This window comes from Salvelinus fontinalis, chromosome 33 (assembly GCF_029448725.1).
Source record: "Salvelinus fontinalis isolate EN_2023a chromosome 33, ASM2944872v1, whole genome shotgun sequence".
NCBI lineage: Eukaryota > Metazoa > Chordata > Actinopteri > Salmoniformes > Salmonidae > Salvelinus > Salvelinus fontinalis.
Window position 1 is genome coordinate 50795448 of NC_074697.1, and position 52246 is coordinate 50847693.

Below are 52246 nucleotides of genomic sequence, written 5' to 3' on the forward strand. Positions count from 1 at the left end.
GGTATTGTGTGTAGATGGGTAAGAAAAAAAATCGAATCCATTTTGAATTCAGGCTGTAACACAACAAAATGTTTAAAAAGTCAAAGGGTATGAATACTTTGAGGGCAGTCAGTGCACTGTATGTACATCATTGCTGGAGTGTGCATGGTTACTGGCTAATGAATTCGATGAGCTGTGCTAGACTTTAAGTAGCGCATAATAAGAAAATAAATATGATTCCTCCCAAATACAGTTTTCATTGTAGACTAGTTTTTTAGTGGCTTGGGTTTGCTGTTTACATCGGTCCGGGGACATCCAATCTGCTTCCACCTGGTGTCTCGCATCACAAGCGGGTGTAACCAATCAGAGACGACAGCTGGCAGCCGCCGCCAAGCTTGTGTACTGTGAAAAGGGGTCCGACTTGTTCTGTTGCTTCCATTGACAGAAAGTAGAGCGATTTTCGTCCGGCCCTGGTTATCTTTAAAAAAACAAAACTTTTTGTTCTCCGGCAGTACATGTAAAAGGCAAGTACATATTTTGCTTTACACATTTCCCTAACGAAATGAGCTACTATAGATAAGACTTCGTGTACTTTCTATCTAGTTAGCCAGCTAATGTAATGGTAAAGTTAGCCAGTCAGCAGCTAGCTAGTAAGCTAACGTTAGGTAGCCTAGCTATTAGCCTAACGTTACTTTCTAGCCAACACTTGTTTTTTTTAGCCAGTGTTTACGATAATTATACTGCAATTTATGATAAATGTATGAAGATACAACACTACGTAATATCTTAGCTCAGTAGCCATGTACAATTTGCGTTGCGAATAAATAAATTAGACATAATTGCCTTCGAGGCAGAACAACGTTTAGCATTAACTCAATCTGCTATTTTGTATATAAATGATACTTTTGGTCATGTAGTGTATGTAACGTTATGTGGACACCTGATCGTTTGCTGCTATACCGATACCCCCGCTATTGTTAATTTACTCCTGCTCTTTAATTATGTGTTACTTTTATTTCTTATTTTTTACTTATCTTTTTTTAATTTAACACATTTTTCTTAACTGCATTGTTGGTTAAGGGCTTGTGAGTAAGCATTTCACTGTAAGGTCTATTACACCAGTTGTATTCGGTGCATGTGACAAATATAATTTTATTTGATTTTGATAATAGCTGCCACTCATTTGGGAAGGCTTTTCAATAGATGTTGGAACATTGCTGCAGGGACTTACTGAGGTCGGACGATTAGGCATTCCAATTCATCCCAAAGGTGTTTGATGGGGTTGAGGTCAGGGCTCTGTGCAGGCCAGTCAAGTTCTTCCACATCGATCTCGACAAACCATTTCTGTATGGATCTCGCTTTGTCCATGGGGGCATTGTCATGCTCAAAAGTGAAAGGGCCTTCCCCAAACTGTAGCCACAAACTTGGAATCACAGAATCATCTGGAATGTCATTGTATACTCTACCTTTAAGATTTCCCTTCACTGGAACTAAGGGGCCTAGCCTGAACCATGAAAACAGCCCCGGACCATTATTCCTCCTCTACCAAACTTTACAGTTGGCACTATGCATCCGGGCAGGTAGTTTTATCCTGGCATCCGCCAAACCCAGATTCTTCCATCAGACTGCCAGATGGTGAAGCGTGATTCATCACTGCTCCAGAGTCCAATAGCGACGAGCTTTGCAAAGCGCAAATCAGCAATCATTGCTACTATAGTTAACGTTAGCTAACGTTCTGCAAATCATAAAGACTTAACTAGCTAACTGACATGTGTGCGCTCATCAAACTAGCTAGTAATGGATGCAGGGTGCACTGGGCCAAACTAGACTAGCTAGCAGAGTTAGCATACTAGCTGACACTTGGCATTGCGCATGGTGATCTTTGGCATGCGTGCAGCTGCTCGGCCATGGAAATCCATTTCATGAATCTCGAGTCCCATTCTGTGAGTTTGTGTGGCCTACCACTTTGCGGCTGAGCCGTTGTTGCTCCTAGACATTTCCACTTTACAATAACAACACTTGACACGGGCAGCTCTAGCAGGGCAGAAATTTGACGAACTGACTTCATGAAGGGTGGCATCCTATGATGGTGCCACGTTGAAAGTCACTGAGCTCTTCAGTAAGGCCATTCTACTGCCAATGTTTGTCAATGGTCGATTGCATGTCTGTGTGCTCGATTTTATACACCTGTCAGCAACTGATGTGGCTGAAATAGCCGAATCCAGTAATTTGAAGGGGTGTCCACACTAGAGGTTGACCGATACCGATTATTGGAGGACCAAAAAAAGCCGATACCGACTAACCGGCCAATTTTATATAATTTAAAAAAAATCTGTGTGTGTGTAATAATTACAACAATACTGAATTAACTTATTATACATAAAATCTATTTAGTCTCAAATCAATCATTAAACATGTTACATTTCGTTTAAGTAATGCAAAAACAGTGTTGGAGAAAAAAGTAAAAGTGCAATATGTGCCATGTAAAAAAAAAAAAAAAAAAACTAACATTTAAGTTTCTTGCTCAGAACATGAGAACATATGAAATCTGGTGGTTAAAAATTCCCAGTTCTTCAATATTCCCAGTTACGAAGTTTTAGGTTGTAGTTATTATTGGAATCATGACGCGTCGACTATTTCTCTCTCTACCATTTGCATTTCATATATTTTTGACTATTGGATGTTCTTATAGGCACTTTAGTATTGCTAGGCTAATCTCGGGAGTTGATAGGCTTGAAGTCATAAACAGCTCTGTGCTTCAAGCATTGCTAAGAGCTGCTGGCAAAATGCAGTGCTGTTTGAATGCTTACCAGTGCTGTTTGAATGCTTCGGAGCTTGCTGCTGCCGCCTTCCACCACGCAGTCAGACTGCTCTATCAAATATTAAATCATAGAATGAATAATATAATAAACACAGAAATACGAGCCTTTGGTCATTTAATATGGTCAAATCCGGAAACTATAATTTTGAAAACAAAACATTTATTCTTTCAGTGAAATACAGAACCGTTCCATATTTTGTTGAACGGGTGGCAACCCTAAGTCTAAATATTGCTGTTACATTGCACAACCTTAAATATTATGTCATAATTATGTAAAATTCTAGCAAATTACTTACGGTCTTTGTTAGGAAGAAATGGTCTAAACACAGTTCGCAACGAGCCAGGCGGCCCAAACTGCTGCATATACCCTGACTGCTTGCACACAACGCAAGAGAAGTGGCACAATTTCCCTAATTATAAGAAATTCACGTTAGCAGGCAATGTTAACTAAATATGCAGGTTTAAAAAAATATATACTTGTGAATAGATTTTAAAGAAAGGCATTGATTGTGGCTTCTTGCTGCCCTCGCATAACAGGTAGCCAGCCTGCCACGCAGGATCCTCGTGGAGTGCAATGTAAGGCAGGTGGTTTACGCTGTTTATGACTTCAAGCCTGTCAACTCCCGAGATTAGGCTGGTGTAACCGATGTGAAATGGCTAGCTAGTTAGCGGGGTGCGCACTAATAGTGTTTCAAACGTCACTCGCTCTGAGACTTGGAGTAGTTGTTCCCCTTTTTCTGCATGGGTAACGCTGCTTCGAGGGTGGCTGTTGTCGATGTGTCCCTGGTTCGAGCCCAGGTAGGAGCGAGGAGAGGGATGGAAGCTATACTGTTACACTGGCAATACTAAAGTGCCTATAAGAACATCCAATAGTCAAAGGTATATGAAATACAAATGGTATAGAGAGAAATAGTCCTATAATAACTACAACCTAAAACTTCTTACCTGGGAATATTGAAGACTCATGTTAAAAGGAACCACCAGCTTTCATATGTTCTCATGTTCTGAGCAAGTAACTTAAACGTTAGCTTTTTTACATGGCACATATTGCACTTTTACTTTCTTCTCCAACACTTTGTTTTTTAATTATTTAAACCAAATTGAACATGTTTCATTATTTATTTGAGCCTAACTTGATTTTATTGATGTATTATATTAAGTTAAAATAAGTGTTCATTCAGTATTGTTGTAATTGTCATTATTACAAAGAAATAAAAAAAAATGTCCGATTAATCGTTGTCGGTTTTTTTGGTCCTCCAATAATCGGTAATCGGCGTTGAAAAATCATAAATCGGTCGACCTCTAACACAAACCAATCAATCGTGTTCATTTGGTAGCCATGAAGAAGTTGACGTACATTCACGTGAAGTCAAAATAACCCTTCACTAACAACAGTTGTTCAATTACTTCAGAGGGGCTAGTTGGACAGCCAAGTTGTGGTTTTGTTAGCCTGGGCCTACTCTACTGAGATTGAAGTGACAAGCTTTCAGATTTCATTGTGACATCTGTTCCTGCACAAGCAGCCTGGACATTTCATCTTGTAGGGGAGGGGGATGGGCATCTATCACCTGTAAGGTCGTAGCATGTGGGACTGTTATCACCTTTGATATTCAGGTCTTTGGGTAGTGCTGTTTGTCATAGTTTACTACTGTGCTATATGAATTTCTGAGTGTGTTTATGCCTCTTTGTCACCAAACTTGTTTTCACGTTACAGACTGAAGCTTAGTGCTCATTTGACTGTTTAGCTTGCTTTGTTATTAAAATTAATATTAGGCCTTTATTCGCTTATGGTTCCTTCCATGTGACTGGACTTAAAACTGAGGGCACACCCACCCGCAATTGCTAATGGCCCATCTGCAGCCGCTGTGAAAAAGTGAAAATTCTGTGGCCCGCACCTGACCCTAACCCGCAATCAGCCAGAGATGCCGTAAAAAAATTGACAGGGGATGCAGGATTTGTCTGATTGCCTGATTTTGATATGTTTCTGCTTATAATTTGGGACATTTTGTTAAGATATTTGTAAAAAAAAAAAAAACATGCTAATATCACATTTACGTAAGTATTCAGACCCTTTACCTTTGCGATTACATCCTCAGGTCTTTTTGGGTATGACGTTGCAAGCTTGGCACTTGTATTTGGAGAGTTACTCTCTGCAGATCCTCTCAAGCTCTGTCAGGTTGGATAGGGAGCGTCGCTGCACAGCTATTGTCAGGTCTCTCCAGAGATGCTCGATCGGGTTCAAGTCCGGGCTCTGGCAGGGCCACTCAAGGATATCCAGAGACTTGTCCCGAAACCACTCATGCATTGTCTTGGCTGTGTGCTTAGGACCATTGTCCTGTTGGAAGGTGAACCTTCACCCCAGTCTGAGAACCTGCTTCAGGACACTCAGGACTTCATCAATGATCTCTCTGTACTTTGCTCTATTCATCTTTCCCTTGATCCTGACTAATCTCCCAGTTTCTTCCAAATGTGACACTTAACATTCAGGCCAAAGAGTTCAATCTTGGTTTCATCAGACCAGAAAATCTTGTTTCTTATGGTCTGAGAGTCCTGTAGGTGCCTTTTGGCAAACTCCAAACGGGCTGTCGTGCCTTTTTACTGAGGAATGGCTTCCGTCTGGCCACTCTACCATAAAAGCCTGATTGGTGGAGTGCTGCAGAGATGGTTGTACTTCTGGAAAGTTCTCCCATCTCCACAGAGAAGTTCTAGAGCTCGCTTTAGATTGATATGGGAACAAAAATATTTCCTCAATTTTAGACCAAGGCTGTAATGTAACTATGTTGAAAAGGTAAAGGGGCCTGAATACTTTCCTAAGGCACTGTATATATTGCAAGAGTTATCTTCAGTGTGTCATTTTATTTCTGCATTTCAAAAATTACATGTGTTCCATGTATGAAATACAGCCCGCCAGAAGTTTCACACAGTGCTCACTCCATGAAAATATTAACACACAAACAATACTTTTGAGAAAATGGTCGTTCATTCTGATAATGCATTGCATATCATTCAAACGCTAGTTGCAGTATTCAGAACACCAGACTCTAATTGGTGTATATTAGATATATTACAGTTAAGATGGGAAGTTTGCAAACTTTTTTTACACATGCAAATTGGGGCCGATAGGCAGTCAACATTCAAATATATGTTTAATAGAGATCCAGACTCTGAATATAAGTTTTATTTGATGTGAAAAAGAATGTCATTGTATATAAACCAACATAAAATATGTGGTTTGCATCACTTAACACCCAATGTTAAATACTGTATATCTGCCACTTTTTTTCAAGTGGTAGAGAAAAACGGTATAAAAATAACGTTTTTCTATACTGCGGCTTCTCTGGACATCTGAGAATTTTGCATCCATTTAATTTCGGAAATGCACCTTTTTGAAATCGTACGAGACTGTTTCGTAAGAGCAGAACTGCTGTGTTGACAAGCTGCAGAGGCGTGCCACTTACTGATGATTTCCGGTTTGGTATTTACAAAGATGGGCCACCAGATGGTATCAAGTGTTTTTAGTTTTTTTAATGATCTCATCTAGAAGAGTGGTGTTATTTTATGTTTTGATCATGTACAGACGACACATTACCATGTGTTTAAAGACACTGTTACACTTTAGTGCCCGATGTTGCATACACGTAACGTTTCCATCATCTCATCAGAGGGAGAGGTGGGAGAGAGAGATGGAGAGTTGCAGGATACAGAGAACGTGAGAGAGACCTCCAGCCACTTTGGAGCTTCTCTGGTTCCTCTATAGGTTCTGTCCATGTTGGACAAAAGCCCATTATGTGGAGTGCCGTCTGGGGCCCACGGGGGAGCTATTGTTTGGCAGGGATGTGGGCGGCACCTCCTTTCTATCTGCCATTGATCCTTTGAATGGAACCTCCCTCTGCCTCTCCGGCCCTTCTAGGCTCACCAGCTGTTCGCTTCTTTATGAGCCTCCCGGGGTCCTCAACAAGCTTTGAGCACAAAGGCTGAAGCACTCCCGTTCCTGTACCATACTGGGGTATACGGTATTACTGGCATTTCCAAATGTAAAAAAACAAAAGGCTAACAAAGTACTAGGGAATTGCCTTAGTGGATGCTAGCTGAATGCTAAGAAGCACAGGCGAACAAACTAATTGCAAGGACAGACAGCCCAGCTCAAAGTTGTACAACTCTCAATGGTTGCTGCATGCACAAATCAAATTTTAGATAACAGGGATCTTGACACAGGGGGGAATTGATTCTCTGCTGTAACCAAGAAGCTTGATCTTGCAAGCTAGCCACTAGCTAGCAAGTTAGCAAACCAAATGCATAGCTGGAGCCATGTGATGGGAAGAATTTATTTGGCACATCTTACTTTTTTTTTTTTTACTTATAAGATATTTAGCTGGCAAACGGTAGTGAATTTCAAGTCTAAGTTGATCACCTCTTGCACTGCACAACAGCGTATCGTCACGTCATGAAAGCTACGTTTACTCTGTGAGCTCTTTGAAAAAAGACTAGGCCTTATACTGGGGTATTTGGAAATGGCCATGGGATGGTTTTTCAATACCGTCAGTATTGCTGAAACTAGGTTAGATGCAACACATCTGAATCCAACTGACCCAAATCCTCCAACGTTGTCAAACTCCACAGAAGCAAATGTTAATGCGCAGAAGGGTGTGAAACTACTGCTGTGTGTGCGCGTTTAACTATACTTGTGTGGAGCAGAAGTCCACACACTTTTGGGACATTCAGGGGAATGATGGATGAGGTCGACCGATTTATGATTTTTCAACGCCGATACCAATTTATTGGACGACCAAAAAAGGCTGATGCCGATTTTTATATATATATTTGTAATAATGACAATTATCACAATACTGAATGAACACTTTTATTTTAACTTAATACATCAACAAATCTATTTAGTCTCAAATAATGAAATATATCCAATTTGGTTTAAATAATGCAAAAACAAAGTGTTGGAGAAGAAAGTGCAATATTTGCCATGTAAAAAAGCTAACGTTTAAGTTCCTTGCTCAGAACATGAGAACATATGAAAGCTGGTGGTTCCTTTTAACATGAGTCTTCAATATTCCCAGGTAAGAAGTTTTAGGTTGTAGTTACAGGAATTATAGGACTATTTCTCTCTCTACCATTTGTATTTCATATACCTTTGACTATTGGATGTTCTTATAGGCACTATAGTATTGCCAGCCTAGTCTCAGGAGTTGATAGGCTTGAAGTCATAGACAGCGCAATACTTGAAGCACAACTAAGAGCTGCTGGCAAATGCAGGAAAGGGCTGTTTGAATGAATGCTTACGAGCCTGCTGCTGCGTACCACCGCTCAGTCACTGCTCTATCAAATCATAGACTTAATTATAATATATCACACAGAAATACGAGCCTTAGGTCATTAATATGGTCAAATCCGGAAACTATCATTTTGAGAGAGAGAAAAAGTTTATTCTTTCAGTGAAATACGGAACCTTCCCGTATTTTATCTAACATCCCTAAGTCTAAATATTGCTGTTACATTGCACAACCTTCAACGTTATGTCATAATTATGTACAATTCCGGCAAATGAATTACGGTCTTTGTTAGGAAGACATGGTCTTCACACAGTTCGCTACGAGCCAGGCGGCCCAAACTGCTGCATATACCCTGACTCTGCTTGCACAGAATGCAAGAGAAATTTCCCTAGTTAAAAGAAATTCATGTTAGCAGGCAACATTAACTAAATTTGCAGGTAAAAAAATATATAGATGTGTATTGATTTATGAAAGGCATTGATGTTTATGGTTAGGTACACATTGGTGCAACGACAGTGCTTTTTTCGCCAATGCGCTTGTTAAATCATCACCCGTTTGGCGAAGTAGGCTGTGATTCGATGATAAATTAACAGGTACCCCATCGATTATATGCAATGCAGGACAAGCTAGATAAACTAGTAATGTCATCAACCATGTGTAGTTAACTAGTGATTATGTTAAGATTGATAGTTTTCTTTATAAGATAAGTTTAATGCTAGCTAGAAACTTACCTTGGCTCTTGCTGCACTCGCGTAAAAGGTAGTCGGTCTGCCACGCGGTCTCCTCGTGGAGTGCAATGTAATTGGCCATAATCGGTGTCCAAAAATGCAGATTACCGATTGTTATGAAAACTTGAAATCGGCCATGCCGATTTTAATCGGTCGACCTCTATATATATATATATATATATACATATACATATACATATACATATACATATATATTTATTTATTTTTTCAGTAAAAAAAGAAACGTCCCTTTTCAGGACCCTGTCTTTCAAAGATAATTCATAAAAATCCAAATAACTTCACAGATCCTCATTGTAAAGGGTTTAAACACTGTTTCCCATGCTTGTTCAATGAACCATAAACAATTAGTGAGCATGCACCTGTGGAACGGTCATTAAGACACTAACAGCTTACAGACGGTAGGCAATTAAGGTCACAGTTATGAAAACTTAGGACACTAAAGAGGCCTTTCTACTGACTCTGAAAAACACCACAAGAAAGATGCCCAGGGTTCTTGCTCATCTGCGTGAATATGCCTTAGGCATGCTGCAAGGAGGCATGAGGACTGCAGATGTGGCCAAGGCAATAAATTGCAATGTCTGTATTATGAGACAACTAAGACAGCGCTACAGGGAGACAGGGCGGACAGCTGATCGTCCTCGCAGTGGCAGACCACATGTAACAACACCTGCACAGGATCGGTACATCCGAACACACTTGCGGGACAGGTACAGGATGGCAACAACAACTTCCCGAGTTACACCAAGAATGCAAAATCCCTCCATCAGTGCTCAGACTGCCCGCAATAGGCTGAGAGAGGCTGGACTGAGGGTTTGTAGGCCTGTTGTAAGGCAGGCCCTCACCAGACATCACCGGCAACAATGTCACCTATGGGCACAAACCCACCGACATTGTTGTCATTGCAGGCAATCTCAAAGCTGTGCGTTACAGGGAAGACATCCTCCTCCCTCATGTGGTACCCTTCCTGCAGGCTCATCCTGACATGACCCTCCAGCATGACAATGCCACCAGCCATACTGCTCGTTCTGTGCATGATTTCCTGCAAGACAGGAATGTCAGTGTTCTGCCATGGCCAGCGACGACCCCGGAGCTCAATCCCATTGAGCACGTCTGGGACCTGTTGGATCGGAGGGTGAGGGCTAGGGCCATTCCCCCAGAAATGTCTGGGAACTTGCAGGTTCCCTACTCTGATGTTACCCTACTCTGGTGAAAGAGTAGGGTAACATCTCACAACAAATCTGGTGCAGTCCATGAGGAGGAGATGCACTGCAGTACCTAATGCAGCTGGTGTTCACACCAGATACTGATCATTACTTTATTTTGACCCCCCCCCTTTTGTTCAGGGACACATTATTCAATTTCTGTTAGGCACATGTCTGTGGATCTTGCTCTGTTTATGTCTGTTGAATATTAAGTTCATACAAATATTTACACATGTTAAGTTTGCTGAAAATAAACTATGGTCTAAACTGAGTCTCTGTCGGGGTACCACAGGGTTCAATTCTTGGGCCGACTCTCTTCTCTGTATACATCAAGGATGTCGCTCTTGCTGCTGGTGAGTCTCTGATCCACCTCTACGCAGATGACACCATTCTGTGTACTTCTGGCCCTTCTTTGGACACTGTGTTAACAACTCTCCTTCCGTGGCCTCCAACTGCTCTTAAATACAAGTAAAACTAAATCCATGCTCCTCAACCGATCGCTGCCTGCACATGCCCGCCCGTCCAGCATCACTACTCTGGAAGGTTCTGACTTAGAATATGTGGACAACTACAAATACCTAGGTGTCTGGTTAGACTGTAAACTCTCCTTCCAGACTCACATCAAACATCTCCAATCCAAAGTTAAATCTAGAATTGGCTTCCTATTTCGCAACAAAGCATCCTTCACTCATGCTGCCAAACATACCCTCGTAAAACTGACCGTCCTACCGATCCTCGACTTCGGCGACGTCATTTACAAAATAGCCTCCGATACCCTACTCAATAAATTGCATGCAGTCTATCACAGTGCCATCCGTTTTGTAACCAAAGCCCCATATACTACCCATCACTGCGACCTGTACGCTCTCGTTGGCTGGCCCTCGCTTCTTACTCGTCCTCAAACCCACTGGCTCCAGGTCATCTACAAGACCCTGCTAGGTGAAATCCCCCCTTATCTCAGCTCGCTGGTCACCATAGCAGCACCCACCTGTAGCACGCGCTCCAGCAGGTATCTCTCTGGTCACCCCCAAAGCCAATTCCTCCTTTGGCTGCCTCTCCTTCCAGTTCTCTGCTGCCAATGACTGGAACGAACTACAAAAATCTCTGAAACTGGAAACACTTATCTCCTCACTAGCTTTACGCACCAGCTGTCAGAGCAGCTCACAGATTACTGCAACTGTACATAGCCCATCTATAATTTAGCCCAAACAGCTACCCCTTCCCCTACTGTATTTATTAATATATTTATTTTGCTCCTTTGTACCCCATTATTTCTACTTTGCACATTCTTCCAATAGAAATCTACCATTCCAATGTTTTACTTGTTATATTGTATTTACCTCGCCAACATGGCCTTTTTTGCCTTTACCTCCCTTATCTCACCTCATTTGCTCACATTGTATATATACTTATTTTTCTACTGTATTATTGACTGTATGTTTGTTTTACTCCATGTGTAACTCTGTTTCAGTTTATTTTATTTTTACAGGGACAGTGCACATTAATCAACGTTACAGTAAAAGTGCCGGTTTTAGCCAGCCGGCTAATTTTCAACCGCAGTCCCTGGGCAGGTTATTAAAAACAATTACAATATAGACAATCATTGAGCAGTGAGCACACGCAGAGCAACATAGGACAAGCAAGACGTAGTATACAGACAGAGCAACATCGGACAAAAAGCAGCAAGACAAAATTCATAAAAGCAACAAAGTGTTTCCACACCTCACAAGCTACAGACATGTATGTGTCGAACTGCTTTGCTTTATCTTGGCCAGGTCGCAATTGTAAATGAGAACGTGTACTCAACTTGCCTACCTGGTGAAATAAAATAAAATAAAAATATTCATTTATATACCTGGTTCAATAAAGGTGAAATAAAATCAATTTAAACGCAGTAGACAGTGAGAGGATATTTCTTTTTTTGCTTTAGTTAGCATACGGTAACAAGTTTATACAAATGTGTCCTACCCTGTCGGAAAACAGTATAATCCAAAATTCTCCAGAATTTCAAGGGAGGCGTGACAGTGACATGATGTTGGAGGTATGGCAACGCGAGGCTAGGTACATGCAAATGTTAACATCAGCAGTGTTTTCAGTAGTGCAAACTGTAGAAAAACATTTTGGAACAGAACGTTGCAATGGAAACTGCAGTTTCTCATTAGACAAATTCAGGTGGGGCCCTCTCCATTTTGTCCCGTTTGGTTCCTAGTGAGTACACTACTGGCAAAATGTTAGATTACAGGTGTAATACGGGTTAATTATGCAAATCAAATTCTGTGCTTAGGTTTGATACGTTTTTAAACCCATTTCAAAGTCAAACATTTCAGTATTCTGAACGACCTCTATTCAGGACAGAGGTCCTACTGTACTTAATTATAAGAGGGATTTGCATTCTGTAGATTTCAAGCTAGTGTGTGTAAATGCTCTGATTGGCTACTGAAGGGATAGAATCGAAAAATCGAGTTGGGAAAACTTTATCGTCAAAAATGTGGAAATATACCTTTGGAAATGTGCACAGTATGATTCAATTCAATGAATGTAATATTGTGCAGCCTACATAGGTTATTGTTTGCATCCACAGTTTGCCTGGTTTCAGTTTAGGTATTCTTTTGAACGGTGACCTTTTTTGTAGACAACTTTTTTTGTTAGCCTACATTTAATACAAGACAGACTACAGGTGCTGACTAGAGGCGCTCTCTGTACAACCCCCTTCCCAGACCAGGCAGGCTAGAACAAGCAATCCCCCATCCCACACAGTGCCTCTCCCTGTCAACCAGAGAGCAGCTTTACATGGAGATGGTCATGCCTTTGTGGGAGGGTGTGTGTGTGTGTGTGTGTGTGTGTGTGTGTGTGTGTGTGTGTGTGTGTGTCGGTGGCGGTCTTCCCAGGCCAGGCGTTCGCTCAGTGAACTGGGGTGTTCCCACATTGTCTGGAGGGAAGGCAGGTGGACTTCCTCTGCACTCGCCTGGCAGGGGCTCTCAAGTTTCCATTGGCTGGTAACAAAATAGGGAGAGCGCATGTGAGGATCCCAGGCTACATGAGCTGCTGAGAGGCACATGCTCTTCAAGTAAATGAATGTGCCTTTTTCCTTCTCTCTACGTCTTGTGTAGACATAATGGGATTGGTTGTGTGTCGCGGATTAGCAAACTCGCCAAGAACAGGGGAAGGGGAGTGCGAGACGCTGTTCTGGGCCAGTAAAGAGACTCACTACCTCCCTCCTCTCCTCTGTCCTACTGGAAGTTGCTCGCTAGCGTAATGTCTGTGGGGGTTAGGGAAGACTGGTCGGCACACTCTAGCTGGGACTGAGAAACGGGGAGAGGGAAGGAGAGGGAGCCATGGAGGTTCCCTTCTGCAGAAAGAGAGGTAAAACAAGAGTTGCTGGTTCCAACGATAGATGGCAAGACGATTTTTAGCAACTTTTAGTGACTTAACGCACTTGCCTCCTGTTCTCCCAATTGTTAGTCTGGACTTTAACACATATGTAGTTTTCTAGTTCTCCCTATGTGGTTAGGCTGTGTTCCTTTCTGAGTGAACAACGTGTTCATTTATCATAGCTTAATTTAAAGGTTTGATTGCGCTTAGAGGTTTTTTCTGAATCTCTGATTACCGGGCACTTAATGTGATGTTTTATGTTTTGTTGCCCTCTTGGGTTTTCTTGAATGTAGTTGCACAATGTGTGTGCGTTTTTGTTTTTATATTAGTTTAGCCTGTAACGGCAGTTTTCTGTTGTATTAAAATGTGGATGTCGATTTAAGGCAGCCCCCCGCACCTCTGATTCAGAGGGGTTGGGTTAAATGCGGAAGACACATTTCAGTTGAAGGCATTCAGTTGTACAACTGACTAGATATCCCCCCTTTCCCTTTCCAATAACCAAAACAATTGAGTAATATATCGCACGAGAAGGGATGGTGCACCAGCAAGAAGGTCAATAATATTGAAGACAAGCATGAGATGATTGACTTAAAAAGCCTCAGGAAAGTGGTGTTTTTGCGTTTTGAGATGCAAGCCCAAGTTCCAAAGATAAATCCCCTCTACATGTAATTTTTAGATGCACCTTGGATTCTACCTGGAAGCACCTTATCAGGTCATTATAATATGCAAAGGCCTAAGTGACTCTAGGTGAGTCTGATGTTTCCCTCCTAGCACCACTGAAATCTGCTTTTTTTTATTCATTTTAAAGCAATCCATGAAAACTCATGTTTTTAGTTAGTCTGTTGCGCATGTGTGTTCCTAATATTTTTGAGTCAAAAAGAGGGAGAGCGACAGCTGCTCAGCTGTATTCTAATGAAGCAGCCCTTCCTCATTGTTGTGCCTTAAAGGAGAGAGAGGTGGCCACATTTCAGTGTTGAGATTGGGAGAGGCTGGGGCCCTCCTTTCTGTTGGGCCTAATGAAGGCGCAAGGCACCATCAACCCAGTCTGACCTTGCTGCCTGGCACTGGACCAGCCAGTCTCCATCCTGGACCTCACTGGATGAAGCTAGTAGGGCCTGGGGTGTTTCAAATAGAATGGCCTATAACCAGGTCCCAGAGTTGTTCCTTGTCAGGTGGTCAAATTGTATTGTTGCTTAGATATATTTTGCAGATGTTATCGCAAGTGTAGGGAAATGCTTATGTTCCTAGCTCCAACAGTGCAGTAATACCTAACAATACAAAAAAATACACGCATATCCCAAAAGACAAAGAAGGGAATTAAGAAATATAGAGATATTAGACCAAGCAATGTCAGAGTTTGGAATATAAATATATTGTATGTCTATGATGGTGTGTGTGTGTATAGACATTAGGGCCAGTATATGGTCTTTCTATGACACTGGGTGCTGTAGATGTCCTGGAGGGCAGGCAGTGTGCCCCCGGTGATACGTTGGGCTGACCGCCCCACCCTCTGGAGTGCCCTGCGTTTGCGGACTGGGCAATTGCCGTACCAGGCAGTGATACAGCCCGACAGGATCCTCTCAGTGGTGCAGGTTGAAGAGGCGCTATTGCGCCTTCGTCACCACACTATCTGTGTGGATGGGCCATTTCAGTTTGTCAGTGATGTGCACACCGAAGAACTTGAAGCTTTTCACACTCCACTGCGGCCTCGTCGATGGGGTCATGCTCCCTCTGCTGTCTCCTGAACTCCATGATCAGCTCCTTCGTTTTGTTGACATTGAGGGTCAGGTTATTTTCCTGGCATTACTCCGCCAGGGCCCTCACCTTCTCCCTGTATGCGTTCTTGTCATTGTTGGTAAACAGGCCAACCACTGTTGTCTGCAAACTTGATTGTGTTAGAGATGTGCGTGGCCATGCAGTCATGGGTGAACACTGCACAGGGAGTACAGGAGGGAGCGGAGTACACACCCTTGTGGGGCCCCCGTGCTGAGGATCAGTGGATTTGTCATTACCTCGCTTTTTCGGCACGCCAGGAATTCCAGGACCCAGTTGCACAGGGCGGGGTTCTGACCCAGGGCCCCGAGGTTAGCCCAAAGAATCAGGCCCTGCTGCCCTGCCAGATATCCCAGAAAAACAGAACAGCTCAAAAGTCCTAGGCTGTAATGCTAGCCCCACTTCTAATAATGGAAGGCTGTATGTGGTGGGGTGTTCACAGCGTACGCTAGTTGAGGATTGTTTGTGTGTGTAGGAGTCGTATGATTGGGGAGGGGTTTCATCCACATCCCGCCAAAAATCTTCTGTACTTAGTGTGTGTGTTTGTTAATCTTTCTTTACTCTGTCATCAGTACAACCTTTGTGCACATGTACATACACATCATGACCAAAAATATGTGGACACCTGCTCATCGAACTTCTCATTCCAAATTCATGGGCATTGACATGGAGTTACTGCCATAACAGCGTCCATTCTTCTGGGAAGGCTTTCCCCTAGATGTTGGAACATTGCTACAGGGACTTGCTTCCGTTCAGGCACGAGCATTAGTGAGGTCGGGCTCTAATGTTAGGCGATTAGGCCTGGCTCACAGTCGGAGTTCCAATTCATCCCAAAAGGGTTTTGATGTTGAGGTCAGGGCTCTGTGCAGCCCAGTCAAGTTCTTCCACACCGATCTCAACAAACCATTTCTGTATGGATCTCACTTTGTGCATGAGGGCATTGTCATGCTTAAACATGAAATGGCTTTCCCCAAACTGATGCCACAAAGTTGGAAGCACATAATAATCTAGAATGTCACTGTATGTTGTAGCATTTAGATTTCCCTTCACTGGAACTAAGGGGCCTAGCGCGAACCATGAAAAACAGGCCCAGACTATTATTCCTCCTCCACCAAACTTTACAGTTGGCACTATGCTTTGGGGCAGGTAGCGTTCTCCTGGCGTCCGTCAGACAGCCAGTTGGATGAAGCGTGATTCATCACTCCAGAGAACGCGTTTCCACTACTCCAGAATCGAATGGCGGCGAGCTTTACACATCTCCAGCCGATGCTTGGCATTGCGCATGGTGATCTTAGGCTTGTGTGTGGCTGTGCGGCCATGGAAACCCATTTCATGAAGCTCTCGACGAACAGTTCTTGTGCTGACATTGCTTCCAGAGGCAGTTTGGAACCCGGTAGTGAGTGTCGCAACCGAGAACAGATGATTTTTTACTCGCTGCGCGCTTCAGCAGTCGGCGGTCCCGTTCTGTGAGCTTGTGTGGCCAACCACTTCACAGCTGAGCCTTTTGCTGCACCTAGATGTTTCCACATCACAATAACAGCGCTTACAGTTGACTGGGGAAGCTCTTGCAGAGCAGACATTTGACGAACTGACTTGTTGGAAAGGTGGCGTTCTATGACGGTGCCATGTTGAAAGTCACTGAGCTCTTCAGTAAGGCCATTCTACTGCTAATGTTTGTCTATGGAGATTGCATGTCTGTGTGCTCGATTTTATACACCTGTCAGCAACTGATGTGGCTGTAATAGCCGAATCCAGTAATTTGAAGGGGTGTCCACATACTTTTGTATATACAGTGCATTCGGAAAGTATTCAGACCCCTTGAGTTTTTCAACATTTTGTTTTACGTTAGCCTTACTCTAAAAAACAATTGAATCAATCTACACACACTACCTCATAATGACCAAGCAAAAATAGGTTTAAGACATTTTTGCAAATGTATATAACGAAAACTGATAACACATTTAGTGTTCAGACCCTTTACTCAGTACATTTGTTGAAGCACCTTTTGGCAGAGATTACAGCCTCGAGTCTTCTTGGCATACTTGTATTGGAGTTTCTCACATTCTTCTCTGCAGATCGTCTCAAGCTCTGTCAGGTTGGATGGGGAGCATTGCTGCTCTCTCCAGAGATATGGAATCCAGTTCAAGTCCGGGCTCTGGCTGGGCCACTCAAGGACTTTCAGAGACTTGTCCTGAAGCCACTTCTGCATTGTCATGGCTGTGTGCTTAGGTTCGTTGTCCTGTTGGAAGGTGAACATTCTGGAGCAGGTTTTCATCAAGGATCTCTGTTTTTTGCTCTGTTCATCTTTCCCTCGATCCTGACTAGTCTCCCAGTCCCTGCCGCTGAAAAACATTTCCACAGCATGATGCTGCCCTGTTTCCTCCAGATGTGATGCTTGGGATTCAGGCCAAGGAGTTCAAGCTTGGTTTCATCAGACCAGGGAATCTTGTTTTTCATGGCCTGAGAGTGCTTTAGGTGTCTTTTGGCAAACTCCAAGCGGTCTGTCGTGCCTTGTACTGAGGAGTGGCTTCCGTCTGGCTTGTACTGAGTGGCTTCCGTCTGGCAACTCTACCATAAAGGCCTGGTTGGCGGAGTGCTGCAGAGATGGTTGTCCTTCTGGAAAGTTCTCCCATCTCCACAAAGGAACTCTAGAGCTCTGTCAGAGTGACCATCGGGTTCTTGGTCACCTCCCTGACCAATGCCCTTTTCCCCCGATTGCTGTTTGGCTGGGTGGCCAGCTCTTCCTAGAGTCTTGGTGGTCCCAAACTTCTACCGTTTAAGAATGATGGAGGCCACTGTGTTCTTGGCGACCTTCAATGCTGCAGAAATGTTTTGGTACCTTTCCCTAGATCTGTGCCTTGACACAATACTGTCTCAGAGCTCTACAGACAATTCCTTCAACCTCATGCGGGACCTTATATGGACAGGTGTGTGCCTTTCCAAATCATGTCCAATCAATTGATTTTACCACAGGTGGACTTCAATCAAGTTGTAGAAACATCTCAAGGACCATCAATGGAAACAGGATGCACCTGATCTCAATTTCGAATCTCATAGCAAAGTGTCTGAATACTTATGTAAATTAAGGCTCTTCTGTTTTTATTTTTTTAAATAATTTTGCTCAAATTTCTAACCTGTTCGCTTTGTGTGTCTGTATATTGTTGAGGAAAATGTTTTATTTAATCAATTTTAGAGTAAGGCTGCAACGTAACGTTGAAAAAGCAGTGTATATGTAAGCAGTGTCAGGTCATGTGGTTAGTTACAACTCCTAACAACTGTGTGAATGTGCACTCTTCCGTTCACTTCCACGGTTCTGACTTTCAAGACCATTGGTCCAGGTGTGAATGAAACCTACTAAATCAGTTTGAATTTAATTGCAATGGAAAGTGGCAACCATCCACAAAGGCTCATCAGTGGCTAATTAAAGATACACTATGCAGAAATCGACAAACTAGTGTAGAGAATCATTGTACCGTCGAAACTTCTGTGCAACTTCTTGTCCATAACCAAAAATATTGTGTTTTCAGCAGTTTGAAGCTGGTGTACAAAACCAAAGTTTTGGAACAGTCATGTATGTGGGTTTTTACATAATGTTGTTGGTTAACAGGAAGGACCCGGATATCACATATGCCTTGCTGATATCGATATAATAATATAATGACGCTTTTATCCAAAGCAACTTAGTCATGAATGCATCCATTTTTCGTATGAGTACCCTCAGCGGGAATGGACCCAGAACCCAGGCATAAAAAAATGCTTCTTTGTTAAAACCTTACTAAACCAATTGGATAATCTTTCTTTATCAATTGGTAAAATCTACATTTGTGTTGGCAGACATCGGATATTTTTAGCCCAATGAGGAACATTTCAAATAGTTTTTCCCTTTACCATGTTTTTCAGGCAATATATCACTTGTGATGCCGTCCGACTACAGCCCAGCAACAAATATCACACTAGGAGCAGTCAATGCCAATGTGAGGACCCAGATGGTGAGTGTTTTGTACAAATGTTTTAATCAAATCAATTTATAAAGCCCTTTTTTTTTTGTCTCAGTGCTTTAAGTATACCCAGCCTACACAGTCAAAAGTTTGGACACACCTACTCATTCCAGGGTTTTCTTTATTTTTACTATTTTCTATATTGTAGCATAGTTGTGAAGACATCAAAACTATGATATAACACATATGGAATCATGTAGTAACCAGAAAAGTGTTAAACAAATCAAAATATATTCGTCATTGAAGAGCACTTTTTCCCAGTCCATTCTGGTCCATCGACAGTGGGTTTGTGCCCGTAGGCGACGTTGTTGCTGGTGATGTCTGGTGAGGACCTGCCGTACAACAAGCTCTCAGTCCAGCCTATTGCGGACAGTCTGAGCACTGATGGAGGGATTGTGCGTTCCTGGTGTAACTCGGCAGTTGTTGCTATCCTGTACCTGTCCCGCAGGTGTGATGTTCGGATGTACTGATCCTGTGCAGGTGTTACATGTGGTCTGCCACTGCGAGGACGATCAGCTGTCCATCCTGTCTCTCTGTAGCGCTGTCTTAGGCGTCTCACAGTACGGACATTGCAATTTATTGCCCTGGCCACATCTGCAGTCCTCATGCCTCCTTGCAGCATGCCTAAGGCATGTTCACGCAGATGAGCAGGGACCCTGGGCATCTTTTTGGGGTGTTTTTCAAAGTCAGTAGAAAGGCCTCTTTGGTGTCCTATGTTTTCATAACTGTGACCTTAATTTCCTACCGTCTGTAAGCTGTTAGTGTCTTAACGACCGTCGCACAGGTGCATGTTCATTAAGGTTCATTGAACAAGCATGGGAAACGGTGTTTAAACCCTTTACTGGCAGCTTCATTAAATGGTACCCGCAAAACACCGGTCTCAACGTCAACGGTAAAGAGGTGACTCCGGGATGCTGGCCTTCTAGGCATAGTTGCAAAGCAAAAGCCATATCTCAGACTGGCCAATAAAAATAAAAGATTAAGATGGGCAAAAGAACACAGACACTGGACAGAGGAATCTTGCCTAGAAGGCTAGCATCCCGGAGTCGCCTCTTCGCTGTTGACTTTGAGACTGGTGTTTTGCGGGTACTATTTAATGTAGCTGCCAGTTGACGAATTGTGAGGTGTCTGTTTCTCAAACTAGAGACTCTAGTGTACTTGTCCACTTGCTCTGTTGTGCACCGGGGCCTCCCACTCCTTCTATTCTTGTTAGAGCTAGTTTGTGTTCTGTGAAGGGAGTAGTACACAGCGTTGTACGTGATCTTCCGTTTCTTGGCAATTTCTTGCATGGAATAGCCTTCATTTCTCAGAACAAGAATAGACTGACGAGTTTCAGAAGAAAGGTCTTTGTTTCTTGCCATTTTGAGCCTGTAATCAAACCCACAAATTCTGATGCTCCAGATACTCAACTAGTCTAAAGAAGGCCAGTTTTATTGCTTCTTTAATCAGTTTAACAGTTTTCAGCTATGCTAACATAATTGCAAAAGGGTTTTCTAATGATAAATTAGCCTTTTTAAAATGATAAACCTGGATTTTTTAATGGTTGTGTGTATACAGTGCCTATGGAAAGTATTCAGACCCCTTGACCTTCTCCACATTTTATGTTACAGCCTTATTCTAAAATAGATTAATAAATAAAAATCTTCAGCAATCTACACACAATATCCCATAATGACAAACTGAAAAATGGTCTTTAGAAACCTTTTCACATTTATTAAAAATAAAGTTTAGGTGCATCCTGTTTCCATTGATCATCCTTTCTACAACTTGATTGGAGTCCACCTGTGGTAAATTCAATCGATTTGGAAAGGCACACACCTGTCTATATAAGGTCCCACACTTGACATGGCTTGGTTTTTTGCTTTGACATGCACTGAGGTCGAAGGATTGTCCGTAGACCTCTGAGACCGCATTGTCGAGGCACATATCTGGGCAAGGGCAGTGGTGGGACAAGTACCCAATTGTCATACTTGAGTAGAAGTAAAGGTACCTTAACAGAAGATGGCTCAAGTAAAAGTGAAAATCACCCAGTAAAACACTACTTGAGTAAACGTCTCTAAAAGTATTTGATTTGACATATACTTAATTATTAAAAGTAAAAGTGTAAATAATTTCAAATTCCTTATCAGGCAAACCAGTTGAGACATTTTTGGGGGGGAGGGTAGTCAAGCGCACACTCCAACACTCAGACATTTTTTACAAATGAAGCATTTGTGTTTAGCATGTTCGCCAAATCAGGTGCAGTAGGGAATGAGCAGTGATGATCTCTTGATAAGTATGTGAATTGTACCATTTTCCTCTCTTAAGCATTCCAAATCTAACTAGTACTTTTTGGTGTCAGGGAAAATGTATGGAGTAAAAAGTACATTATTTTCTTTAAGAATGTAGTGAAGTAAAAGTAGTCAAAAATATAAATAGCTAAGTACAGCTACGACTTAAGTAAAAATACTTTAAAGAACTACTTCAGTACTTTACACCACTGGGGAAGTGTACCAAAACATTTCTACAGCATTGAAGGTCCCCTAGAACACAGTGGCCTCCATCATTCTTAAATGGAAGAAGTTTGGAACCACCAAGACTCTTCCTTGAGCTGGCTGCCCGGCCAAACTGAGCAATCTGGGGGAAAGGGCCTTGGTCAGGGAGGTGACCAAGAACCCGATGTCCACTCTGACAGAGCTCCAGAGATCCTTTGTGGAGATGGGAGAATCTTCCAGAAGGACAACCATCTCTACAATACTCCACCCATCAGGCTTTTATGTTAGTGTCCAGACGGAAGCCACTCCTCAGTAAAAGGCACATGACAGCCCGCTTGGAGTTTGCCTAAAGACTCTCCGACCATGAGAAACAAGATTATCTGGTCTGTTGAAACCAAGATTGAAGTCTTGGCCTGAATGCCAAGCATCACGTCTGGAGGAAACCTGGCACCATCCCTATGGTGAAGCATGGTGGTGACAGCATCATACTGTGGGGATGTTTGTAAGCGGCAGGGAGACAAGTCAGGATCGAGGCAATGATGAAAGAAGCAAACCACAGAGATCCTTGATGAAAACCTGCTCCAGAGTGCTCAGAACCTCAGACTGTGTCCATGGTTCACCTTGTAACAAGACAACGACCCTAAGCACACAGCCAAGACAATGTCCTTGAGTGGCCCAGCCAGAGCCCGGACTTGAATCCGATCGAACATCTCTGGAGAGACCTGAAAATAGCTGTGCAGCGACACTCCCAACCAACCTGACAGAGCTTGAGAGGATCTGCAGAGAAGAATGGGAGAAGCTCCCCAAATACAGGTGTACCAGGCTTGTAGCGTCATACTCAAGAAGACTTGAGGCTGTAATTGCTGTCAAAGGGGCTTCAACAAAGTACTGAGTGAAGGGTCTGAATAGTTATGTAAATGTGATATTGCCGTTTTTGCCCAAAAATCTAAAAACCCGTTTTTGCTTTGTCATTATGGGAAATTGTGTGTTTGAGGTGAAAAAAACTATTTAAGAATAAGGCTGTAACGTAACAAAATGTGAAAAAATTCAATGGGTCTGGGCCTCCCGAGTGGCGCAGCGGTGTCACTACAGACCCAGTTTCGATCCCTGTGATGTCCTTGGTCCATCGCGCTCTAGCGACTGCTTGTGGCGGGCCGGGTGCATGCACACTGACTAAGGTCCCCACTTGTATGGCGTTTCTTCTGACATGTGTCATGGTGCGACTGGCTTCCGGGTTAAGCAAGCAGTGTGTCAAGAAACAGTGCAGCTTGGCAGAGTCGTGTTTCGGAGGACACATGACTCTAGACCTTCGCCTCTCACGAGTCCGTACGGGAGTTGCAGCGATGAGACAAGACTAACTACCAATTGGATATCACGATATTGAGGAGAAAAAGGGGTAAAAACGAACAAACAAAATTATACAACTAAATATTTAAGTTAAGGGGTCTGAATACTTTCCGAATGCACTGTAAGTGTGATTGAGTTGAGCCTTTAGACTAGTAAATTGGCTTTTTGCTTATCAACCGGCTATAATTTTAAGTTCACGGAAATTGAGCCACTGCTGCAGATTTTTTTTCTTCATGAAAGCCCTCTGTTGGGATTCTTTTTTTTCTTCGTAGTTAAGAGTCGAGTCGATGATCAGAGGTGTATTCCCCATGTACCAAAGAAAAACATTCGTGCCGACTGTCTGAATTTGTCCAATATCAAATTCTCGTTTTCACTCAAACGTTTTCCATTGCAAAGTGTTTTGCTACGTTGGGTGTTAATGAATACACCACAGGTCTCCCATCCTCTTGCATCTGTGGCAGCCAGTGTGTTGTGTGGTGAAGTGTAAAAGAAAGGCCTGGTTGGGAGGGGAAGAAGAAACAGTGTGTGGGGGGGCTACAGACTGTGACTAGCTTGCTATAATTAGCTTGTGGTATTTATTACTCTGCTGCATCCAGCTGATCTCGCCTCGTCTCTTTTGTTCGGCTCTGGCTTCGAGACACTTCTGCATAGTAGGACTCTCAAATATTACACCCAACCTGATCCTGCTCAGTCACCACACAAGAGAATCGCCCACTTCTTGGCACAGAATCTGTTCTCAATGACTCACCTGGATAGTGTTCATTAGGGTGTTAAACAGAATATGTTTTGAAACTGAAAGTGAGCTCTTCATGTTGGATGAGTCCAGGTTGCCCTTTCCTTTTTCTTTATTTGGTGCGTAATGAACAGCACCCCGACTTCCAATATTCTTCGAATCACCTGACATCCTTGCATCTGTTCATTCATGTCCATTGCTAAACCTTTTTTGCTACGATGTGCCCAAATGAACATGAGCCTGTGATCTGATGCACCCCTCTGTTTCTTATTTCTGTTCTGTGTAGATCATCAGCACAGCAGAGAGAGTCTCTCACACAGGGAATGTCCTCGTAGGTACCCCCTGCACACACACGCCCACTATGGTTGACCAGGGACGCAACCAGGATGCCAACAAGTGGACCCCAGGGTGAGCTGTTACGCACACGTTTTTCCCGTTTTGCTCAAGTACACACACACACACACACACACACACACACACACAGCTGCATTGTTTGCTCGAGTACACACACACCACTGCTCTGTTTTGTTGCACATTATCATTGTTGTAAAGAGGTATTTTCTTTGATCTGTTTCCAGAACATGACAATAATTTAAGTAAAGTAGCATTCACTGTATTTATTTTTTATTAGCTAACATCACTTTTTGTTTTTTATTCCTAGGGCCAAGAAGCGAACGCATGATTTCATTGACTCATATTTTTCTGACCGGTGGGTTGATTTTGTTATTCTGGCTACTATTGTTGTTAATATTCTCACACACACACACACACACACACACACACACACACACACACACACACACACAACAGGGATTGCTAGGTAGAGATTTCCAATCTAATGTATTTATTGCGGCCTGTTAGTTAGCCTATGGATTGACAGATAATATACAATGCATTCGGTAAGTATTCAGACCCATTGACTTTTTCCACATTTTGATACGTTTCAGCCTTATTTGAAAATTGATTACAAATAAATCCACATCAATGTACACACAATACCCCATAATGACAAAGCGAAAACATTTTTTTTAATGTTCGCTCATTTATAAAAACAGATTCCTTATTGACATAAGTATTCAGAACCTTTATGAGACTTGAAATTGAGCTCAGGTTCATCCTGTTTTCATTGATCATCCTTGAAATGTTTCTACAACTTGATTGGAGTACACCTGTGATACATTCAATTGATTGGAAATGATTTGGAAAGGTACAAACCTGTCTGTCTAAGGTCCCACACTTGACAGTACATGTCAGAGCCAAAACCAAGCCATGAGGTTGAAGGAATTGTCCGTAGAGCTCCGGGACAGGATTGGGTCGGGGTACAGATCTGGGGAAGGGTACCAAAACATTTCTACACCATTGAAACTTCCCAAGAACACAGTTGCCTCCATCATTGTTAAATGGGAGGTTTGAAACCACCAAGACTCTTCCTAGAGCTGGCCGCCAGGCCAAACTGAGCAATCAGGGGAGAAGGGCCTTGGTCAGGGAGGTGACCAAGAACCCAATGGTCACTCTGACAGAGCTCCAGAGTTCCTCTGTGGAGATGGGAGAACCTTCCAGAGGACAACCATCTCTGCAACACTCCACCAATCAGGCCTTTATGGTAGAGTGGCCAGACGAAAGCCACTCCTCAGTTAAAGGCACAACAGCCCGCTTTGTGTTTGCCAAAATGCACCTACAGGACTCTCAGACCATGAGAAACAAGATTCTCTGGTCAATGAAACCAACTCTTTGGCCTGATTGCCAAATTGTCATGTCTGGAGGAAACAGGGCACCATCCCTACGGTTAAGCATGGTGGTGGCAGCATTATGCTGTGGGGATGTTATTCAGCGGCAGGTACTAGGAGACTGGTCAGGATCGAGGGAAAATTTGAACTGGGAAAAGTTCAGAGATCCTTGACGAAAACCAGAGTGCTCAGGACCTCAAACTGGGCCAAATGTTCATCTTCCAACAGAACAACAACCCTAAGCAAACAGCCAAACAACGCAGGAGTTAATTTTTTTAACCTTTATTTAACTAGGCAAGTCAGTTAAGAACAAGTTCTTATTTTCAATGAAGGCCTAGGAACAGTGGGTTAACTGCCTTGTTCAGGGGCAGAACGACAGATTTTTACCTTGTCAGCACGGGGATTCGATCTTGCAACCTTTTGGTTACTAGTCCAACGCTCTAACCACTAGGCTACCTGCCGCCCCAGGAGAAGTCTCTGAATGTCCTTGAGTGGCCCAGCCAGAGCCCGGACTTGAGCCCGATCAAACATCACCGGAGAGACCTGAAAATAGCTGTGCAGCGACACTCCCATCCAACCTGACAGAGCTTGAGAGGATCTGTGGAGAAGAATGGGAGAAACTCCCTAAATACAGGTGTGCCAAGCTTGTGGCTTCATGCCCAAGAAGACTTGACGCAGTAATCGCTGCCAAAGGTGCTTCAACAAAGTACTGAGTATAAATACTTATATTTCCGTTTTTTTTTTTAAACGCATTCGCTAATATTTCTAAAAACCTGTTTTCACTTTGTCATTATGGGGTATTGTGTGTGTATATTGATGAATTGTTGTCATTTATTTAAAATCTATTTTAGAATAAGGCTGTAACAACATTTTGAAAGAGTAAAGGGGTCTGAATACTTTCTGAATAAACTAAAGAAACAGTATATAGAGGAATGATATATAAATAAATGATAGGAAGAGTGCAGGAAGATTATCCAGTCAAACAAGTTGCAGATAGAGTGAGATGGCGTTAGAAAGTGGGATAGAGAGGTAGGAGAATTGGCGAAAAAGGGAGTAACAACAGAGGGCGAGAGAAACTGAGTCAGAGAGAGATGCTTTGTCATTCTCTCACAGCATCTCATTGAGCTGAAGCGTCTCATTAGTTCCAAAGCAAACCAGTTCATTAGGCAATGGAATTAGTTGTAATCTAGGAGGACTGACACACACACAGTAACATAGTCTTGTATATTGAATTAATCTTAAACAGTTCACACTCACTTCAAACTAACAATTTCTCTGCCTGTGTTGCAGGGATGGGCTGTGCTCAGGAGACTCTTCAGCCAGGTAACTGACCGGCTCAGCGGAATGTAGATGGAGGTGAAACGGTGCATTTGTAGTAAGGGAGGGGGGGCTGCTCAAGAGGCTGCAGTCTGACATTTTTTTGTTGTTAGTCCAGAATGCATCTGTCTGACCCCCCCCCCCCACCCGAAAGATCACGCAACTGCTGACTCACTACAGCAGAGCACTGACTCTCTCTCTCACCATGCCTCCCCCTCTCTCCTGTCTCTTGTTCCCTTCCTGTCATCTCCTCTGGATACCATTTATATTTCAGTGTCCCATCTCTTCTCCCGTGCGGTCTCTTTTTCTCTTGTAACATGCCCACCCAGAACTAGATTTTTTTTTCTCTCTCTCACACACCCTCTCTCGCGCTCTCACAGTACAGGTTAGTAAGAACTGCAGTGGATTTGACCATGACTGCCTATTCACTAGTGACTGCAGGTTTTTTGTGTGTGTTCAGGTGAGCAGATTATGTAACCATCAGAGTCTGTGTAGGTACTGTATGTTTGTGTGTACATGTGTAGTATGTACAGTACCAGTCAAACTACTCATTTCAGAATTTCTTTATTTTTACTATTTTCTACATTGTCAATAATAGTGAAGACATCAAAACTATGAAATAACACAAATGGAATCATGTAGTGACATTTTATTTTTATTTTTAAATCAAAATATATTTGAGATTCTTCAATGTAGCTGCCTTGACAGGTTTGCACACTCTTGGCATTCTCTCAACCAGCTACATTCAATTAACAGGTATGCTTTGTTAAAGGTACATTTGTAGAATTTCTTTCCTTAATGCTTTTGAGACAATCAGTTGTGTTGTAACAAGGTAGGGATGGTATACAGAAGATAGCCTTATTTGGTAAAAGACCAAGTCCATATTATGGCAAGAACAGCTCAAATAAGCAAAGAGAATCAACAGTCCATCATTACTTAAAGACATGAAGGTCAGTCAATCAGGAAAATGTCAAGAACTTTGAAAGTTTCTTCAAGTGCAGTCGCAAAAACCAAGCGCTATAGTGAAACTGGCTCTCATGAGGATTGCCACAGGAAAGGAAGACCCAGAGTTACTGCTGCAGCAGAACACTCTGATAATACAACAAAAACTAGACTACGGTACCTCCTCCAATGAGATGCGCTAGACTCCGTTCATTCGCTCTCTAGATGCACAGAGAATGCTGACGAATCACAAGCAGGCTCTCTCGCTCTGCATGGCATGCACATGCTGGCCAATAAGTGTCCTCACTTAGACTGTGCAGTTAGATGCTGGTGAGTAGAGAAAGGGTATTTAATCCTTTGAAAAATAACCATCCCCTACTTTGACGATTGCATGGAGGAAAAAAAAAAAAAAAGAGCAGACAGCAGAAAAGCCCCTCAGTCACCTGCAACCAGCCATCAAGTGTAATGGCCTACGGAAAATAAATCCTGACCAGTGGAGGCTGCTGAAGGGAGGATGGCTCATAATGGCTGGAATGGAGCGGCATTAAACACATGGAAACCATGTGTTTTATGTATTTGATACCATTCCACGTATTCTGCTCCAGCCATTGTCACGAGCCCGTCCTCCCAAATTAAGGTGCCACCAACCTCCTGTACAGCAGCCACATAGAAATCAGAGGCTTTCGCCTACCACATTGCCAAAGACATGGTTCCTATTTACAGTCCGCAAAGACTGCTTCAAGAAGATGATCAACAAACTGGACAGGAGATACAAGATTCCATCTTGCACATATTTCTCCATCCCAACACTGTATAACAAAATTAAGGGAGAAGTTGAAACGTTGCGTTGAATGACTGGCCCAGACTCCAATGTTTTGGACACAGGCTGCACCTTGCAATTGGTAGGCTACGTGTTACATGATTGAGCTTACTTGATTGAGGCTACTTATACATAATTACACAATCATAAGCTTCCTATTCCATCTGCAGCCTATGCCTGCCTGAATAAATTATTAATTGACGTTATTTAAAGACACTATTTTGATGATCATGTTAAAAATGTATGTTTTTAATATGTAGGTGTAATAATCATATCTATTATCATTTATACAACAGGTGGTTCTAATCCTGTATTCTGATTTGGTTAAAAGCGCATTCCAGAAGCGCGTTCCAGTGTCATCAGCCCAGGCAGGGAATTTATAAACTTCATCTCCACTATAAAAACATCTAGACATGTCACATTTCTTTGAGACTAACATTTAGTTTTCGGCAGCGGAGATTTGTATAAACCTTGCTGTCTGTCTTTCCGACATTTGCAATATTGTTTCAATATTCAAATTCGATCTCCAACTGTCCCATAGTAATGAACGTGTAGGGGTCGGGAGTCGGAACGAGAGAGCGAGGCAGGCAGTGTTTTTCAGCCAGTCGAAATCATGAATCAGCTGGCATCATTTTTATGGATATATACAGTTTGTGATTTTAGCATGTAAATCTTGGTGGGGCAAAAAAAAAGAAAGTGGGATGCATGCCAGCAAAGCCACTACACAACACAATACATTAATTGCACTATAACGGTAACACATGGTGCCAACAAAATGTTAGGGCCTGCATAAAGCTGTCCCAACAGCAGTCCCAACATCTTACCATTGCTACACTTGGCTATCAGCAGAGACTTGTATGACAGCAAAACAGCTCATTCAGCCTCATTTACTGCCTTAAAAAAATAAAAAACATAGCTGATATGGCTGACTTGCTTAAACAAATGTGGTTTCTAATGACAATTTAGATGTACAAACTATGGCATAAGGGGACGACAAGCGTATTAGGTGCAATCTGTAATTTCGATTACGACAATGAGCGTGCTAGAATGGACATAGTCAACTATTTGTTTAGCACTTTTGAAATCTACAGCGACAGAACATTCAGAACATGGGCCGTTCTTACAGTATTCTCCCTGTACACCAAGTCAGAACCGTAGGATAAATAAAGGGGGCATATAAGCAGACAATGAAAGCTCTTACAATATTCAATGATTACGTTTCCCTAAAACAGGTTATAGGCTACATGTGCACCACCACGTCAGAAGAGTAGGCGACATTGAAGAGAGGTAAATAGACCAAATTATTAGGGTGAGACACATGGGCTACTAACATCTTACTACACAACATACACTTAGTATTACTTTCTTAGCTACAGTATACATATCTCCCTGGCATATTACATAATTTATGCAGCAGCATACAATACATTTTTGGACTCACCTTGTGCTGTGCTCACTTGAACAGGAAGGTGGCGCGGCGGGCAAATTTTGTCATCAAAGTCTGGCATTCTCTGGATTTATGGTGCTTTCAAAAGAACTGACAACTCGGGGGGGCGGGGACAAGGTCGAATCATGATGACGCCATTGATCTTCAGGTCGTAGCTCTAGAAAGAGGCTGGATTTACAATTCTGAGTTGGATGACCGTTCAAAACGTATTTTCCCAGTGAGAGCTCATTTATTCCCAATTTCCCAGTTGTCCTGAACTTACTGAAGTCAAGTTTTTCGCAGTTCTCGCAGTTCTGAGTTAAGTTGCTGCACAAATCATGCTTCATTGACAGCATAGTCAATGTTGAATGTTTATAATTTTAAACTTGGAAAAGAGACCCTTAAGCCCAGATTTGGGACCACACAGCCACTCTCACTCATTCCTTCCAAACCAGTCATTGTTGAATTTGCGATTTCCAACTTGTCTAATGTTTATGGCCGATGAGCACCAATACGTTTTATCTATAACTTCTCCTCATATGACAAGGATTAAAAAGGATTTGCCAGTAGATTGTTGACTTGATTCATGGTTTTTAAAGTATGATGTTGACATGATCAGTTCAATCAAAGCTGCTGAACATATAACTTGATTTGATGTAATTTTATCTGTGGCCAATGACCTTGAGCCTTCTTGGATGGGCACTTCTAGTGTAACTCTGGCAGCACACAAGGTGCAATTTTTTTTGGAGGTTTACCTTTAGACTTGGCCGTGACGTGGTGTCCCCATGAGTGACAGAACACTGAGCCAATCACGACGTAACACTTCGTATTTTCTACTGGCTTGCCCCACCACCACTGAAAGCACTGAGCTAGGCTGAAACACCTGCATTTTGGAGCTGCCTTACTCCAGAAAACAAAAAAGAGACCATGTTTGTATGCGGATTTATTAACTCAATTATATATTTTTGTTGTTAGTAAACTGATATGCTGGTGTTACTCAAATCACATGTTATTCGTCACATGCGCCGTATACAACAGGTGTAGACCTTTACAGTGAAATGCTTACTTACAAAGCCCTTAACCAACAGTGCAGTTAAGAAAAATTCCCCCCCAAAAACAAGAAATAAAAGTAACTAATGAGCAGCAGTAAAATAGCAATAGCGAGGCTATATATAGGGGGTACCGGTACAGAGTCAATGTGCGGGGGCACTGGTTAGTCGAGGTATATATGTAGGTAAAGTTATTAAAGTGACTATACATACAGTTGAAGTCAGAAGTTTACATACACCTTAGCCAAATGCATTTAAACTCAGCTTTCACAATTCCTAACATTTAATCCTAGTAAAAATTAGTTAGGAATCAGTTAGGATCACCACTTTATTTTAAGAATGTGAAATGTCAGAATAATAATAGATTTATTTCAGCTTTTATTTCTTTCATTACATTCCCAGTGGGTCAGAAGTTTACATACACTCAATTAGTATTTGGTAGCATTACCTTTAAATTGTTTAACTTGGGTCAAAACTTGGGTCAAACGTTTCAGGTAGCCTTCAACAATTTTCTCACAATAAATTGGGTTAATTTTTGCCCATTCCTTCTGACAGAGCTGGTGTAACTGAGTCAGGTTTGTAGGCCTCCTTGCTCGCAAATGCTTTTTCAGTTGTGCCTACAAATTTTCTATAGGATTGAGGTCAGGGCTTTGTGATGGCCACTCCAATATTACAGTTACATTTAAGTCATTTAGCAGACGCTCTTATCCAGAGCGACTTACAAATTGGTGCATTCACCTTATGATATCCAGTGGAACAACCACTTTACAATAGTGCATCTAACTCTTTTAAGGGGGGGGTTTGAAGGATTACTTTATCCTATCCTAGGTATTCCTTAAAGAGGTGGGGGGGGAACAATATACAATATCTTGACTTTGTTGTCCTTAAGCCATTTTGCCACAACTTTGGAAGTATGCTTGGGGTCATTGTCCATTTGGAAGACCCATTTGCGGCCAATCTTTAACTTCCTGACTGATGTCTTGAGGTGTTGCTTCAAAATATCCACATAATTTTCCATCCTCATAATGCCATCTATTTTGTGAAGTGCACCAGTCCATCCTGCAGCAAAGCACCCCCACAACATGATGCTGCCCCCCGTGCCTCACGGTTGGGATGGTGTTCTTCGGCTTGCAAGCCTCCCCCTTTTTCCTCCAAACATAACGATGGTCATTATGGCCAAACAGTTCTATTTTTGTTTCATCAGACGAGAGGACATTTCTCCAAAAAGTACGATCTTTGTCCCAATGTGCAGTTAAACTGTAGTCTGGCTTTTTTATGGCGGTTTTGGAGCAGTGGCTTCTTCCTTGCTGAGCGGCCTTTCAGGTTATGTCGATATAGGACTCGTTTTACTGTGGATATAGATACTTTTATACCTGTTTCCTCCAGCTTCTTCACAAGGTCCTTTGCTGTTCTGGGATTGATTTGCACTTTTCACACGAAAGTACGTTCATCTCTAGGAGACAGAACGCGTCTCCTTCCTGAACGGTATGATGGCCGTGTGGTCCCATGGTGTTTATACTTGCATACTATTGTTTGTACAGATGAACGTGGTACCTTCAGGCGATTGGAAATTGTTCCCAAGGATGAACCAGACTTGTGGTAGGTCTACAATTTATTTTCTGTGGTCTTGGCTGATTTCTTTTGATTTTCCCATGATGTCAAGCAAAGAGGCACTGAGTTTGAAGGTAGGCCTTGAAATACATCCACAGGTATGCCTCCAATTGACTCAAATTATGTAAATGAGCCTATCAGAAGCTTCAAAAGCCATGACATCATTTTCTGGAATTTTCCAAGCTGTTTAAAGGCACAGTCAACTTAGTGTATGTACACTTCTGACCCACTGGAATTGTGATTTAAGTGAAATAATCGGTCTGTAAACAGTTGTTGGAAAAATGACTTGTGTCATGCACAAAGTAGATATCCTAACCGACTTGCCAAAACTATAGTTTGTTAACAAGAAATTTGTGGAGTGGTTTTGAAAAACGAGTTTTAATGACTCGAACCTAAGTGTATGTAACCTTCCGACTTCAACTGTAGATAATAGAGTAGCAGCAGCGTAAAAGAGGTAGGGGAGCAATGCAAATAGTCTGGGTAGCCATTTGATTAGATGTTCAGGAGTCTTATGGCTATAAGCTGTTTAGAATCCTCTTGGACCTAGACTTGGCACGCCGGTACCGCTTGCCGTGTGATAGCAGAGAGAACAGTCTGACGAGGGTGGCTGGAGTCTTTGACAATTTTTACGACCTTCCTTCTGACGCCGCCTGGTATAGAGGTTCTGGAAGGCAAGAAGCTTGGCCCCAGTGATGTACTGGGCCGTACACACTACCCTCTGTAGTACCCTTTAATGGCAAAATAACATGCAAAGCAGGCAAGCCCCCCCCCCCCAAAAAAAGAAACAATGCTCTGCCTCACCTGCCCTGAATGACGGGTCGCCACTGGATAAATAAATGCAAATAAATTGAAAAAAGGTAAACGAAACGAAGTGCAGCTAGTTTGCTTTCTTTGCAGCTTCAGTTTGAAGTTAATGTGTTAGCTGTGTTGTTGGCTAGCTCCTCTGAACAACAGTGTCCTAACGAGAGAGCCCATTTTCTTTGCCAGGTGAAATCGTGCCTCCTTAGCTCATTGTCATGGATGTATCCAAATGTCTCTCGACAACCTCTTAAACAAATGCAGCTACTGTTGTTATTCTGTCTGCACTGTTTGACATGACTGTAAATTGGCCGTAGTTGGCTAGCTAGCAAGCAAGGGATAAGAATGTTGCCAGCCAGTATGGCAATGGAACATTTCGAACAAACGACTGGGTCGCGTCCATAGATACAGAACCAATAAAACGAACGCCTTGGGTAGCAACCCTAGATTTGTGTTGGGACTATATCTTGTGGAAGGATGAAACGGTATGAATCAATTCATCGAAATAAAGTTTTTAATGAAAATATGTCAATCATTATTTGAATATGTTGGTAACCCGTTGTATAAAAGTGATAATGCCCTTGAAGCTGCTGTTTGGCGGATATACAGTTGAAGTCGGAAGTTTACATACACTCAATTAGTATTTGGTAGCATTGCCTTTAAATTGTTTAACAAGAAATTTGTGGAGTGGTTGAAAAAACGAGTTTTAATGACTCCAACCTAAGTGTATGTAAACTTCTGACCCACTGGGAATGTGATTGGGGGGGGGGGGAAAGCTGAAATTTCACATTCTTAAAATCAAGTGGTGATCCTAACTGACCTAAGACAGGGAATGTTTACTAGGATTAAATGTCAGGAATTGTGAAACTGAGTTTAAATGTATTTGGCTAAGGTGTATGTAAACTTCTGACTTCAACTGTAAATGTAGCGTGTAACAATGTTGGAAAATATGTTTTATTTTGTTGTTTTCAGTTACAGAATGTATGCATTCATATGATCTAATTTTAGAAGTGAAAGTTTTAGAAGAAAAGGTGCCTCTGTGGTTTCGGAGTCACTGAGTGTGTACGTGTCCCTCAAATCATGACTACTCTCTCTCTACCCATTATGGCACATTCACCACCATTTTTCCGGACTGTTTCTCATCTTCTCTCTCTCAAATTCTTCCCAAATTATCCAAGCTACAGGAGCTGGGGTTCTGGAACTAATTTGTCCTGACAACTGTAACCCTAAGCTTCCACCACGCAGTGGCTTGCCATCCCCACCTCCTACCTCATACACCACACACACACAGTCTTCCCATTTGTGTGTGTGTGTGTGCTCCTCAGAGATCCAGTTATGTAATGAGCGGCTCTGCAGTCTCCTACTCTACTGCGTGTTAGAAGGAACTGTACTGTGTTTGAGGGTCGGGGGATGTTTGTGAAATGGACATTTCGATTGCTCACTCACTTAGCTGCGTGTGTGCGCCTGTCTTTACATGTCTCTGTCCTGTCCACTTACATAGTCTTCCTCGTCTTCATCTATATCTATTCTCTCACTCTCCCCTTCTCTCTGTTCCTCTCTTTCTCTCACACCTACAGTACCAGTCAAGTTTGTACAGCTATTCATTCAAGGGTTTTCCTTTATTTTTACTATTTTCTACATTGAATAATAGTGAAGACATCAAAACTATGAAAACACATAGGGAATCATGTAGTAACCAAAAAAGTCAAAATAGCCAATTGCACGTTGCCAAATGTAACGCATCTGTGTTGTGTGCTCTACGACTGTCTAACAATCCTAATGAAGGTTACATAATCCGCTCACCTGAACACACACACGTGTCTGTATATCAACTAGAGGTCGACCGATTATGATTTTTCAATACCGATGCCGATTATTGGAGGACAAAAAAGCAGATTTTATTTATATATATATATCATACACACACATTTTTGTAATAATGACAATTGCAACAATACTGAATGAACAATGAACACTTATTTTAACTTAATATAATACATAAATACACACACGCACACACAGCTCTGAAGTGACAATGAAACTGAAGAGTCTGCTTAGGAGACAAATACTCTCAACTGTTTGAATAAAAATAGAGTTTAAGTTACCTGTGATGAATGTTGAAAACAAAAACCTTCATTTCTATATGCAGGAAATCCTATTTTAATAATGGGCATGGTAAGAATTGACAACCAAAGTGCGGGTCATAATTCCCATGACACCTAGCAAAATCTGAAAAGCGGTTTCTTCATTTATTGCATAGGATATTTTTTAGATTCACTTAAAATAAGGTCTGTGTTTCGTGTAGGCTTACACCGCCAATTGTATAACTGTGTAGATATCCATAGGACAAGGTAACTCTGATCAATATTGGCTAAATATAAGCGAAGATAAAAAAAAATTGTAATGTGGATTTATGAAAATACGTTGACAAACGTCACCTTATCCTAGTGAGATTTACACGGGTATCAAAACGTCGAGGCGGTTTAAGCCTGCACGAAACACAGACCTTATTTGAAGTAGATCAAGACATTCTCTATGGAAGACATGAACGGTAAAATAACGAAGGAACCCCTTTCAAATTCAGCCGCAAGTTATTACAGGAATTATAACGCATTGACTATTTCTCTCTAAACCATATACCTTTGGCTAATCTGGAAACTATCACCTCGTAAACAAAACGTTTATTCCGTTCCGTATTTTATCTAACGGGTGGCATCCATGAGTCTGAATGTTCCTGTTACATTGCACAACCTTCAATGTTATGTCATAATTAGTTCGCAAAGAGCCAGACTGTTGAATATACCCTGACTCTGCGTGCAATGAACGCAAGAGAAATGACACAATTTCACCTGGTTAATATTGCCTGCTAACCTGGATGTTTTTTAGCTAAATATGCAGGTTTAAAAAATATATACTTGTGTATTGATTTTAAGGCATTGATGTGTATGGTTTAGTACACATTGGAGCAATGACAGTCATTGATTGATTGTTTTTATAAGATAAGTTTAATGCTAGCTAGCAACTTACCTTAGCTTACTGCATTTGCGTAACAGGCAGGCTCCTCGGAGTGCAATGTAATCAGGTGTTAGAGCATTGGACTAGTTAGTTAACTGCAAGGTTGCAAGATTGGATCCCCCGAGCGGACAAGGTTAAAAATCTGTCCTGTTCCTAGGCCGTCATTGAAAATAAGAATGTGTTCTTAACTGACTTGCCTAGTTAAATAAAGATTAAATAAAGGTGTAAAAAATTTTTTTTTAAATATCGGCGCCCAAAAATACCGATTTCCGATTGTTACGAAAACTTGAAATCGGCCCCGATTAATCGGTCGACCTCTATCACACACACCCCCCCCCCCCCCCTCTCCCTCTGTTTTCTTTGTGCCGATATCTCTTTTTAGCCTGATTTCTCTTATCTTTTTCTCCATGCCCCACTACCGCCCTTTCGGTTTCCCTTGGTGTGTAAATCACAGAGAACGAGCCCCTGATTAAGCGAGTGATTTTTATCATTGCTGTGTGGGCGGAGCGTCACGTGTAGCTTAACGGTTCATCATCAGTCAATCATCAATTTTATCCCGTTTGTATTCACATTCGCCAAAAGTTTCTGCTGATTTGAGAATGAGATGACTTTACATGCGCACACACCGACCCTTGTGAAATGATAAACAATAGTTCTTCACCTGCATGTCGAGGTGGTTCGTAATGAAATGCAATAATCCCCTTCTTCCCTCTCCCTGGGCTAGTGAGCTAGAGAAACCACATTACACTGGAACTGTTGTGAGAAAGAGGCAGCATTCCATGACTCCTGACATAGAGCACATCAGCATTCGACAGACAGTGCTTTGTTTTTTGTACTGTCCTGAATGGCTGGGGCTATGAGCACAAATACATAGACCTCAATGGAAAGAACTAGCTATCAGCAAGGTGTGTGTGTGTGCCACGCTGATCCTCAACACGGGTGCCCCTCAGGGGTGCGTGCTCAGTCCCCTCCTACTCCCTGTCACTCATCTCTGCACGGCCAGGCACGACTCCAACACCATCAAGTTTGCCGATGAAACAACAGGGGTTAGGCTTCATCACCGACGATGTGACAGCCTATAGGGAGAAGGTCAGAGACCTGGCCGTGTGGTGCCAGAACAACAACATATCCCTCAATGTGATCAAGACAAAGGAGATGATTGTGGAGTACAGGAAAAGGAGGACCGAGCATGTCCCCATTGTCATCGACAGGGCTGTAGTTGAGCAGGTTGAGAGCTTCAAGTTCCTTGGTCTCCACATCACCAACAAACTATCATGGTCCAAACATACCAAGATAAGTCGTGAAGAGGGCACGACAATGCCTATTCCCCCTCAGGAGACTGAAAAGATTCGGCATGGATCCTCAAAGTTCTACAGCTGCACCATCGAGAGCATCCTGACTGGTTGCATCACCGCCTGGTATGGCAACTGCTCCGCCTCCGACCGCAAGGCACTACAGAGGGTAGTGTGTACGGCCCAGTACATCACCAAGCTTCCTGCCATCCAGGACCTCTACACCAGGCTGAAAAGAGGAAGGCCCTAAAATTTGTCAGACTCCAGCCACCCTATTCAGACTGTTCTCTCTGCTACCACACAGCAAGCGGTACCGGAGCGCCAAGTTTAGGCCCAAAAGGCTTCTTAACAGCTTCTACCCCCAAGCCATAAGACTCCTGAACAGCTAGTCAAAGGGCTACCCAGACCCCTCTTTCACGCTGCTGCTACTCTGTTTATCTATGCATAGTCACTAAGTCTACCTACATGTACAGTTGAGGTCGGAAGTTTACATACACTTAGGTTGGAGTCATTAACTCGTTTTTCAACCACTCCACAAATTTCTTGTTAACAAACTATAGTTTTGTCAAGTATTTTAGGATATCTACTTTGTGCATGGCACAAGTCATTTTTCCAACAATTGTTTACAGACATTATTTCACTGTATCACAATTCTAGTGGGTCAAAAGTTTACATACACTAAGTTGACTGTGCCTTTTAAACCGCTTGGAAAATTCCAGAAATTGTCATGCTTTAGAAGCTTCTGATAGGCTAATTGTGTGAGTCAGTTGGAGGTGTACCTGTGGATGTATTTCAAGGCCTACCTTCAAATTCAGTGCCACTTTGCTTGACATCATGGGAAAATCAAAAGAAATCAGCCAAGACCTCAGAAAACAAATTGTAGACCTACCACAAGTCTGGTTCATCCTTGGGACCAATTTCCAAACGCCTGATGGTACCACGTTCATCTGTACAAACAATAGTACGCAAGTATAAACACCATGGGACAACGCAGCCGTCATACCGCTCAGGAAGGAGACGCGTTATGTCTCCTAGAGATGAACGTACTTTGGTGTGAAAAGTGCAAATCAATCCCAGAACAACAGCAAAGGACCTTGTGAAGATGCTGGAGGAAACAGGTACACAAGTATCTATATCCACAGTAAAACGAGTCCTATATTGACATAACCTGAAAGGCCGCTCAGCAAGGAAGTTGCCACTGCTCCAAAACCGACATAAAAAAGCCAGACTACAGTTTGCAACTGCACATTGGGACAAAGATTGTACTTTTTGGAGAAATGTCCTTTGGTCGGATGAAACAAAAATAAAACTGTTTGGCCATAATGACCATCGTTATGTTTGGAGGAAAAAGGGGGAGGCTTGCAAGCCGAAGAACACCATCCCAACCGTGAAGCACGGGGGTGGCAGCATCATGTTGTGGACATGCTTTGCTGCAGGAGGGACTGGTGCACTTCACAAAATAGATGGCATCACGAGGAAGGAAAATTATGTGGATATATTGAAGCGACATCAGTCAGGAAGTTAAAGCTTGGTCGCAAAAGGGTCTTCCAAATGGACAATGTCCCTAACCATACTTCCAAAGTTGTGGCAAAATGGCTTAAGGACAACAAAGTCAAGGTATTGGAGTGGCCATCACAAAGCCCTGACCTGCCCAGAAATGTTCTATGGAATTGAGAACTGAAAAAGCATGTGCGAGCAAGGTGGCCTACAAACCTGACTCAGTTACACCAGCTCTGTCAGGAGTAATGGGCCAAAATTCAACTAACGTATTGTGGGAAGCTTGTGGAAGACTACCCAAAACATTTGACCCAAGTTAAACAATTTAAAGGCAATGCTACCAAATACTAATTTAGTGTATGTAAACTTCTGACCAACTGGGAATGTGATGAATGAAATAAAAGCTGAAATATCTCATTCTCTCTACTATTATATTGACATTTCACATTCTTAAAATAAAGTGCTGATCCTAACTGACCTAAGACAGGGAATGTTTACTAGGATTAAACGTTTTTCACAGGAATTGTGAAAAACGGAGTTTAAATGTATTTGGCTAAGGTGTATGTAAACTTCCGACTTCAACTGTACATATTACCTCGACTAACCGGTGTCCCCAGACATTGACTCTGCACTGGTACTCCCAGAGAGAGAGAGAGAGAGAGAGAGAGACACACACATTCTCAAGAATTGAGTCAGCCTTCAAGTCTGTGCTCATTTGATATAAATGTCTCACGGGAGGATATAAATATGTCTGGGCTGTGGGTTCTCGATGCAACCCAAGTCAATTCTTTAGGAGTGTAGGGGTAGAAAATGGTGCTCCAACCACAACCATGAATCTGTCCCAAATGGCACCATGTTCCCTGAATAGTGCACTACTTTTGATCCTCATGTGGTAGTGCACTATATAGGGAATAGGATGCCATTTGGAACACAGACCATTACTATTGTCTATTCCCAATAGTGCTATTACCCTTCAGCATTGTTTTAAATACACTTTAAATACACTAAATCCACTTTAAATATGAGTACACATCGACAAAATTGCACTGAATGTGTACTGAGTATAAAGCCATACACTAATTTGAAGCATAAACGAGCAGTGCATCTGAGCGCACGTCACGTGATTCTGTGACGGCACATTGGAGGAGAGCGTCAAAGCGTGCACTATGGTCTTCACATACATGCCAAGCTCCTTCATGCTTATGTTAATGTGTCATGGTTTTCATAAGTGTGCTTTTGCTTGTGAAAGTGTTGGAGAGAAACTCATCGTTTTACATTAGTATGGAATTATTGTATATGTTGTATTGTCTGATCCACTGGGTCCATTGAGTGTTATATTGTTTGTGTGCGAGGTTAGATTTGACAAGTAAGTGTGGAGTCGGAGCTGGAGCGTGTCTGTTGTGTGTGTGCTTTTGCGCATGTTGTGTGTTCCGTGTCATATTTTGTAAGCATTTCACTGTACTGTTTACACCTACTGTATCCTGTGCATGTGACAAATGAACTATTTAAAGTGTGTAACAGCTAGTCCTGGATGTGACCGTCTGGTCATTAATGTGTCGGTTGCTTCTCTGTGATCCCTCCACCACAGCAAGCGACTGAAGGGCGATAAGAACGGGAAGGGCCTGAGGCATTTCTCCACGAAGGTGTGCGAGAAGGTGCAGAAGAAAGGCACCACGTCCTACAACGAGGTGGCCGACGAACTGGTGGCTGAGTTCACCCACTCCACCACCGTCATGGCCACAGACTCGGTGAGTCCGTAAAATAATATGGTCATTTAGCAGACGCTTTCATCCAAAACCACTTACGGTTGACAGTGACACATATTCAGTATATGTGGCCCATGCAGGAATCAAACATACAACCCTGGGTTGTGTTCATTAGGCACCAAACAGAATAAACTGGAATGAAATGGGGAGGGACTTGTGCAATGAGAAACAATGCTTGGCTTCAGTTATATTTTCCATTGCGTGCCCTAATGAACACAACCCTCGTGTTGCCAGCACCGTGGTCATCTAACCCATTGTGCCAGTAGAATGATAAAGTATTGTAGGGGGTTGTTGAGCGGATCAAGCCAGGTGAACAGATTTCTGACTATACTTTAGCCAATGCCTCTAACGTCCCTTTTCATGCATAACTAAAGAACAAACCGATCTGGCCAACAGGCTAGTGGATAACACTAGCCTCTTAGTTCTTTTTATTCGTACATTTATGTACATTTTTCTTTCTGTTTTTGAGAACATTGTTGTACTCAGGACACTATTGGGAATGAGACCCTGGTGTCAATTGGGCTACCCTGAATAAATAAAAGCGAATACAAATAAAATGAGTTCAATTTGACATGAGACAGCAAAACGGCACTGTATTTTTTTTCTTCAACAAAATGTTCTTGTTAGATAAGTTTGTTTTTCCATTCATAAACTGTTCAAGATAAGCAATTAATGAATTACACATTTGAGCTCGTAGAGACTATGGAATGTTGTTTATGTTGCAAACGATTCCCTTGCGTCCCAAAGCATGGTGTTGGAGAAGTCCAGCTGAAAGTGAGGCTGTTTTAATAGTGGGGAGGGGGCCAGCCGCTGAATACTTTCCGGTATTAATAATGACACGACCCCTTAAAAATAGCTTGGCCCCAGACCTAATCTGCTTACTTCCTGTGGAATGTTAAACATTATCATTCATTAAAAACAGATTAACCATGAGGGCTAGCAGTTAGTGCGCCGCAGGAGGGGTAGCGGGTAGTCCTGGCCAGGGACACACACACACCGTAGGACAGTTGCTAATGAGATGCCCCTTGACCCCCTCAAGACAAGCTTAGAATCATAACCTCTTCTCTGCTATTATCTGTTTCCTTGCTCTCCTCTTATGTCATCTCTTTTCTTTTCTCTTTCCTCACCCTATCCCTCTCCCTCCCCAGCAGGTGTATGACCAGAAGAACATCCGCAGGCGTGTTTATGACGCTCTCAACGTGCTGATGGCCATGAACATCATCTCCAAGGAGAAGAAGGAGATCCGCTGGATCGGCCTGCCCACCAACTCAGCCCAGGAGTGTCAAAACCTGGAGGTGATTGTCACACACACACACACACACACACACACACTTTAAACCAGCAGAGCTCTCTGGGAGCTGAAAGTGAGCCTTGACAGCCACTCCATGACATGTGTCACTGTCACCTCTCAGGAAAAGAGGGACAGGCAGACGGAGAGAAATAAATGGGGTGAAGGGAGCACAGACAAAGGGAAGAGGAGGAAAAATGAAAGACCGTGTCAGTTCTCTTCTAGAGTGCATGGATTAAATAAATGTTTTCCTCATCAATATACACACAATGCCCTATAATTACAAAGCAAACTTTTCCCCCCACTTTTTTGCAGATTTATTAAAAATAAACAGAACTATCGTATTTATTTATTCAGACCCTTTGCTATGAGACTTGAAATTGAGCTCAGATGCATCCTGTTTCCATTGATCATCCTTGAGATGTTTCTCCCCAAGAACACAGTGGCCTCCATCATTCTTATAAGGAAGATGCTTGGAACCACCAAGACTCTTCCTAGAGCTGGCCACCCGACCAAACTGAGCAATCGGGGGAGAAGGGCCTTGGTCAGGGAGGTGACCATGAACCTGATGGTCACTCTGACAGAGCTCCAGAGTTCATCTGTGGAGGTGGGAGAACCTTCCAGAAGGACAACCATCTCTGCAACACTCCACCAATCAGGCCTTTATGGTAGGGTGACCAGACGGAAGCCACTCCTCAGTTAAAGGTACATGACAGCCCATGAGAAACAAGATTATCTGGTCTGATGAAGCCAAGATTGAACTCTTTGGCCTGAATGCTAAGCGTCACGTCTGGAGGAAACCTGACACCATCCCTACGGTTAAGAATGGTGGTTGCAGCATCATGCTGTGGGGATGTTTTTCAGCGGCAGGGACTGGGAGACTAGTCAGGATCGAGGGAAAGATGAACGGAGGAAAGTATTGAGATCCTTGAAAACCTTCTCCATAGCGCTCAGGACCTCACTGGGGTGAAGGTTCACATCCCAACAGGACAACGACCCTAAGCAAACAGCCAAGACAACGCAGGAGTAGCTTCGGGACAAGTCTCTGAATGTCCTTGAGTGACCCAGCTAGAGCCCGGACTTGAACCCGATCAAACTCTCTGATCTCTGGAGAGACCTGAAAATAGCTGTGCAGCAAAGCTCCCCATCCAACCTGACAGAGCTTGAGAGGATTTGCAGAGAAGAATGGGAGAAACTCCCCAAATACAGGTGTGCAAAGCTTATAGCGTCATACCCACGAAGACTTGAGGTTGTAATCGCTGCCAAAGGTGCTTCAAAACAGTACTGATTAAAGGGTCTGAATACTTATGTAGATGTTATATTTAAGTTTATATAAAAAATTAATTTGCTAACATTTCTAAAAACCTCAGTTACTTAAATAACGATAGTCTGAGTGGTTGATATGGGTAGGGCTCTGGAGCGAGGGGTGAAGTGGGGTTTGGATGGAAGAGGGGCAAAGACAGTACACCGACCACCACCCCCGCTGACCATCTACATCTAGTCATTAACTTCCAGACCATGTCATGACCGGGGCCACCATCTGGAGCCTTCAAGAAGCACTCAAAAAGAACTCCATATGCTGATCTAGATACTGTTGAAGCCGATGTTTATTTTTTAAATTGCTTGTTTGTTTTGTATTAGGAATGCTTTGAGATTCTTTATGTAATGTATTATTTTTATTACTGTTAGACAGTTATGTTACACCATTCCTTTCTAAAATACTTAAAAAACTGTTTCCCCAATCAGGTGGAGAAACAGAAACGCCTGAAGAGGATCAGACAGAAGAGAACTCAGCTGGAAGAACTCATACTGCAGGTACGGAGGTGTGTGTGTGTGTGTGTGTGTGTGTGTGTGTGTGTGTGTGTGTGTTTGAATGCATTCGTGGGTGTGCACATGCTTATCTCCTTTCGGATACCTTGGTCGTGAGTGATGAGCTAGGCAGCTGTCCATCTATAAATCCATTGAAAAACACCAAACTTGTTAGCATCTCATTAGCATATGATAGGGAACCTTTGTGTGACCCCGTGGAGTTCCCAGAAGGCCAGAGAGTGTGGGAGGGGTCAAAGATCTCTTGATTGATTACTTCTCCCTGAGAGAAGGACTCGGCGATCACCAAATGTTATTTGCAGTATTTCTCTTTAAATGTACCGCACCACGGATAGTATTCATTCATTCATTGTATCTCTGATTGGTGTGTTGGCTCCCTACTGCTCTGACCTGGTGACGGTAACTTACTCTAAAGCTAGATTTAAGCTTCAACCTAAGCTCCGATTCCTCTGAGGTTTTCACTTAGCATTGATTTAGCCATGATATGCTACAGCCAGGCGTTTTTCCTGACCACATCACCTGACCAGGATAGACTTGTTGCCTTGATGTAGTTCCACTCATGAACCATACACTCTCAACCTTCAGAGGTTGAAAATGTGGGTTTGTGTATGTGGGGATAGATGTTTTTAGAGTGTGTAGCGATAGGATTAGCTGTAGTTGTAGTAACAATGTGTCTGTGTGGATAGTTGGGTTCGAAAGTTCAGGAAGATGAATGCAAACTAAATCGATATGTTTCTGAATATTGCTCATCTCTTCTCAAACAGCAAATCGCATTCAAGAACCTGGTGCAGAGAAACAAAGTCAGCGAGACTTCCTCCCTGGCCCCTCCCCCTTCCGGCTCTGTCATCCAGCTCCCCTTCATCATCCTCAACACAGACGTACGCACCGTCATCGACTGCTCCATCTCCAGCGACAAGTACGTGTCACCGCAACGTCTTCACCCTAATGACTGTTGCAAAGACAACTCTAGGTCACTCACTACTGAATTGCTACTCCAATTGCCACTGTAGTATAATGCACATGTTTATTGCGCCTTTATCATTGAAACGCCAACATTTCTCCTACAGTGCTGAACGTAAATTCGGGTAGGATCACAAGGTTTTACCATGATTAAAATATATCATTACATGTAATCTATACAGATGGCTACAATACAAACCTGCTTTCTCACAGTAATCCTCCAACTCTCTGTAGGTAGCCAGGACAAACATATTTTCACAATTTCATCAGAATCAATGTCATAGCACGTTTTTACCTGATGAAGTAGAATCCTGTTAAAATTTTAAAAGTCCCATTTATATTCCCAAAACATAGATAGAAAATTCTACTTTTGCTGCCTTCCTGTTTAAAAATAATAATAATTATGGCCAATTTTTTTATTTATGGTTTTAGATGTCCAAATACATAATCAATATGCTGGAATAAATTGTGATATTTTGAAGACCAATACATAATTCAAAAGGCACTCACACATCTGAGCTATCTTTTTTGCAGGTGCATGGTTACAGTTAAATAAAATGAGAAAAGGAACCCGCACACTGCTCTTGATAGTATCACTGCTTTTTAATAAGCTTTACATATCGGCCTCACGGCCTTCGGCAGGAGCCAATACTTAAAAGTTACTCCCTACACATGTCACACTTGTGTTCAGATTACTTGTATTTTTTCAAAATTAGTACCTTCATAAACTGCACACACACCAATATTTACCAAGCGGTCACTCAACTGGAATTGATTAGTTTGTTCTGTGTTACTGTAATCAATAGAACGTGCAAATGAATCACTCACATCGATATTGTATTGAAATCAATGGAAATGGGACCATAACCACGGTGACATGTACTGTTTACGCTTTTCTAACAGACAAACTTCAATGAATTTGGATATACTACATATATCTGTTGATCGATGACAACCTGTCTTAGCCATTTATCAACTAACGTACAAAACATTGAAGGGAAATTCAAATTGAAAAAATCAGCTTCATATCTCCAGCATCAACATATGTGAACATGGCATGTGTTTGTTTTTTAGTAAAAAAGAATGACATCAACCAATTAGTAGGCGATGTCTACTCACAATTGGTCAAACTCACACGATGCACCCCCCCCAGAACAGTCTCAATTAAATCAGGGCATGAACTCTACAAGGTGTAGAAAGCGTTCCACAGGGATGCTGGCCCATGTTGACTCCAATGCGTCCCACATTTGTGTGAAATTGTCTGGATGTCCTTTGGGTGGTGGATCATTCTTAATACACACGGGAAACTGTTGAGTGTGAAAAACCCAGCAGCGTTGCAGTTCTTGACACAATCAAACAGGTGTGCCTGGCACCTACTACCGTACCCCATTCAAAGGCACTTGAATATTTTGTCTTGCTCATTCACCCTCTGAATGGCACACATACACAATCCATGTCTCAATAGTCTCGAGGCTTGCAAATCCTTCTTTAACCTGTCTCCTCCCCTTTATCTACACTGATTGAAGTGAATTTATCAGGTGGTATCAATAAGGGATCATAGCATTCACCTGGTCAGTCTGTCATGGAAAGAGCAGGTGTTGATAATGTTTTGTACACTCAGTGTACATCTCTCGGGGGGAAATAATTTTGTTAGATGGCGAATACGGAAAAGGAAACTACACTTTTTTGAGGGAATAATTTCTACGAATCGCCACCTCTCATCAGTTTATAAATAGCGAAAGGGTTTGTCTTTCATTTGAAAGATGGCGTAACCCTCAAATCCATGAATTAATGTCAAGACAGGTACATTTATGGGAGGAGCGCCCATTTTTTCCCCCTAGCCACCGTGGTCTGAAAATGGCAAACATATCGATCTGTTTTTAAGCATTGTGATTTAAGAGATTGATGACTATAAACTTTAATACTAACATCACCAATCTGAGGTAAAAAGGATATGCATTTCCCGTTATTCTGTTAAACTTGAGTCTAATGTAGTAACGCGTTCTGTCCACCATAGAGAAATTAGCGTAATATACCATAATTAAATAAGTAATTCATTTTTTTTATATATATGATATTAAGTGTAGCACGCACGTCTATTACGTCCTACTTTAACCATGGAGAGTAAAATAAATCAAATCTTTATTTGCCACATGCGCCGAATACAACAAGTGTAGACTTTACCGTGAAATGCTTACTTACAAGCCCTTAACCAACAGTGCAGTTCAAGAAGAATAAAATATTTACCAAGTAGGCTAAAATAAAAAGTAATTATAAAAAGTAACACAATAACGAGGCTATATACAGGGGGCTTCGGTACTGAGTCAGTGTGCAGGGGTACAGGCTAGTTGAGGTCATCTGTACATGTAGGTGGGGGTGAAGTGACTATGCATAGATAACAAACAAACAGCGAGTAGCAGCGGTGTACAAGAGGGGGGGGTTGTCAATGTAAATTGTCCAGTGGAGATTTTTATGAATTGTTCAGCAGTCTAATGGCTTGGGGGTAGAAGTGCCTAAGCACAATTTAACAATGCACTCTAGACTAGAGTCCATAGGTTCTGTGCAGCAGTCTGAACATTTGACGTCCTTACTGTAGATGCGAATACCTTTTCAACTTTGACAACACCTTTGAGATCCATGACGACATAGAGATTCTGAAGCGCATGGGGATGTCCCTGGGCCTGGAGAGTGGGAAGTGCACCGCAGACAATCTCGTTGTTGCCAAGTCCCTCATCCCCAGGTCTCTGGAGACCTACGTCATAGGTGAGAGTGGGAAAATGGCTTTTTTGACATGTGTGAGCGTGTGCAGGCCATTTCAGTCTGTCCTCATCTCCCCTCCCACAGGCATAGCAAGAGGCACCAGTCAAACAAGGTAGATTACCTCTCATAACTTTTAAATCAAAACGTGATTTGAACACAATCCACTAGCACACAGGAACATCCTTTTTCCTTTATATAGTGCACTACTTTTGACCAGGGCACAGAGGGCTCTGTTCAAAAGTAGTGCACTATATAGGGAAAATGGTGTCATTTGGGATGTATCCAGGAAGTGATCCTGTTTTTGTGTGGCAAAATGTGTCATTGCACACCTTACTGATAACAGAAAATCTCAAGCCACACAGGGATCATAAAATATAAATGACCTAAGGTGACATGTTTGATTTTAATTTGAGAACTGAAGTGACTGACCAGTGGTGTGGGTTGTCCTGGTTCAGCTCTTTCCCAGGTGACCTGGACTCCGCCTCTTTGAATGGAAGGCAGAGCTTCAGCCACAGTAGCACCGCCCTCTCAGAGTCTCGAGGCCAGACGCCCAGCTCCTTCAACGAGGAAGAGGAGGACGATGATGATGAACCCTCTTCCCCAGAGTGATTTACGGACAGACAGCCAGCCAGGCATCAGTGATGCACCATACCGCTCCCTCTCTGGGACAGGACTCTTGTCTCCCATTCTGTTCACAGGGGGAATGTAAGTTCTCTGGGGATGTGGCCAGATATACAGGAAATAAGCTGCCAATCATTCAGGTCTGTGATAAGATATTTTAGAAGCATTTATATCTCGGTCTTCCTCTTAATTTCTTCCTTGTAGTTATTTTTTGTAAATTACTTCCGTTTCGCTTTCTGCCCAGAGAGGCGATAGCTGCGTAATCTCAGCTCCTCGAAAAATGGTTTTGTTGTTTTTAGGTGGAGTGCAATGTTTTGTAGGTGTTTTCTACTAGACGTAAGCTCTAGGAGCAGTGCGGCTATGCATCAAAACGCTCACACTGTCTCGACGCACCAGACTCTACGACTGAATATTTTGTGATTCTTAAAGATGTCTTCATATTTATTTTCTTGTTACATTGAAACATGTCAAGCGTATATGAATAGTGTGCGTGTTGACGTAGGCTAGTGGTGTTGCGTTCTGTTCTAACTTTAACGCAACAACAAACAAACGTTACTTATGATACTGCTCTATTCTGTTTGCAGTTTACTGTTAGCCACTTGATGCAACTGTGTGGAAGGATATCAGCAGCAACCTTTAGCCCAGGTATTAGCTCTACCTTGTCTAGAAACAAGGGTACATTCTGGGTAAATGTAGTTATCTTTTAAGTGTGAACCATTGTTAGTCTGTCTCATCAATGCCTTTTTTCAATATAATCCTGGAGCCAACATGTAATGGCCTATTCCGTTCAACGCGTTGCACCCTCCTGAATGCGTCCTTGATATGTTGTCATGACCTTTGACCCCTTGAGCTCGTTAGGCCCTACACTCAGTGGACATTCCACTTGGGGAAACGTGTGTGCTCTCTTTTAGAAGGTTATGCTATGTAGTTGCAGAAATGCCTGGGTCTGTAAATAAACATCATTTTGGTTAAACCTGTATTTTCAAGGAGTATTTTCTCGAAGTGACGTATTTATCTCATGGACACCACATTATCTTGGGTCAGTAAGCCTTCTGTTCAGGACAGTGTTTCATAGTCCTGGTCCTGGGGACCCAAAGGGGTGCACATTTTTGTCTTACACACCTGATTCTACTAATCAAAGATTTGATGTTGAGTTGATTAGTGGAATTGGGTGTGGTGCTACTGCCCAAAACATTTTTTGCAGCCTTTGGGTCCTCAGGACCAGGATTAAGAAACACTGATTTAGAAAATGTTCTCTTTGTCTAATGGTTGGTTTGGTTAGTGTCTAAATTAAGTCTCCTCTTCATCTGCATCGATCTGAAATCATGGGATAGGCGAAAACATCACTGCAGATTGAGTAGGCATAGAGACTGGAGAGGAAATCATTGAGAAACTTCACACTTGCATCTGGGACCCGGCAGCTGCATCACGAAAATCACAAGTTGAAGAATTTTGCACAATAAGTGTGAGGAATGATGCCAACATTGCAAAATTGGTGCAATTAGTCCTAGGTTATGAGAAGAAAGTGCAAAAAGGAAACCTCTGGGCAACTTGCCGCTAACCCGCCAGACTCCTCACCAGTGGCGTGAATTCATGAATGCCAAAAGAAACATCCATGATCCAACCATAAATTCATAGATTATGCCCCTGGAATAAGAGGATGACAGTTCAATGTGTAGCTAGATGTAAAAGGCTAATGTTAACGTTGCCCATGAAAGGAAGTTAGGCTAGCGAGCAAGCATTTTAGCCTGGTAGCCTGGGACAACAAAAAATAAATGTGTACTGTATGACAGAGTCATAGACCATTTCGTCAGCATGAGGATGGCATTGGCGTTGCTCTACAAGTAGGGTGAGTCAACATGCTTTTTTTCTGCGCGCGCACACACATCAGAACCATGGACAGCCACATTTAGCTTACATTGTTTTTGGTATCTTTTAGTTGACACTGCATTTGACTAAGCATTGGTGATTTGATGAAATAGTGCTGGAAAAGTGGAGGCAGCTCCTGTTTTCTTTGCGACTTGTGGTAACTCTGTGGTTCTAAATGAATAGTTTAGTAGTCAGAAATGTCAGAAACATTATCTTGCTTGACCAAGCTGTAGGTTATGTGACTGTTTGTTACATGCAATATGCTTTGTGATGAAACAAAGGTGTGGTTGAATTTATTCTGCCACTGTGTCTTATTGTCTCTGCCTTAGTTCATATGCATTGCGACCGTGATATATAGGCCTAACAGGCTATAGAGCAAACAACACAATTACCACATACACTACCGGTCAAAAGTTTTAGAACACCTAGTCATTAAAGGGTTTTTCTTTATTTTTACCATTTTCAACATTATTCTACAGTGAAGACATCAAAACTATGAAATAACACATGGAATCATGTAGTAACCAGGTGAGCTAAACTACTATGCTCGCTTCAAGGCAAATGGCACTGAAACATGCATGAGAGCACCAGCTGTTCCGGAAGACTGATCACGCTCTCCGCAGCCGATGTGAGTAAGACCTTTAAACAACATTCACAAGGCAGCAGGGTCAGACGGATTACCAGGACGTGTACTGCGAGCATGCGCTGACCAACTGGCAAGTGACTTCACTGACATTTTCAACCTCTCCCTGTCCGAGTCTGTAATACCAACATGTTTTAAGCAGACCACCATAGTGCCTGTGCCACAGAACACTAAGGTAACCTGCCTAAATGACTACCGACCCGTACCACTCATGTCTGTAGCCATGAAGTGCTTTGAAAGGCTGGTCATTAATCACAATCAACACCATTATCCCAGAAACCCTAGACCCACTCCAATTTGCATACCGCCCCAAAAGATCCACAGATGATGCAATCTATATTGCACTGCACACTGCCCTTTCCCACCTGGACAAAAGGAACACCTATGTGAGAATGCTATTCATTGACTACAGCTCAGCGTTCAACACCACTGTGCCCTCAAAGCTCATCACTAAGCTAAGGACCCTGGTACTAAACACCTCCCTCTGCAACTGGATCCTGGACTTCCTGACAGGCCGCCCCCAGGTGGTAAGGGTAGGTAACAACACATCCGCGACGCTGATCCTCAACACAGGGGCCCCTCAGGGGTGCATGCTCAGTCCCCTTCTGTACTCCCTGTTCACTTATGACTGCATTGCCAGGCACGACTCCAACACCATCATTAAGTTTGGCGATGACACAACAGTGGTAGAACCTGATCACAGACACTGACGAGACAGCCTATAGGGAGGAGGTCAGAAACCTTGCCGTGTGGTGCCAGGACAACAACCTCTCCCTCAACGTGATCAAGACAAAGGAGATGATTATGGACTACAGGAAAAGGAGGACCGAGCACACCCCCATTCTCATCGACGGGGCTGTAGTGGAGCAGGTTGAGAGCTTTAAGTTCCTTGGTGTCCACATCACCAACAAACTAACGTGGTTCAAGCACACCAATACAGTCGTGAAGAGGGCATGACCAAACCTATTCCCCCTCAGGAGACTAAAAAGATTTGGCATGGATCCTCAGATTCCCAAAAGGTTCTACAGCTGCACCATCCAGAGCATCCTGACTGGTTGCATAACTGCCTGGTATGGCAACTGCTCGGCCTCTGACCGCAAGGCACTACAGAGGGTAGTGCGAACGGCCCAGTACACACTGGGGCCAAGCTTCCTGCCTTCCAGGACCTCTATACCAGGCGGTGTCAGAGGAAGGCCCTAAAAATTGTCAGACTAATCACCCTAGTCATAGACTGTTCTCTCTACTTCCGCATGGCAAGCGGTACCGGAGCGCCAAGTCTAGATCCAAG

At 42.6% G+C, this 52246-nt stretch overlaps 1 protein-coding gene across 4 annotated transcripts; it reads left to right on the forward strand.

Annotated features, from left to right (window-relative positions):
• Positions 1 to 373: 373 nt before the first annotated feature.
• LOC129832493 (transcription factor Dp-2-like) lies at positions 374 to 49419 on the forward strand. 4 transcript variants are annotated; one of them, XM_055896610.1, is made up of 12 exons: positions 374 to 503; positions 19079 to 19167; positions 24017 to 24138; positions 24392 to 24439; positions 26748 to 26780; positions 40813 to 40972; positions 42139 to 42285; positions 44025 to 44093; positions 44870 to 45021; positions 47662 to 47828; positions 47910 to 47937; positions 48281 to 49419. In XM_055896610.1, the coding sequence occupies exons 2-12, from the start codon at positions 19096 to 19098 to the stop codon at positions 48432 to 48434; spliced, it is 1152 nt and encodes a 383-aa protein (XP_055752585.1). In that variant the 5' UTR covers positions 374 to 503; positions 19079 to 19095; the 3' UTR covers positions 48435 to 49419. The 4 variants fall into 4 exon arrangements, with proteins under 4 accessions (XP_055752585.1, XP_055752586.1, XP_055752583.1 ...); XM_055896608.1 differs by lacking the exon at positions 374 to 503 and adding an exon at positions 13025 to 13396; XM_055896609.1 differs by lacking the exon at positions 374 to 503 and adding an exon at positions 13027 to 13396 and having other exon boundaries at positions 42142 to 42285.
• Positions 49420 to 52246: the final 2827 nt, after the last annotated feature.

Excerpts from the sequence above, each read along its gene's own strand:
- LOC129832493 (XM_055896608.1), top strand. The coding sequence starts at position 13,369 with ATGGAGGTTCCCTTCTGCAGAAAGAGAG. Across the intron at positions 45,022-47,661 it reads TGCTCCATCTCCAGCGACAA|ATGCGAATACCTTTTCAACT; the intron begins GTACGTGTCACC and ends TCCTTACTGTAG. Across the intron at positions 47,829-47,909 it reads TCTGGAGACCTACGTCATAG|GCATAGCAAGAGGCACCAGT; the intron begins GTGAGAGTGGGA and ends CCCCTCCCACAG.